The 72,089-nt window shown below is 38.1% G+C and overlaps 2 protein-coding genes across 3 annotated transcripts in view; both read left to right on the forward strand.

The window, feature by feature from the left end:
• The first annotated feature begins 7,980 nt into the window (after positions 1-7,980).
• SPICE1 (spindle and centriole associated protein 1) lies at positions 7,981-59,082 on the forward strand. Of its 2 annotated transcripts, XM_081796986.1 has the most exons (18): positions 7,981-8,093; positions 13,563-13,661; positions 16,941-16,988; positions 21,129-21,272; positions 26,232-26,334; positions 27,130-27,236; positions 29,558-29,670; positions 35,269-35,405; positions 35,617-35,754; positions 36,218-36,486; positions 38,138-38,269; positions 42,972-43,119; positions 44,014-44,238; positions 50,422-50,909; positions 52,996-53,179; positions 55,726-55,828; positions 56,812-56,899; positions 58,335-59,082. In XM_081796986.1, exons 2-18 carry the CDS (start codon positions 13,563-13,565, stop codon positions 58,386-58,388), a joined length of 2,580 nt encoding a protein of 859 aa, XP_081653112.1. In that variant the 5' UTR covers positions 7,981-8,093; the 3' UTR covers positions 58,389-59,082. The 2 variants fall into 2 exon arrangements, with proteins under 2 accessions (XP_081653112.1, XP_030890297.2); XM_031034437.2 differs by lacking the exon at positions 7,981-8,093 and having other exon boundaries at positions 36,221-36,486.
• Positions 59,083-64,870: 5,788 nt separating this feature from the next.
• The window catches only part of CFAP44 (cilia and flagella associated protein 44), a 140,996-nt gene continuing 133,777 nt past the window's right edge, over positions 64,871-72,089 (forward strand). Inside the window, exons 1-2 of the mRNA XM_081796961.1 lie at positions 64,871-65,435; positions 71,811-71,929. Of these exons, the coding sequence (XP_081653087.1) occupies positions 71,830-71,929 (100 nt within the window). The 5' untranslated portion in view covers positions 64,871-65,435; positions 71,811-71,829. The remainder of the gene's footprint in view (positions 65,436-71,810; positions 71,930-72,089) is intronic.

Genomic DNA, 72,089 nt, shown 5'->3' on the forward strand with positions numbered 1-72,089 from the left:
TGCAAATAAAACTGTAATATTAATTGCACACCAGAGGGACTATTTTTTGAGGTTTCAGAGGATGTATCAATTACCAATCAACTTGTGTCTGCTCTATATAAAACTTTCCTTCTCCACTATCTTTGATGTATGCTCCTAATACAGATCTTGACATTGTACTTGGCTCTTCATGGGCTAAAATTCCCATTGACATAAGAAAAATAATTGGAGGGCGCCTGGGTGGCTCAGTTGGTTAAGCGACTGCCTTCGGCTCAGGTCATGATCCTGGAGTCCCGCATCGGGCTCCCTGCTCAGCGGGGAGTCTGCTTCTCCCTCTGACCCTCCCCCCCTCATGCTCTCTGTCTCTCATTCTCTCTGTCTCAAATAAATAAATAAAATCTTTAAAAAAAAATAATTGGAACAGAATCTATTAAAGTTCATATAGATCTTATCAAATTCCCAAACTTCCCCAAAGTTAGAAGCTAGAGCAAGAAAAGCCTCAAATTTATAGTTGAGAGCCTTATATCAAGAGCCCTTTTCATGGGGTGCCTGGGTGGCTCAGTCGTTAAGCGTCTGCCTTCAGCTCAGGTCATGATCCCAGGGTCCTGGGATGGAGCCCCGCATCGGGCTCCCTGCTCCGCAGGAAGCCTGCTTCTCCCTCTCCCTCTCCCCCTGCTTGTGATCCTGCTCTCACTGTGGCTCTCTCTGTCAAATAAGTAAATAAAATCTTTAAAAAAAAAAAAAAAGAGTCCTTTTCATAACCTGCACTAACCCTTGTAACATTCCTGTCTTGCCAGTAAAGAAACCAAATGGACAAGTATATTGATTTGTTTAAGATCTCAGGACACCAATACCATTGTTATCTCTCCTTCTCCATTAATACCTAACCCAAATTCCATCCTGTCATCAATTCCCCCGCAAACCACCTCCTTCTCTGTAGTGGATCATTGCTGTACCTTTTCTGGGTGTATTCCTACACTTAAGAGTCAATATCTTTTTGCCTTCATCTGAGGGGACAATGATATACATGGATAGCTAGGCCCTAAGGGTTCATTGACACCCCCTCCTATTTTTCTTAGGCCCTTAATCAATAATTAAAAGATCCAAATTTCCCTTGTGTTTCATTTCTGATATAATATACAGGTGATTTCGTACTTTGTTCAGAGAAGCCTGTATCTCTTGGCCTTAACAGAAAAAAAGGCATAACGTCTCAAAAAAGATAATTACAATTTTGTCAAAACATAGTACATTATTTAGGACATGAGCTATTTGAAGGAGGGAAAAACATTCTCTCATAACAGGATAAAGACTATCCCAAACTACCCTAGAACCCTCACAAAATTACAACTGAGATGACATCTAGGTCTAACTTGATATTTCAGACAATGGGTGTAATTTTTTTTTCTGAGACTGTGATACCTTTTTATGAAATGGCTATGTCTTTAGTAAGATCCACTTTCTTCTGGGAGCCCAAGTGTTACACAAGTGTTACTTCTTTTAATCTGAAAAAGGCTCCTCGACAGCCTGCTTCCCTGGACATCCCTACCAACAACAGAAACCTTTTGTCTATTTGTGCATGAGTGTTCTGGGGTTTAAAGCCTTGGCGCTTTAATTCAACTTCATGGACACCATCAAAAACCCATCACTTACTGTAGCCTCACCCCCACTCCAGTTGCAAAGGCTGATACCCTTTGTGTTGGGGCAATACTGTGCTGCAAAACTTGTCCATGCTTTTGTGGAGTTAATTCTAGGTTCCCTGTTTGATCTTACGGTTCCTCATGCAGTACCGACGTGACTACTCCTTGAGAACATGCACACCTTGCAGTCCGTTGATTGACCTCTTAGGGATTTCTGTTGCCCTCTCCCTCTTACATTCCTATCCACTGCTGCAGCATCCTGAATCCTACCACTCTTCTGCTCTGAAGAAGAGGAACCTCATAATTGTCTTCAGTTAGGGGACTTATGGCACTTTGCTTAGCTTTATTGGAGACTCCCATTGAGAATATTGCCCTACTATTTGTTCATGGGTCATACTTCAAAATTGAAACTGGAGTTATTAGGCTATCTCCAATGCTATCACTAATCTAAACTCTCCTTTATAGGATAGTCCCCTACCTGAGGTAAAGTTAGTCCATATGGCAGAATTTATAACACTTAGGAGAGCGTGTCAACCAGCCAAAGACCTGAGAGTAAATAAACATGTATGCAGATAGCAGGCATGCTTCTGGAGTAGTGCATGATGATTTAGAAACAAAAAGATTGCCTCACCTCTGCTGGAACACTCATCGGAAGTGGACAACAAGTTAAGGAATTTTTAGATACACTTCTACTTCCCAGGGAGATGGCTATTGTAAAGATTAAGGCCCATGCTAACAGAGTTAAGGGAAATCCTCTAGCAGATCATTTTGCCAAACAAGCTGCCTTAACCAAGCTTATGATACTAACTAAAACCCCAAAGGATAAATCTCTGGATTGAGTCAAAGAGGCCATTATTAAATACCCACATTAAGCCCCTGATTTGGAAATGGACGCAGAATATCCTTCACTGAGATCATCCTCGGCACCCTCAAGATGGCCATTTGGCGGCACTAGATGATTTCAAATGGATATTAGCTGAATTGCTCCATGAAACGACTCATCACTGAGCCTGGGTGGCTCAGTTGGTTAAGCATCTGCCTTTGGCTCAGATCATGATCCCAGGGTCCTGGGATCAAGCCCCACATCAGGCTCCCTGCTCAGGCTCCCTCCTCAGTGGGGAGCCTGCTTCTCCCTTTCTCTCTGCTGTTTCCCCCACTGTGTTCTCTGGCTCTCTCTCTCTCTCTGTCAAATAAATAAATAAAATCTTAAAAAAAAATTGCTTACAATTTTAAATCAACCTTGGTCGAGAAACTTTAAAAAGACAGTGGAGGTTATTTGTGGGTCATGTGTTACTTGTGAACAGCACAACCTGGGAAAACTGTAAAGATGAGGCATGGTGGGAGCCAAAGCCTCAAGGACCCTTTAAACACCTTCAGATGAATTTTTTCCAGTTTCCACTCTCCACAGGATTTGTTTATTTTTAGGATGGGTTAAAGCATTTCCTTGCTGAAAACCTTTGCTTGTAATTTTTTTTTGGTCTCTGAAAACCTGCTTGATTTTATGTTTCCAACCTAGGGTATATCAATTTTTATATCAAATGACCAAGACACAATTTATATGAAACCTTTTAAAAGAACTTTGTAAGGCATTACCCCTTCTCAAAAGCTGTACTGTTCTTACCACCCACAAACTTCTGGAAAAATCAAAAGAACCAATGTCATCCTTAAATTAAAATTAGCCAGACTTTCAGAAATCCTTGAGGTCCCTTGGCTAAAGGTACTCCTGCTAGTCCATAAGGCCATATGATCCATTCCCTCAGAGACACATTGGTTATATCCCTCTGAAGTGTTAACAGGAAGGCCCATACATTTAGAAATTTTATGCCTGATATTAGACTCTTCTCTGTAGCATGGAGAAGTGGCAAAATATTGCAAGTGAATCATGTACTATACCCATGAACAAGTTAAGGCCAGCTTCTCACAACACTTCCTAAATAGGCTCTTTATGGGGCACCTGGGTGGCTCAGTTGGTTGAGCATCCGACTCTTGGTTTCAGCTCAGGTCATGATCTCATGTGGTGTGGGATTGAGCCCTGTGTTGGGCTCCCTGCTTAGTGGGGAGTCTGCTTGAAGATTCTCTCCCTCTGTCCCTCCCCCAACTCGCACGTGCTCTCTCTCTCTCTTGCTCTCTCTCAAATAAATAAATCTTAAATAGGCTCTTTATGGTCATCAACCAGGCAATTTCATCTATTGGAAGAGACATTGGATAAAAAATGCTCTTGAACCTCACTGAAAGGGATCTTATCAGGTGTTATTATAAATCTTGCTAATATTAAAAAAAAATCAATGTCATTAAAAAATATAAGCAGTTGTGGAAACAAAGTCTACTGACATGAGAATAAACAGATTGTTTATTCAGAACTTAATATAGGAAAGATTTCAGCCACCATCCCTTACATTTGGCAGAGACTCAAAGACAGGAGGGGAGTGAAAAAGATTTATAGTGAAATAAAGGAAGACTTCAGAAACACTGATTAGAAGTTGGAATAGGGAAGCTGGAATTAGGCTAAGTAGAAGCAGGACATCTTATGGTTTGGGGAGCACATCTGGCTTATATTTGGACCACCCAGAGAAATCTATATAAACAGCTTTCTTGAGTATAACTGACAATGAACTTCACATATTTAAAGTGCACATATCACCTGTGTTATATACATACATATCTGTGAAACCATTATCTATATATCCATTACCCTCTAAAGTTTCTTTCCTCCTTTATATCTCTATCCTGTTTCCTCCCTTTAATAGATACAGAGCAATTCATCTTATCCATTTTTTTTCTTGAGAAAGCTTTGGTAATTTATGTCTTTCAGGAAAGTTGGCCATTTATCTGTGTTATTAAATTTATTACCATATAGTTGCTCAAAATACATTCTGTTAGTGTCTGTAGAATATTTCACCTCTCTCATTTCTGATATTGGTAATTTATAGGTAGTTTTCCTGATCAATTTGTTTAGAGGTTTAGCAATTTAATTAATCTTCTCAAAGATTCAACTATCACTGTCATTATTTTTCTTTATTATTTTGCCTTTCTATTTTATTGATTCAGTTTTATCTTTATTACTTTATTTCTTCTTATTACTTTGGATTTAACTTTTTAAAATTTATCTAATTTCTGAAGTCATTGATTTGAGACTTTTTCTTCTATATAGGTGTTTAGTGCCATGCGTTTCTCTTGAAGTACTATTTCTGTTACATTTCACAGATTTTGGTATCCTGTATTTTCATTTTCATTTAGTTCAAAATACATTCTGGTTTGATTTCTTGTTTGACTAATGGCTTTTTAAGATGTATACTATTTTTTCCCCAAATTTTGATGGATTTGACAAGAATCATTATGTTACTGATTTCTAATTTAATTACATTGTAATCAGAGGACATTTCTACTATGACTTGAATCTTTCTACATTTATTGAAATTTGTTTTATGGTCCAGGTTATTGTTCATCTTGCTAAAATTTCTGTATGTACATGAAAAGAATGTGGATTCTGCTGGTTGTTGGACTAGTGTTCTATGAATGTCAATCAGGTCATAATGGTTGATAGTGTTGTAAAGTCTTTTATAACCTTGCTGATTTTCTGCCTATTTGTATTATAAATTGTTCAGTGAAGGGCATTGAAATTTCTGATTGTAATTGTGGACTTTTAATTTTATATTGCAGTTCCATCAGTTTTTGCTTCATTTATTTTGAAGCTCTCTTATTAAGTGAATAATATTTAGGATTTTTATATATTTTTGACTTAATGTCCTCTTTGCCATCATGAAATGATTTTTTTTTTTAATCCCTGGTAATATTCTTTGCTCTGAAAACTAGTTCATGTAATACTGATGAAGCCATTCCAACTTCATTTGACCAGTGTTGGCATGATATATCTTTCTATCTTTGTACTTTAAAATTCAGTTTTTATATTCATGTATGTTTCTTCTAATAGACAGCAATTAAAAAAAAAATCTAATCTGACAATCTCTGCCGTTTAATAGGGGTATTTAGACCATTTACATTTCATGTAATAATTGATATGCATCTATCATCTTGCTATTTGTTTTGTATTCTCCCACCTGTTCTTTGTTTCCTTTTTTTTTTTTTTAAAGATTTTATTTATTTATTTGAGAGAGAGAGAATGAGAGACAGAGAGCATGAGAGGGAGGAAGCTCAGAGGGAGAAGCAGACTCCCTGCCGAGCAGGGAGCCCGATGCGGGACTCGATCCCGGGACTCCAGGATCATGACCTGAGCCGAAGGCAGTCGCTTAACCAACTGAGCCACCCAGGCGCCCCCTTTGTTTCCTTTTTTTGGACTTTTTCTGCTTACTTTTAGATTAGTCAAGTAATTTTTAGTATTTTTAGTATTTAGTGTTTTAATGGTGGCTTTAGGTTTTATGATATACATATTTAACTTATTACAGTGTACCTGCAAGTAATATTATACACATCAGGAATAATATAAGAATCTTATAGTAGCAGACTTCCATTTTTCCCCTCTGGCCTTTATGCAATTGTTGCCATGCATTTTACTTTTACATATATTTTAAACCTCACAATACATTTTTATTATATTTATTTAAATAGTTACTTTTAAAGAATTAAAATAATAAGAAAAATAATTGTATATATTTACTCCTACAGCTATTTCCAGTGCTCTTCATTGTGTAGATTCAGATTTCTATCTGGTATTGCTGTCCTTCTGTTTGAAGTATTTATTTTAACATTTCTCATAGTGAGGATCTGCTGGTGATGAAGTCTATCAGTTATGTGTGGAAGCATCTTTATTTTATCCTCATTTAAAAAAAGATATTTTTGTCAGATATAGAATTCTAGGCTGACAGTTTTTTTTTCTTTCAATATATTTAACTGTTCTGTCTTCTCACTTGCAATGTTTCTAATGAGAAATATGTTATCCTTATTTTTGTTTCTCTGTAATGTTTCTCTCTGAGTGCTTTAAAATTTTTTATTATCACTGTTTATTAATGTGTAATTTATTATGTACACTGATGTAATGCTCTTCATCTTTCTTGTGTTTAGGTTTTGTTAAGCTTTTGGAAGGCAGGTTTGTGAGTAAAGATGCGATAGAAGGATTGAATTAGCAATGGGAGCTTATGGAAATTCTCTTCAGATTGCTTCAGTGTTCAATGAATTAGGAAGCAAGATCACTGGCTGAGACTGAGGATAGAGAATGATATGTTGGATGTGATAGAAGGTATAAAGTTGTCATGTAGGAAGGTAGGAGAAATCAGTGGAGGGGGAACTTTAATATGGCTTTTGGGCATCTTAAAGGGCACACTTAAAATTAGTGATCATGAATTTAAAGTCAACATGGTTGGGTGTTTTTCTTCTTCCAGTTTTAGTTGCAAAGGTGCAGGCACTTAATATGTGGTTTTGCTAAGGCCAGAATTGTGGCTTTGCCCAGTATTACAGTAATTCAGAGAGGGGAAGGGAGTTGAGGATGTATGCAGGGAATGATTATATTGATTCATCAGCAAATATATCTACATCAATAGATGTAATATCTATTTCCCAATCAGAGTGGAAACTATTAGAAGGCAGTTCTTAGCATCTAGAAGGTGCTGAATATGTATTTGCTGATCCCTGTATGGATGTGTCTTAACAGTAGAAAACCAGGGACTAAAGGAAGCTGTCATATTGGAGCAAATTAACTCCGTTATCAAATAAAATGCTTGTAAAGTCCTTCACATGGCCCACACAGCTCTTCCTGTCCTGGCTCTAGCCTATTAAATCAGCTTCCCTTACACCAAGCTCCCACTGTTCTCTCATCTTCAGATACGCTGAACTTCTTCCAGTTCTTTGCACGTGCCACACAGCTTCGCATATGTGCCTCCCTCTGCAGGGATGTTTTATTCTTCCCTGGTAGCTGACTCATCTACTTTTCAGTTTTCCTGAATAATTCCTACAAATACTCCTATAAATTTAGTATCTAGTAAGTATCTTCTAGTACTTGTCACAGTTCTAATTTTACATTTGTGTCATTGATAGCTGTTTACTACTATGCAGTTAGCCTACTGAGGACAGGGATCTTGACTGTTTTTAGGTCCCGCAGGACCTACCATAGTCTGTGGCACATATGTAGACAGTATAAACATTTTTGGGGAAAAAAAAAAAAAGGTGAAAGTAAATGTTATATGTGAAGCTTGGTGTGGAGAGCGACATCTGTCTTTTACAAAATTCACGAGAAACTGGCTAGTGCTACATGCCGACCCCTCCACAGCGTTGCCCTGAATCTTGCAGAGAGAACGGGGAAGAAAGAAGGACGCACAGAAGCCAACTCGTCTTACAATTTCTGCCAGACTTTGGGAGGCGCCTGCGCACTGGCCTCACCGGATATACGCCAGGGGGTGGGGGCGGGGCTCGGGTAGCCTAGGCAACATCCCGGAAGTTGCGGGCTGCGTTAACCTGTGGCGGGCTGGGCGGTTCTGGAGCCTGAAGTTTTAGTGGCGGTGGAGGAGGCCGTCGGGAAACGGCAAGGCAGGTTGAGACGACGTGGCGGAGGCCTGCAGCCTGTAGCCCCTGCGAGCCTTAGGGACCGGGCTGCAGGGCGGGGAAAACGGTGGTGGTGTCTCCCTTCTGTTCCCTGGGGCTCTAGGCGCCTGGGTGGAGGATCCTTACATCGGAAAGCGCGCCGTGACTCTGTGTTTTGCGAGTGTTTGTGTGTGTCAGGATGAGTGTCTGGGTGTGTTGGTGTCTAGCGCGCTCCCCTTAGGCGCACCCTGAGTGTGCGCAGCGCTGTCGGGAACTTGTGCACAGAGCTGGAAGTTGGGGGGTACCGTATTGTAGCTATCAAGGAATTTGCAGTCTAGCAGGAGACAGGCTACCCAGGGTACTTGGGGACAGGGAGGGTCATGTTAGTCGACTGGATGGTCAGGAAAGAGTTTATCAGGAGGGGCCGCTGGAATGAGTTTTGATTAGTGAGTGGAGTTACCGCTTGGAGAAGGGAGTGAAAATCTGAAGGGTGTTCCACGCGGAGCAGAAAGGATGGGTGGAACGACTTGTAAAGGTGAGAGTTTTATGTGTGGGAGGGTGAGAGGAGCACAGACTGTTAAGGAGGGTCAGCCGGACCACAAGGAGGGCAGAGGGTCCGAGTGCATATTGGATTCCTCTCTGTAGGGGGGAGCCATTAAAATCTTGTGGGGAAGAAAGTAAAGGGCCGAGGGCTATACTCTATCCTTATATCGGGGTAAAATACTGATTGCAGGCACAGTGTTTGGAAAGGGGTCCAGTTTCCCTTTGGTCGGGTTTCCACTAGCCAGAGTGGATTTGCTAAATCTCATCGTAACTCTCCTTACCTAAAATCCTCCAGTGGCTTCCTATGGGTTCTTTAGGATAGTGTTTAAATTGCTGTAGCTTAGAAGGCCATGATCTGTCCTCTGCCTTTCTTTGTAACCTCTTTCTAGCCTCTCACCTTTTCAAATCTGTTAGTCAAACTGAACTTCTCAAACCCTTTGTAAATGCCTTTTCTCCCTCCTGGAACATTCTTTCCCCCACTTCTAGCTTTATTCATACTTTAGCTCTCAGCTTAAACATTTTGGGAGCAATTAGAGGGATATAGTGGTCTTTTCTTACTGTGTAGAGTAAGCTAGGTATTAACATGACACTGAATTTACTCCCTTTTTATTGTAATTACTCATTTTAATTGTGGTCTTCTGATAAACCCTAAGCTCTGTGAGGGTGCAGACTATTTTACTTTCTTGTTGTATTTTGTGCCTGGTTCTTGGCAGGTGCTTTCAAAATATTTGTTGAAATAATGGGTAATAAAGTGGCAAATGAGTGAAGAAGTTCAATTAGGAGAAAGAGCTTGGACAAAAACATTCATAGTAGAGATGAAGAGGGGACAGATGAGAGAGGTATTTCAGGAAAAGAATGAATAGATTCTGGTATCTGATTGGCTAACAGACAAGAAGGAATAGAAGGTGATGCTAGGGTTTTAAACTGGAGCAACCAGAAGGATGGTAATTCTGTAAGTTCAGTTGAGTTCAGACATTTACTGAGCATGCCAATTATATATCAAGAACTAGAGGTTGGTGGGGAGGGGACATGGATGATAAGCTGTATTTTTGACTACATTGTATGTGAGATATTTGGGAGATAGACACAGAAAGCAGTTGGAAATGAGCATTTGGTGTGTTGAGGAAAAATGTGGATCCTTAATTTGGGGCTCATTTTCATGTGCCCAGTGCATTTGTAGCTTTGTTCAAGGGTATGAGTGAGATCACTGAGGGAAGATGTGAACTCCTTTCTTACTTTCTAGTAAGCTCCATGAGAGCTTGTACCATATTAGACCTGTTTACTGTTTTATCTCCCATGCCTGGTCAGTGTCTGGCATGTGATAGATTCTCAAAAACAATGATTGGATGAAGAGAGAGGGTATCCAATGGAAAGATAAGAGGGTTGGGATAGAACTGTGTGCAGCTTTTTGATTATGTGGTATCTGAGGGGCCAACAGAGCCTGCAAAGAGGAGACGAATAGGAGAGAAACCGAGAGAAAGAGTGTCGTGGAAACAGGAGTGGGAGTCTTTAGAGTTGGAAAGGGTTTTCCAATAATTTTATCAGTTAGGAAAGTATTAATATTTTAGATTTTTTTCAAATAATTTTATCAGGAAAGTATTAATATTTTAGATTTTTTTCAAATAGGCCTAGATTTTCTGGGCTGTGCTGATTTTATATTCCTTAGTACTATAAACCATCAGAATATCTCTACAGTCTCACACTTAAGCATGTAAACTATAGCTCCCTTACGATATCTGATTTCTGTAAATAGCTCAAAAGCTCTTTGTTAGACCACAGAGTCTGATCCTGGGTTAAGAAAAATATGCCCACTTGTATTGATGATGTTTAAGAGAACACTTCTCAGTGCAAGGGTGGTTCCCACGTTACAGCTTAGTTCTCCCTTTGTGATCTTAGCACACACAGGCTGGAATTTAGAGTTGGCCAGTATATTAGTCTCCTACGCTGTATAACAAATTACCACAAACCTAGTGACTCAAAACAATACTCATTAATTATGTCACGATTTCTGTGAGGCAGGATTTTGGACATGGTTTAGCTGGGTAAGGTGCTTAGGGTCTCACAAAGTTCTGATTAAGGTGTTGGTGGTCTGCATTCTCATCTAGAACCCAGCTTGGGAAAAGTCCGCTTCGAGGCTCACCTCACTTAGGTTCTTGGCAGAATTCATTTCCCTGGGGCTGTGTGCCTGAGGGGTCTCTTGACTGACTTTCCCCTCCGGCTGCCCACAGTTGTCTGAGTTCCTGGCCCTGTGGCCCTTTTCACAGCCAGTCACTGTGGCATTTGGCTTCTTCACGGCCAGCAGGAGACACTCTCTTGCTCTGCTCTTGTAAGACAGAGACTTGTATAGTGTAATGTAATCATAGGAATGACCTCTTCTCACATTTGCCTTGTTTTATTGGATAAAACAAATCACAGGGGGAAAAAACCCAGAACAAATCATGGATCCTGTCCAAACTCAAGGGTAAGGGATCATACGATGGCATTATTCATTGCATTTCATCTTAGAGTAACCACAGCCAGCTTTGCTAGGCTCAATTGAAGTTAAAAAAAAAAAAAAAAAGGGAACAGTAGTAGACTGTTGTAGTCCATTCAGACTTCCATAACAAAATACCGGACACTAGGTAGCTTATAAACGAGAAATTTTTTTCTCACAGTCTGGAGGCTGTGAAGTCCAGGATCAAGTCTCCAGGATGGTCATGTTTGGTAAGGGCCGTCTTCCTGGTTCCTAGCCACCATCTTCTTGCTGTGTTCTCACATGGTGAACGGGGTTAGGGAGCTCTTTGGAGCCTCTTTTATGACAGCCCTGGTCCCATTCATGAGGGCTCTGCCTCCCAAAGGCCCCACTTCCCAAAGGCCCCACCTCCTAATACCATCACTTTTGGGGGTTAGGATTCAACATGAATTTTGGGGGAACACATTCACTGTTTTTGTCAGTGAATATGGGGTTTTTTTGGATGTTACATTTTCTTATGCTAAAGTTGAAACCTGTTCACGTTCCCACAAATAATACTCAGGCATTTGTTCAGTTTTTTTTTTTTTTTTAAAGATTTTATTTATTTATTTGACAGAGAGAGACACAGTGAGAGAGGGAACACAAGCAGGGGGAGTGGGAGAGGGAGAAGCAGGCTTCCCGCCGAGCAGGGAGCCCGATGTGGGGCTCGATCCCAGGACCCTGGGATCATGACCTGAGCCCAAGGCCGATGCTTAATGACTGAGCCACCCAGGCACCCCTAAACATTTTTCTTAATACTGTTTTAATGGATGTATAATTCATCCAACAGATTTAGTGACATTTTATGATTCTTCTTTATTTCTGCAGAGTAAATTGAAGAGTAAAAGAGTTAAAAAGTAAAATACATTATTTAAAGAGTAAAATACATTAGAAACTGTTTCTGAACAACTGTTATATTTTTCCATGTCTTTTTAAAAATAATAGCTTTATTAAGATATAACTTACCATGAAATTTACCCCTTAGAAGTCTACAGTTCAGAGCTTTTAAATAAATTTACAGAGTTGTGCATTGATTACCACTGGCTCGTTTTAGAACATTTTTATCACCTCAAAAAGAAACCCCATACCCATTAGCAATTACTCTCCATTCCCTCCTCTTTCCAGACCCTGCCAACAGCTTGTCTATTTTTTGTCTCTGTGGATTTGCCTAACCTTAGACATTTTATATTAATAGAATCATACAATATATGGCCTTTGGTGTCTGGCTTCTTTTTCTTACCTTAATATTCTCAAGGTTCATATGCTATGCTATAGCATATATCATTACTTCCTTATATTGCTAAGTAATATTCCATTGTATGGATATACCATATTTTATTTATCCATTCACCAGCTGGTAGACATTTGGGATTTTTCTACTTTTTGTCTATTAAGAGTATAATGTTGCTATGAACATTCATGTGCAAATTTTTGTATTGACGTAAGTTTTCAATTATTGGGCATATACCTAGGACTAGAATTGTGGTAACTGAGTTTAACTTTTTCAGGAACTGCCAAACTGTTTTCCAATATGGCCATGCTATTTTACATTCCCACTAACAACAAATGAGTATTCCAGTTTCTCTACATTCTCGCCAACGCTTGTTATTTCCACCTTTTTGATTATAACCATTCTAGTGGATATGAGGTGGTATGTCATTGTAGTTTTGATTTGCATTTCCCTAAAGCCTAATGGTGCTGATCATTTTTTCATGTGCTTATTGGCCAATTGTAGTATCTTCTTTGGAGAAATGTTTATTTAGCTCCCTTAGCCATTTAAAAATTGGAATATTTGTGTTTTTATTGGTGAATTTTAAGTTTCTTTTATATATCCTGGATCCGGGTTTCTTATCAGATGGGATTTGCAAATATTTTCTCCCATTCTGTTAGCTGTCATTTCATTTTCTTGATGGTATTTTTTGAAGCACAAAAGTTTTAAATTTTGATGGGGTCCACTTTATTTTTTCTTTGGTTTCTTGTGCTTTTAGTGTTATAGCTAAGAAACCATTGCCTCATGAAGATTTATGCTTATGTTTTCTATCAGGAGTTTTGTGCTTTTAGCTCTTTCCTTTTGCTTTCAGATTGTTAGCCTGTGACTGACATTTTCTCTGTTAATTGTGAAGTTTGTAACTGATGACAAAGCTTATGCCTGTTGTCGTAGGTCTGTGCTTTAAGTCATAATTTGTATTCCTGGAGTTCTTTATTAAGCAAATATACATAAGTTATCAACTTGAAACCTGTTTTATCATAGTTATCAGTACAGCTTTCTAATTGTGAAGTGAAAGAACCAAGTATTTTGGTAGATGGTTCTTTCATTATGCTTAAATTTTTCTTCTGACACTTTAAAGTTTATTTTCCTAGATGTCTTTGTCCCCATCCAGCGATACTTAATTACCACTTTTTCTTGTATTTTAAAAATTTGATATGATTATTGCTTCTAGATGTCACTTGTCAGAGTGAACCGTTATGGTCCTCGGGGAGGAGGAAGGAAAGTGCTGAAGGTAAAGAAGAAGAAAACATCAGTGAAGCAAGAATGGGATGTAAGTCTAGATGGGATAATAAACCTGTCAGATTGCTCTGGAGGAATAGATGTGATGACATGGCCCTGGTCACTTGAGACAGTGCTCTGAATGTGATAGGGTGGAATGGATTTCTGGGCGCGTTATATCCCAGATCCTGGAAGGAAGAGCAGAATCCTTCGGGGATTTTTTAAGAATCCACATGTCAAGGTCATAACCTGTACCTCTTTTGAAGAGGGAATCTTAAGAGGGTGGGGAGTATGTTTTTAAAAAGTCGCCCTGTCCTCCACTTTGAGAACACACTGCTTTAAGGCAACTGGAGCTAACCTGTGTCATTGAAGTCTGAATTTTTTTTGGTACTTTTTAAAGATTTGCCCATAGCAACCAGTGACATCATAATCATATGAGCGGCATTTTTGGCTGAAAAAGCGGGTGATTCTTGCTGTCTTACTTCTTGAACTGTTTGTTTTTCAACTCCAGAAGCTGGTCAGTTTCAGTACAAAGATTCTCTTAAGATGTAAGACAAGTCTCAAGTACCTGGGAGATATGATCCCTGGCTCCCACTCTGATTACTGTTTGGTATTATCAAGGGCATCTTTATCTTTCACAGCTTGGTACTTTAGTTTGAACTGTGACACTTTAGGTGTCTTTTCTTTCTGTTGTGGAGAGCAACTAGTTAGGGACTACTTTGGATCTCAGGGATTCTTTTGGACTTGGAAACTTCTGGGCAAACTGCCAGCCTTTTTGAAGTGGCTCAGGGGGACTTAACCTACGTTTATATTGCTTTGTTGTCATCTGATTGGCTATAAAATATTATTAGGGTGTGATTCTAAAGCAATGAAACTGATTAAAAGGAAAAAAATGCATGTGATAACTTAAAAGTTACCCACTTCAGAGTGGTTACTATGGGAAGTTTAGTATTTATTTTGATTTGCTGCTATTGCTCAAAATATAATTGAAACCCACCATTTGAAATTGCATTTTCCTCATTTGCTTTTTATTATCTCCAGTGCTGGAAAAATCTGTTTTTTGTAGACTAAGCTTGGAAGTAGTTTTAAGTCATTGGGAGTAAATAGTAAATGAAGGAGGAGAGATCAAACTGAATAATACTATTTTGATAAAAATAGTGAGATGGTTTTTGAAATGGCTTATAAATTATATTTAAAAGCCATTTCAGAAGAAAATCATTTTAAGCAGTAGTAGTATTAATGAAATTATATTTTCGCCCATGAGAACTAAGTCCAAGCATATCCCTTATATGCCTGAATTTTATTATGATTTTTAAAAATCTCAAGATCTTATGGTTATATCTTGTGCTTTTCTAAATTAATATGAAAGGAATAACAGTTTTAGTATAGAAAACCCTTGAGCTAAATATAAACTATGGCCAAAAAGTTAAGTCTTTGAATATATCAGAATCTATTTCACCAGATCCAGTTCTCTGTGTATCTGTTGGAAGTAGAACTCTAACTTGTTTTATTTCCTGCCTTACCAAATCTGTATAACAAAATGGCTGAAGTCACTTTGGAGAGGGCCAGATTGCTGGGCAGCTACTTCAAGCTGTGTAGGTTATGCATTGCACAATCCCAAGGAGTACTGTTTACATGGACCAGAATAATAATGGTAGCTCCTGGGGTTGTGGAGTGTGGTAGACCTGCCATGTTGGTTTAGTGCCTTTTACATAAGTGACTGTTTTCACGTTTTATGAAATTATACAGTGCCCTCAAACATTATCCCTTATTATGTATGATATATTCTATGCTTAAGTTGTTTGCATGCACACAAATTTAACCCCTCTATAGTGATAACAGTTTATCTTTTAGGAATCTTTAGAGGTGCCTCATTCTCTGGAATGCAGTTTGAAAACTACAATTTTAGTTAAACTTACTCATTTTGAATTACATAACTACCCTGTTTTATTCGTTGTTTTAATATAATATATACCTGCTTGGTAAATTTAGTGCTTATTTTCTATAAGATACCGAAAAATAGCCTATTATTTTTTAATAAGAAAACTAAAAATAATCCATATTAATATTTAAATTGAGAATACTGGTTCCTGGACAGGAAGTCTTTTTCATCCCAGGACTTTGAATCTGTTTTCAGCCTCTGTTTTTTTTAATTTTAATTTTTATTTATTTATTATTATTATTTTAAAGATTTTATTTATTTATTTGCTAGAGAGAGAGAGCATAGGTGAGAGAGAGTGAGTGAATACAAGCAGGGGGAGCTTTAGGCAGAGAGAGAAGCAGGCTCCCTGCTGAGCAAGGAGCCCAATGTGGAACTCGATCCCAGGACCCTGGGATCATGACCTGAGCTGAAGGCAGCCGCTTAACCGACTGAGCCACCCAGGTGTCCCTATTTTTATTTTTTTAAGAGACTTTTTTTTTTTTTTTAAAGATCTTATTTATTTATTTGACAGAGAGAGACACAGCAAGAGAGGGAACACAAGCAGGGGGAGTGGGAGAGGGAGAAGCAGGCTTCCCGCGGAGCAGGGAGCCTGATGTGGGGCTGGATCGCAGCACCCTGGGATCATGACCTGAGCTGAAGGCAGACACTTAACGACTGAGCCGCCCAGGCGCCCCTATTTTCAGCCTTTAAAATCTAGTATGTACTCATACCTGACCACATATAAATGAACAATGTAAGTTCATAGGTGTGACATAACTCTCTGAAGAATGTGAACAAATATGGTAAGAAGTTTGAATAATAAAACTAACATTTCATTTTAATTTAAATAAACACTTTTGTTTTATATATTATGTAAAAATAGAAATAATTTTATTTCAATTTAAAATAGCAATTTTATCTTGCTAAATGTGATGATCAGACAAATCCCTTAACTCTTCAAAGAAAGGTTTCTTGGAGGTTAGCATGCTTAGTTAAGTACATAATTTTTTAACTGAGGCCCATTTGGCATGTGGGAGAAAAAAGGTGTACCAGGCTTAAACTAATAAAAGAAAGCTTTTGAGGGGTGCCTGGCTGGCTGAGTCAGTAGAGCATGCAACTCTTGATCTCAGAGCCATGAGTTTGAGCCACATGTTGGGCATAGAGATTACTTAAAAAAAAAAGTTAAAAAAATTTTAAAAAGGCCTCTAAAAAAAAAAGGAAAATGAATTTATCAAAAATAAACTAAAATTAATTTTAAATGTTTTTAACCTAGTTTAAAGAAAATTTTTCCTGTAAGAAAATTACCCAAAGAAGGTGAATAAACATTGAAATCCTATTTTTAAAAAAATCCAGTATATCCTAATATTTTGTAAGAAAACTTTTTCTTTAAAGAAAGTTCTTTTTTTGCAGAATACTGTGAATGACCTAACAGTTCATCGGGCAACTCCTGAAGATCTGGTAAGTTTAATATCAAAAGTTAAGATTTGTTCAATGTTTTATTTGATATTGGGTTTCTGACCTTCAGAATAGAAACCAGAGGTACTTCCTGGAAGTTCTTCAGTTATATTTAATCTTGCTTATGTCTATATGAAATTGAAAAGCATATCATCTGGACTTCCTGATTTTACCTAGGAATGTCACTTAGCATGTATTAAAATTTTATTAGATAGGTTTGGTTTCAAATCTCTCTGTTCAAATCTCTCCAGTATTGCCCTGTATACACCTGTTGTCTTCTACTATCTGTAGGTATCTCTAGCCTTATTTACTGTTACTTCCGTATGCAAGCATACTGGTCTAGTCAATGTACTAATTTATTCCTTGAATATGCCATGTATATTTCCACAGTTGAGCCTCAATTCATGTGATTTTCTTTACTTGGAACAGTTTCTCTACCTTCTTGTCTACCTATTCAAATCTTACTTTGCTCCCTTACCCTAGTTCAAGTCTTACTTTTAAAAAGGTTTCTGCTATAGACTAAAAAAAAAAAAAAAAAAGCAGCTTTATTGAAATACAATTCACATACCATAAAATCCACCCTTTTAATGTGTATGATCCATTGGTTTTCAGTATATTCATATTTATATTTTCTAATTTAGATCATTTTCATCACTCCCTGAAAGAAACCCTGTACCTGTTAACAGTCATATGCCCCATATGCCCCTCTTCCTCAATATCTAATCTTCTTTATGTCTCTATGGATGTGTCTATTCTGGACATTTTTTTTTTTAATTATTTTTTAAAAGATTTTATTTATATATTTTTTAGAGAGAGAGCATGAACACAAGCAGGGCGAGGGGCAGAGGGAGAGGGAAAAGCAGACTCCCTGCTGAGCAGGCAGCTTGATGTGGGACTCGATCCCAGCACCCTGGGATCATAACCTGAGCTGAAGGCAGACGCTTAACCAGTTGAGCCACCCAGGCGCCCCTATTCTGGACATTTCATGTAAATGGAATACAATGTGTGTCCTTTTGTATCTAACATAATGTCTTCAAGGCCCCTCCATGTCGTAGCATGTGTCAGTACTTCATCCCTGTTATTGCTGATACTGTTACGTTGTATGGATATACCCGTCTGTTGCTGGACATTTGGATTGTTTTCACTTTTTGACTGTTATGAATAAGGCTGTTCTGAACGTTAGTGTACAAGTTTTGTGTGAACATATGTTCTCAGTTCTCTTGTTGTATACCTGGGAGTAGAATTGCTGGGTCATATGGTATCTCTACAGTTAGCTTTATGAAGAGCTGCCAAACTGTTTTTCAAAGTGGCTTCACTATTTACATTCTTGCCAGCAGGCATGAGGGTTCCAGTTTTTCCATATCCCTTGCCAACACATGTTATTACCATATTTTTAGTTTTAGTTTTCCTAAGTGGGTGTAAAGTGGAATCTCATTGTGTTTTTGATTTGCCCTAGTGATTAATGATGTTAAACATCCTTTTGTGTGCTTATTGGCCATTTGTATTATCTTCTTTGGAGAAATGTCTATGCAGATTCCTTAGCCAGTTAAAAATTGGATTACTTGTGTTTTTATTGTTGAGTTGTACACATTCTGGGTCCAAGTTCCTTATCAGATATATGATTTGTAAATATTTTCTCCCATTCTGTTTGTTGTCATTTCATTTTCTTGATGGTATTCTTTGAAGCACAAAAATTTTTAATTTTGATGAACTCCAGTTTATTTGTTCATCAACTGTCCTTTTTGTATCATATTTAAGAAACCATTGTCTAGCCCAAGATTCACAAAGAATTTCACCTATGTTTCTTTCTAAGAGTTTTGTAGTTTTAGCTCTTATATTTAGGTCTTTGATCCATTTTGAGTTAATTTTTGTATATAGTGAGATAGGGGTCCATCTTCATTCATTTCTAAATGGATATGCTGTTGTCCATGTACTGTTTGTTAAAATGTCTGTCCTTTCTCCATTGAATTATCTTGACACCCTTGCTGAAAATCAGTTGTCTGTAAACATAAGGGTTTAGTTTGGACTGTCAGTTTTTTTTTTTTTTTAAAGATTTTATTTATTTATTTGACAGAGAGAGACACAGAGAGAGAGGGAACACAAGCAGGGGGAGTGGGAGAGGGAGAAGCAGACTCCCCGTGGAGCAGGGAGCCCGATGTGGGGCTTGATCCCAGGACCCTGGGATCATGACCTGAGCTGAAGGCAGCCACTTAACGACTGAGCCACCCAGGCGCCCCTGGGCTGTCAGTTTTATTCCACTGATCTATGTGTCCATCCTATGCCACACAACATTGTTTTGATTATTATAGTTTTGTACTAAGTTTGAAGTTTTTTGAAGCTGCCCAACAATTGGTATCTCCTCTAAACTGTTCTCATACTTACTGTCTATATGAGGCATTGTGTATGTGTTGTCTAAGGCATTTCATTTATCTTTATATGTACAGTTGGTCCTTGAACAATGTGGGGGTTAGGGGTGCCACCCCCTGCGTCAGAAATTTCTTGTATAAGTTTTGACTCCCCCCAAATTTAATAGCCTACTGTTGACAGGAAGCCTTACCGATAACATAAGCAGCTGATTAACACATATTTTGTATGTTATATATATTATATACTGTATTCTTACAAAAAACTAAGCTAGAGAAAAGATAATGTTATTAAAATCATAAGGAAGAGAAATTACATTTACAGTACTATATATTTATGGGAAAAAATCCATGTACAAGTGGATCCGTGCAGTTAAAACCCGTGTCATTAAAGGGTCAACCGTATGTGCCCTATCTTCCTGGGCAGATTGTTAATGCTTTTGAGGCATAAGGGCTATATCTTGTATGTCTTTGTGGACCTAGAAATCTTAATCCTAGTAGATACTTGTTAAATATTTGTTGAGGATAATAATGATGCCCTACTGACTTAAAATTTTTTTTTATGAAAAATTTCAAATTTACATGAAAATGGAGACAAAAGTATAAAGATCTCCCAGGTACTGTTTACCCAGATATAATAGTTATTAAAATTTTGCCATAGTTCTTCATTTTTCATACCCTTTCCTTCTTTCACTGTAGCATTTTGAAGCAAATCCCAGAGAACATGTCATCTTGTGCCAACATAATTCAGTTTGCATTTTTAAAAATATAGACTTTTTTATATAACCACAATGCCATTATCACACCTAACAAAAGTAACAATAATTTTTTGGTATTGTCTAATTCCAAGTCCATATTCATATTACCCCAATTATCTCAAAAATATCATCTTCATTTGCTTTTTGTGTTCAGAACCCTTACATAGCATTTGGTTGTTGGTGTCTTAATGGACTGATTTCTTATTTACATGGTGAGAACAAAGCAGTACGTTTTATTCATCTTCATAGCTCTGAATACCAGAGTGCTTGTACAGCTAGTGTCTGCTCCTACTCCTTAGCCGCCTCAGTGAGCTCTTCTCCTGCAGCTCTTACGCTGTGGCTCATATCTCTGCTTCAGGAATTCCATTTTTCTGGAGTTCTGCATTTCCAGTGACCCACTTCCGAATGCAGCCATTGCAGGGCTATAAAGGTACTGCATTGTAAGTTTTTGGTGGTGACGTGTGTATTACGAAATGGGTGTGTCTTTGCCAAAGATGAGTCAGTGGACTTTGTGCCTTTTACATTGTACTCAGTGTGTGTGTGTGTGTGTGTGTGTGTGTGTAATTGTACAGTACAAACATGTGTAACTGAAAAGTTTAACAGAACAATTCTTAACTTTCTTATGTGTGATTTACTCTTAATATTTTCTACTCTGTATTCTGTTTTATTTTAAAAATGTTGGTTTGACCCACTAATTGATTTTACCACCCATTAAATGAATCCTGGCCTATAGATTGGAAAATAACATTTTATTGGATTGTCTTGTACAAAGGAAGTAGAAATTAATATTTTTTTCATTTTGTCTTTTTGCTAGGTCTACTAGTTCTAGATACTTCTTCTTTTTTTAAATCACTTTTGAAGATTTAGAAGACTGAAAATTTTGGTTGTGAATATGTATAAATATACACATGTTGGACCAGAAAAAAATTTTTTAAAGATGAACTAGATTAGGTGGTCCCACCATCTGAATAGGCAACTTCTTTTTTCCTGAAGCATTCTTTTATATTTTTTCTTTTGTACAGATACGTCGTCATGAAATACACAAATCAAAGAACAGAGCATTAGTACACTGGGAACTCCAAGAAAAAGCTTTGAAGAGAAAATGGAAGAGGCAGAAACCAGAAATTTCTAATCTTGAGAGAAGAAGATTGTCTATAATGAAGGAGGTAATGCTAAACTGCATTATCTTTAGAGTTAGAGAAGAAAATGATAAATAGATTTCTCTCTTTCCCTCCCAAATCTGATTCACATTGGAAGGACTTTAGTAAATGACTGCATCCTTATACAATGATGTACACATGGACTCTGAAAAAAGCAGCAGAGGGATGATTAGGGTCTAGTTTGGAGGTTTGAATTCCAGCACGGAAAGTTACTGTTTATGTGACTTGCCTGATTGTACTGTTATGAGATTTCAGTGATATGTACTAACAAACTGACTAGTACATTATTTGGCACATAATTAGTGCCATATATATATATATATAGTGCTATAATTACTTTTCTCAGTTCACACACAGTGCTATTAGATAGATTACTTTGCAAAAAAAAAAAATGTGTGCTTGTCCAACAAGTTAGTAAGCCACTTGTCTTTGGCTTAATCTTTTGCCAGATGTAGGGTATTTGAATAAGTAATCAGATGTGTAGGAATAAATAATATGGCAAATAAGAGGAAACTACAGCAAAAAACCTTTGATTTGGGATGAAATCATTGAAAAAGAAATATACTTTGTAGTGTTGCTTCTTGTTCATTGTTGAAGCTTATGGCACTTGGCTGTCTGGGTGACCTTTCACTGCAGCTTTAAATCACTCTGTCTTTTGAGGAATTCATTAGGCTTGTTAGTGAAAGGTAAAAGTCTTAATCTTATATCTCATGAGGAAGAATTCTGTCTCCCAAATAAATGTTTACATGGACTTGTAAAAAGACCAGTAGATTGAGACCATATGGTTCTTTACAGATAAGTATCTTTTGATAATCTTGGACAAGGTATACATATTTGAATATTATGTAGTAGTTCTCAGTGACCAGGAAAAAAGGCAGCCCCTTTGAGGCAGCTCTGGGCTTTTGTGTCCCATCTCTAGTGGCTCCTGCTCATGTCCTGAATTGCTCATGTCCTGAAGGAATGGATGTGTTTGAAGTAGGGATTGAAGGAAGAGTGGTGGGAGAGGATGAGTGAAGTCTCTCTGCCTTCCCTTCAGTCCCATTCCTCAGGCTCTGATGTTGTGGTTCTCAATGCTGACCGCACATTAGATCAGTCAGTGTTGAGATCTTCCATTAAAAAAATCACTGTAGGGGCGCCTGGGTGGCTCAGTCGGTTAAGCGGCTGCCTTCGGCTTGGGTCACGATCCCAGGGTCCTGGGATCGAGCCCCATGTCGGGCTCCTTGCTCAGTGGAGAGCCTGCTTCTCCCTCTCCCTCTGCCTGCTGCTCCCCCTGCTTGTGGTATCTCTCCCTCTGTGTCAAATAGATAAAATCTAAAAAAAAAAAAAAAAAAAAATCACTGTATCTGGACTCAGATATATCTGTACTCAGATAATCTGATATAGTGGACATGTGATATGGCCCCACTTAGGTATTTTTTAGACAGTTTTTATGTACTTTTAATTCCTTACCAGGGTTGAGAACCTCTGCTATTAGTAAGATAAGTATTTCCATTTAACAATATATTTTGGAGGTTATCCCATGTCAGTATTTAGAAATCTACCTTTTCTTTTTTTTTTTTATTTTAAAGATTTTTATTTATTTGACAGAGAGAGAGATAGCCAGAGAGGGAACACAAGCATGGGGAGTGGAAGAGGGAGAAGCAGGCTCCCGGGCGAGCAGGGAGCCCAATGTGGGGCTCGATCCCAGGACCCTGGGATCATGACCTGAGCCGAAGGCAGACGCCCAACGACTGAGCCACCCAGGCGCCCCTACCTTTTCTTTTTAATGGCCAGGTAATATACAGATGTACCACAATGTATTATCCAGTGCTTTATTTGTGCAAACTTAGGAAGTGTACTGGACTATAGTTTAGGCTTCTGGTTAAGAAGATACAGTGGTTTAAACAAAATAGAAATCTCTTTCTCTCTATGAAACAGTTCAGAGGTAACTGGTAGTTGGTAGGATCTCTGGGGTCCTTTATTCCAGGACTTCCATCACTGAGTAGAGAATGGCTGTTTCAGCTTCCTTCAGCTGTATTCCAGCCAGCATGAAAAGGGAAAAAGAATGCATGCTACTCCTTTTACATATCACCCAGAAATTCTGGCTTATATCCCACTGTCCAGAAATTCATCACATGACCATTCTCACCTAGTATGATGGTTAGGAAATCTAGCTGTGTACTTGGCTAAAACTTGGGAATTCTGTTGTTAAAAGGAAAATTAAAAGAGGGGACATTGGTGGGTAAGTAGCAGGTCTGTCACCCACAGATTGTTACCTGCCTTGTCACTGTAAGTAATACAATGAATATGCTTGAATATGTTTTTAAATACATGTAAAACTATATTTATAGGATAGATTCTTTTTTTTAAAGATTTTATTTATTTATTTATTTGAGAGAGAAAGAGAGACAGGGAGAGCACAGAGGGAGAGTGAGAGGGAGAAGCAGGCTCCCCGCTAAGCAGAGAGCCCAAAGTGGGACTTGATCCCAAGACCCTGAGATCATGACCTGAGCCGAAGGCAGATGCTTAACTGACTGAGCCACCCAGGCACCCATGTAGGATAAATTCTTAAAAGTGGAACTGCTGAATCAAAGATATGTGCATCTATTGTTTCAATGTTGCTAAATTTGTAATGTCTATGTTAAGGGATGTGATGGGACCAAATGAAGAAGCCTCCTTGGGCATATTCACCTAGGCAGTATCATTATGTATTAGAGCTATCAGTGCATCCCCCAGAGCTGGAGTCCTAGATTAACAAAGTTAAGAGAAAAGCTCTTTGGCTAGCATAATCATTTGCTGTATGATGCATTCATGTCATGGGAATCAAGCAAATGAGGGTCCAAATTCAGAGAGAGGGAAACTTTGATAAAGTTTTATAAATTCTGAAAGTATAATAACTTCCCAAATCTCTCTGTAATTTCCTATTTCTATCTGGTTTTTATTATCAGAGAACAGAAATGCTAGGGTAAAAAGTTTTTGATAGTGTTTTTGAAGGGACCTTTGGCTGATCCTTTGCAAATCCAAGATGTGTACCACTATTCATAAGTTTGATTTTGTGCTCTGTGAACCCATCTGGGGAAGTAATGTATACAGATGGGCTTGCAGAGATTGGTTTACCTATCAAGAGGATGAGTTTTATCAGAAAGAAGTGATGAATAAATCTAGAGAGGGCAAAAGAAAGCCAGTACACTGATCTGTGGCCTCTCAACCCATCTGCCCCAAGAAGGCTGGGCAGAGACTGGCAAAGTGCAATAGGGTAGCGGCTTTCCTGGAGACCTCATTATATTTGATCATCAGGTCTTGAGATGATAAAATTATTCCTCTTCAATCTGCTTCTGTCAGTTATATCTCTTTATTTTGATGGAAGGTCAGTAATTTTTTTTTTTAAATGGTAAACTCAAAACTGCCTTTAGGAAATATTCTGTGTGTAATTTTTCTAGTTTAAATGGTAGATTATAATGCTCCATTTACTCTCTTGCCTAAGCTCTAATTGTGTATACTTGCAAGATCGCTAACCAGGGATAGAAATTTGGTTCATAAGATAATATAATTTACATTGTAACAACATTCCAAATATTTCTAGAATGGTACATGTTTTCAGTGTGTCCACATTCTTATAACACCCCTTTGGGTTAGGGAAGATGGTGGTATCTTCATTTACATATTAGGAACCTAAGCTTAAAGAGATTGGATTTTGCTTAGTATCCCTTGACTGGGCCTGGGATCCCAGTGTTCTGTCTCTGAATGTGCTCTTTGCTTTATACCATTCCAAAACTTACTCTTTGTGGAAGGAACAAATTCAGGACTTGATTCTCACCAACTGAGCCAGCCAACCAGATTGGCTACAGCAGAAGAAAGGGAAAAAGTCAGAATGTGATTCTTGTTACTTTTCTCAGTGTCCTGAAACAATAACTGAAGTCATATTATATACTTGTTTCCATGGGCTAGAGAGATTCTGGTAAGAGCATTTGTTACCAGATGCTCCTCTCTATTGCTTTGAATCAGTGTTGGAAACTGGGGAGTATCCAATTTTGTGACGCCTCTCAATTTAAGAATGCCATCTGGTGGTGGTGGCTAGAATTGACTTGCCTGTGTCTCCTTGCTTATAATTATGAAAGTTCCTAAGTTGAAAGTGCCTAATTAGAGGAACTACTGTTATGGTATTTTTTGAGTTCTCATCCCTCCAGGATAAAAATCCAGCTTGTTTGTAAATACGGAAGTGTTACTTCTTTGTTTGATGCCCCCAAACTCACATCTTACCTCATGTTCTCTTAAGTTGTTGATCATGAACCATTAGCGGATCATGAAATCACTTTAAAGGTTGAAACACCTCTGAGTTTATGGCTCAGAGATTTATATCTTTAATCAGTGTTTTTCAGACTGTGGATCACAACTTGTTAGTGGATTGTGAAATTGAGTTAGTGTGTTGTAGCTATTATTTTAAAGATTTATTTATTTATTTATTTATTTGAGACAGAGAGAATGAGAGAGAGAGCACACGAGAGGGGGGAGGGTCAGAGGGAGAAGCAGGCTCCCTGCCGAGCAGGGAGCCCGATGCGGGACTCGATCCCGGGACTCCAGGATCATGACCTGAGCCGAAGGCAGTCGCTTAACCAACTGAGCCACCCAGGCGCCCTATTTTAAAAAATAGAATAGAAACTAAAAGAGAATATCAGAGTGGTTCTCAAAAAGTAAGGTTAAGTAAGACTTTTATTTTGTTATACATTTACATTTGTGTGTATGCTGGGTCACAGTTTAATAATATATTTCTTAACTTGGATTGCAGCCAAGCATATGAAATCTAATTATTGTAATAGCCCCATCTACTGGTACTTATGGATATTGCCCCTGAAGGATTTTAGGAGGATAGTGGCTTATGGTTATTTTTATGCTCTGTGCCTTTGTATGGACTGTTCCTTTGTGATTTCATAGTATATATATAGATTTTTTTCTGAATAATAATATTTATCATTAACACATGTCTAGATTCTTTCTGATCAATACCAGATGCAGGATGTATTAGAAAAATCTGATCATTTGATGGCTGAAGCAAAAGATCTGTTTGTTCATTTTCCCCGTAGGCGCACAGGTAACGTATTTCATTCAAACAAACGCTTCTTTTTCTTATTAATCATAGCCCACAATGGCTGTTTGGAAGAATTTTAAATCTTTTTTTGGGCATCACATTATTTATAGTACAAGTAGTCTGGAGTGGATAGCATACAGGAGTTGTTCGGCATAGATTCATTATAATTTGTTTGCTTTTCACTAAGAATATTAACTATTACAAATTACAGAGCTAAGCAAAGGTAAGTTGTTATTGTTTACTAGTATACTTTATGGTGCAATGTACAAGATTTTATTGTAAATATGACTTAATTTCCAGTTTATTAATGTTAAGTTACCGCAAAAGTATCTATTTATATAAAACTTGAGTAAAGCTTAATTTGAAGCCTAAGGCTACTTCAGTCTCTCTCTTGTCAGGTACATAGCATTATTCACTTTAATGTGTATATAATCCATTGTTTATTTTAATCCCTAAAAACAGATCATTTGTTTTTAATTTAAGGTTTGAATCCTGGCTTAACCATTTATTAATGTGACTCTGGGCCATTTGCTTCATGTCTCTGAGTTTCAATTTACTGATCTATAAAATAATAATAGTAACAACCTCATCAGATTTTGTGAGGGTAAAATGATTTAATATATGTAAAAGCATTTAGAACAGTGCCTGGCATATAGTAAGCATTATCTAAGTGTGAGCTGCTATTATTATTATTTAAGATTTTTATGTGCTAATACAAACCTATGGCAGTGGATAGTGCTTGCGAAGTCAATTTAATTAAATGAAGTAAAATCATCATGACTTCTTTTCCTTCTGCAGGGTTTCCGAATGTAACTATGGCTCCTGATTCCTCTCAGGGTCCTATTTTGGTAAATCAAGACCCTGTCACGCAGGCCATTCTTAATGAATCCATCATGGAGCCTCAGGTAATGAGCTGTCCTTATAGCCATCATGCTTATGTTGAAATTAAGTTTATGTAGGTATTGTGGTAAACATTTCAAAAACTTAAATATCAACAAATACTAAGTATGGTTGCTACAATTGTTCTTACTCAAGCATATTGCACTTTTGGTGAGTAATGTTTGTACCAAACAGATAGGACTGGATAATAATGCCTACGAGGTAGGTACTATCATGACCTCCATTTAGCAGATAAAAAAAACTGAGGTTCAGAAAAATTAAGTGCCTTGTCCAAGGTCATATAGCTAGTTAGTATCAGAGATGGCATTCAAATTGAGGCTCCATCTGCCATTATGGAAACAGTGGGGAGTCTTTTCACTTCCACTGTAGAGTGAGGCGGATCTGTGTTTACATTCTGTTAGTCCTAGTTGTTGGATCTTGAGTTGATTTTTTGTTTAATGGGAATAGAATATACTCACTATGGTTGTTGTGAGGATGAGCGGAGATAAGTTATGTAAAGTGTCTAGTGTAATTCCAGAGACTAGTTCTTCATTAAATGTTAGTCTCTTCTAATAGTGTGTTTAGAAAGTAGCTACCCAGGAGACTTGGAATTTATTGACCAGTTACGTGGGAAAATTATATTATTGTAGTAAAATGTTAATTAGCTATATCCTAACCTAACTGAAACTTAATTAAAATGTTTAGAATTTGAAATGGGAAACATCTTTTAAAAGCTCATGAAGAATTTAATATTAAAATAAAACAACTTCTTAGGACTGACTAGGACTCAATACCTGTTTAGTGCCATTTCCTAGGTTATTTATATGTCCTATGAAAAAAGGAGAATCATCAATTAGAGGGATGATCCTAGGGAATTACAAGGTCCAGAATCATTAAAAAAAAATCTTAAGTCTACTGTTTTCTGCTTACAAAGGCAATTAAGTAGAATGTTACATGTTTTAAATAGCCAAAACCCATTAGCCATATCTCCAGCCAAAAGCCATTATGTTTTGGCACTTAATTAAAAATGTTAGCTTTCAGATAATCATGGTCTCTATTATGGGAATGGGGGAATGGCAGGGCTGGGGCTAGAGAGACAGGGAGGAGCTAGGGCTAAAGAACCAGAAAGTGAGAGGAGAGCCACCAAAGGATTTTAGGAAGAGTAGAGTCATGATGAAATCAACTGTAGAGTGGAGGCAGGGTTTGGGAAAGAACAAGACTGGTGAGAGGATCTGGTTAGAAGACTAGGTTAGAATTTTAGTGGAAGTGGGAGGGCCTAACCTAAGCAATGGCAGAGAAGGAGGTAGAGGGGAAGAGGGATAGGTTTGAGAGATTAAAAAGGGATAGAATTGACAGCATTTGGTAGCTGATTGGATGTGACAGATGAGAAAGAAGCATAACTCCCAGTTTGCTGGCTTGAGCTTCTCAGTAGATGGTGATGCTGTTCATGGTCTTAGGTAATATGGCAGGAATAAAGCTTCTGGAAGAATGATAGGAGAGGCTTAGGAAGATGACCAGTTTTGGACATGTTTAGTTTATGTGTGTAGGATGTCTACTAGGAATATCCTTTAGGCAGTTGGATATAATTGTCTAGGACTCCTAAGAAATCTGGGTGAAGATAGAAATTTGATAACTCACAGCATTTGACTTGTAATTGCAGCTTTGGAACTAGATATAATCATTCAGAAAGGGAGTCAGATGAGAGGAGAAAAGGTCCAAAGGGAGGACCTTGAGTCCCACCAGATATTAAGAAAGGACAGAAAGAAAAGAACCAATAAAGGAGATTGGGAAGGAAGAGCCAGAAGAACAGAAGAAAAACCAGGGAAATATGGTATCTTGGCAGTTAAAAGGAAGAATGTATCAAGATGATCTTGAAAGAAAGAAAGGAATGGTCATTAATGTCCAATGAATCAGAGAAGTAAGGGAAGGCAGAGACTGAAAAATATTTTATTTAGGAACAAATCAAAAAAGGATGTTGACCTTATAGACAGCAGTTTGAGTGGAGTGGTAGGGCAGAAGCAAAGCTGTAGGGCATAGGTGGTAAATGAGAAGTGGGGGATGACTCTTTCAAGAAGTTTGGTGGTAAAAGAGAGAAGATACAATGAGAGAGACTTGTTCACATTTAAATGCGGATGAGCTGAAGCCAGTATAGAGAGGTTGAAGATGCAGGAGAGGGAAGGGGCACTTGATGGAGTGGAAGGAGGTGAGAGGGTTTAGGTCCTAGAGCACTTGTGGAGATGTTAGCGGTAGAGGGAGGGACCTCTCTATTATAATGACAAGAAGAAACAAAGGATGAGTGTACATATGACCAACTTGTGTTTTTATTTTTATTGTTATGTTGAGAAAGGCTCTTAATGAAGTAGATGATGATGAAGAACGAACTGGTAACAGCCAGTCCGAAGAAAGTGAGAATGAATTGGATAACTCTCTAAACTCTCAGTCAAATATGAATGTAGATAGGTATGTATATATGGCATAAATATCTACAGGGCTTCCCTTTTTCCAAGGCCATTTCTTGTGTTTCCCAGCTTTATTGAGATATAATTGACATATAATGTGTAAGTTTAAGGTGTACAATGTGCTTATAATATTTCTACTTGTGGAACTTAATGATGTTTTCTTTGTGACCTAATATATGATTAAATTTTTGTGAATGTTCCACTTGTGTGCTTGAGAAGAAGGTATATTCTATATTAACAAGGTATAAAGTTCTATATGTATATCCTTAAGATCTACTTCATTGATGATGTTGTTTACTTCTTCTGTGTCTTTACTTATTTTTGTCACTATCTTATTTTGAGAGTAGTGTATTAAAGGCTCCGTTAGTGTGTTTCTATTTTTCTGTGCGTATGATGTTCAAGTATATTTAATTCTGTTTGAAGGTAAATACCTCCATCCTGATTGGTGTGTTTTTTGGTACATGGATATCCATAAGTATTGTATTTTCATTGTGAATTATGGCTTTTAGCATTATAAAGTATCCTTTGTCACATTTAATGCCTTTTGGCTTCAGTTCTACTTTGTTTGATATCAAGAATGAAAGCTCTGCCTTCTTGTTTCTAATTGCCTGGTTCATTTTTGCTCATTCTTTTATTTTAGCTTTTCTGAATTACTGTGTACTAGGTGTATCTTTTGTATTCAACACAGAATTGGGTCTTGTCTTTTCAGCCAGTTTGAAAATCTTTTTTTTTAATTGGTGAAGTAAGCTTGTAATATTTATTGATATAGTTGATGTGTTTGATGTCAACTTTGTCATATTATTTTATAGTACTATATACATTATACTATAATAATAGTTTTCCTTCTCTATGTAATGTTTTCTCTGTTCTCTTAAACATTTCTTTTGGTGTTTAGGAAGTTTGTAATTTTGTTTTGGCTGGTTGCCTTTATATCTACCATTTATAGAGCCATTTAGTCCCCTATTTTCTTTAACCTTTTGCTTTCAGGTGTGTTAGCTTTAAATGGTATGCTTTGACTCCACCTATGGCCTGTGCAACAAATAATTTATTCTATATTCTCATTCTTTCCTTTTTTCCCTCTGTCCTTCTTCTCTTTTAGCTGCATTTTTTTTTTGCTTTGACAGGACATAAAACATTTACATATTATTCTTCCCTGTGTATTGCTATTTTTGTTTTAGTCTTGGAGCTACAGTTAAATATATTAAATGCTCATCATCAGTCCTTTTATGATGTTTCCGTAGTTAACTCTTGGTTGGATCACTCATTTAGACAAACTCATGCTGTAGGGTTTGTGAGTTCTATTCTTTGAGTTCTTGATAGCTTAAAAGTTTTTCTATAGCTTTGATATTTGAAGGACAGCTTGGCTGGATATAAAATCTTTGATGCTTTGTTTCCTTAACTTTTTTGAAAATGCTTCTCCACTCTTGGTTTACTTTGAATGTTGCTTTGACAAGTCTGATGCTAGAATAATTTTCTTGCCCTTATAAATAATTTGGCATTTTTATGTATTGATTTCCTTTATATTTAAAATTTATTTCTTTTATCTTTAAAATTTAAACATTGCTAAGCTGTGTCTTGAGTTCACCTTTTCAGGTCGGTTTTTCCAACACCGTTGGCTTTTTTTGTGTGTAGATTCAGTTCTTTTCTTTCTTTCTTATTTTTTTTTTTCCTGGAAGTTTCCTTGGGTTATGGTTTCAAATATTAGTTTGATATCATTGGTTTTTTTTTTTTTCTTTTTCAGAGATTCCTTTTATATATATATATAAAAGTGTTGTTTCTTGTTTTCTATTTTTTTTTTTTTTAAGATTTTATTTATTTATTTGACAGAGAGACAATGAGAGAGGGAACACAAGCAGGGAGAGTGGGACAGGGAGAAGCAGGCTTTCCGCTGAGCAGAAAAGGGAGCCCGATGTGGGGCTCAGTCCCAGGACCCTGGGAGCCCGATGTGGGGCTCAGTCCCAGGACCCTGGGATCATGACCTGAGCCAAAAGCAGACTCTTAACGACTGAGCCACCCAGGTGCCCCTTATTTTCTATTTCAAGTACTTTATCTCTAACCTTTTTTATTCTTTATTTTTTGTTGTTATTTTCCTGTAATTCTTCAGTCTTCCTTATTAAATGTTTATTTAACAATTATCCATTGGGCACATTGTAATTTAATCTTTATTTCTGAGTTTTTCTTTTTCTTCGTATTTTTTCGTGAGTCCAATCCATTCTTATTTTGTTCCTGCTTTTTGTCCACCTCTGCTCTTAGTTTTAGAACTTCTGATTCAAGATATATATCTTCAAATGCTTATTTAAGTATATTTAATTCCATTTAAAATGTTTGTTTCTTCTGCTTTTTCTTGGGAGGGGAGAAATTTTTATTAGTTGGAATATTTCAATTAAATTTTCTATTTTGTTATATTGTCTTGTATGGGTGTAGACTGTTTTAGTTTGTACATTTTGTGGAGAGGGTTGGGAGTTTGGGGTGGGTCTTCTCTCAATTATAGTGCAGCACAGTTATTTTAATGGATGCCTTTTTTTTTTAAGTATCAGTGGGGGAAAGTTGGGTTTGTTCTCCAATACTGTTTTTTTTTTTTTTTTGTCTTGAACTGGTCTCCCTAGTTAAGTGTGTTACGATAATACACTCTTTTTTTTGCCTTCAGCACTCAGCCTCCTAAGAACTCTTCTTTCTTCCTGTTCACATCAAGAAGTGATGCCTTTCCAAGACCTACCACCTTGGGTTCTACACACTTCTTGGTAGTATTTTGACTGCCCAGGTTTGGGGTTTGTGTGTGTGTGTATGTGTGTTTCCTTCCTTTTTAAGTATTTGCATACTTAGAGTGGACTTTTTCTTTCTGGAGGTGATTTTGTCACCATTAGGCTCTCTGCTTTCTTCCCTGTTTGGTCATTTTCAACTGCCCTCCCTTCCTGCTAGGGCTTCTGACAGGAGCTCAAGAAATATCTTTGCTGGAGTTCAGTGTGTATTTTTCTACTTACAGATAATTTGAAGTTAGTAGTATTTTCTGTCTTCCAATAATGTAGAAGGTATGGGTTATGTGCTATTTTTGCTCTTTTTGTTGCCCTGTCTAGTGGGTTTTGGAGGATGTGTGGAGTGATTCAAATTTAGCTGGTCACTCTTTCCTTAAGGACACTTGGAAACATGTATCATCTTTTAAGCCACTTTTTCTTTCAGAACCCAAATATAACTAATCTTGTGCCAACATTGCTTTTATTCTTTACATTTGAATCAAATTTTTGTTTTTTTATTTGGTCAGGCAAAGTTAGTTTTATCCCATTGGTTGTGTGAATAGGTGGTTTCCAGTTTTGAATACCTTATGTCTCAAAATGTTACTTGTTAACTATTAAACATGAGGTATCAGAAGATGCATTAGACTTGGTATCTGGAGACTAAGTGCCTTCTGGTTTGAAAATTTCTCTGAATATATATTCCTGTATAACCTAAAACAACAGAAATTTATCCTCTCACAATTCTGGAGGCAAGAAATCTGAAATCAGTTTCATTGGACCAAAATCAAGGTTTTGTCAGGGCTACACTTCCTCCAGAGGCTCTAGAGGAGAATCTGTTCTTTGCCTCATTCAGGTTTTGATGGCTGTTGGTCTTCCTTGGCTTGTGACAGCTGCATCATTCTAGTCTCTGCCTCTGTCTTCACATCACCTTCTCCTCTGTGTGTATGTTAAAGTCTTCCTTTGCCTCTCTTTTATAAAAATATACATGATCCCATTTAGGGCCCACCCAGGATAACCTCACATCCCAAGATCCTTAACTTAATCATACCTGCAAGACCCTTTTTGGCCATTTACAGGATCCAGGGCTTAGAACATGGACATATCTTCACATCCTACCGTAGTCCACTCAGTGACCCACCTGCAAAATTTATATTCACCCCCATTTCAATATTCCCCAGTGTCTCTGCATGAAACTCAAGTTCAGAATCTCATCTAAATGTCATCAGCTCAAACCAAATCTTATCGTCTCAAGCAGGTATGGGTAAGCTCTGAATAAGACCCATCCTGGGCAGTATTCCTCTCTATATATGATCCTGTGGAACTAGAAAACAAGTTATCGGCTTTGAAAATGCAATGATGGAACAAGCATAGGATAATAATTTATAGACATTCCCAGTTGAAAATCCAAGGAAGAAAGGGGTCACCTGTCCTAAGCAACTTTGAAACCCAACAGGGCAAATTCCATTAGGTTTCAAAGCCTGGTAATAATCTTCTATGTCTTGAGGCTTCACCCTTTGGGTCCATGGCTCCGTCCTTTGTGCCTGTGGCTCTGGCCTTAGCCTGTGTACCCGTGGGTTTGGCCTCTGTATCTGCAGCTCTGGCCTTGAAGTCATTCTTCCTTTTCCTTGAAGCCCATGTTTACAGCTGAGTAATTTTATCAGCCTGTTGGCTGACTCTAGAATTTTGGGAGTCTGACTCTTCCTTCATTTTATCCTATCTCTGTCCTTTTCAGTCCAAGCTGCAGTATTTCTGCTGGTACAACATTCTCAAAAGACCTTGTGTGTCTCCTTTGTATGTTGTATGCCATTAGACAAGAGTCCCTCCAGAGATCTTCCCTGGATAATCCCATCTATGTTGCTGGCTTCTGCTGAGATCATTGAGGGGATCCATGAGTCAGATGCCTAATCTTTTCAGATTAGCAAAACATTGTCTAGCAATACACTTGTCCTTCTCTCCAGGGAATGCTTTCCTAACAGTGTAGTGTCGCCTAATTTGAGCTTCTTTTGCATTCTGGGGAGGCTGAAAATTTCCCAAATCTCAAGTTCTGGTTCCTTTTGGCTTAATAGTTCTTCCCGCAGTGTATCTCTCTCCTCCTGCATTTCACTCTAAGCAGCAGTAAGAAGCAGGCTGCACCTTCAACACTTTGCTTGGAAATCTCCACAGCTAAATATCCAAGTTCATTGTTTACGAGTTCTGCTTTCCATGTAACTCAGCTATGTTTTCTGGCTCTTTTTATGGTTGTGTGGATGTAGTACATTTTACTTCTCCACACATCAATTGGTGGACATCTGGGTTGTTTCCACTTTTTTGTCACCTACCTCTTTTAAGTCTCAGTCCAATTGAGAAATAGATGAAGGAATCACGTGGTTGGAGATTAAATTATCAGCCTTATCAATGAGAAAGATGATTATAGCCAAAGGCTTAACTCCCTACGCTGCAGCCCTTCTTCCCATTCCTTCTCCCTGCTCCCAGAGACTCAGGGCAGAGTCTGCTCCAGTTACTTTACTTCAGTGAAGTGTTCTGAGGACAGCCTCCTTCACAGGAGAGAGAAACCAGTAAGGACCAAGCCATGTACTTTCTCTGGGAAAGAGAGAGGAGAATGGGGCCCCTACCACAAAACTCAGAAAGGGGAAATTGCTCCTGCGAGTAGGAGCCAAGGTAGGTGGGAAACTGGGAGGAAGATGGAATTATTTCTTCTAACACTAAGAAGACTGGCATTTTAGCTGTCTTATCAGTTAAAGCAAAATGTATTTTTTCTTTGATTATGAATTACTAAAAGTGCCCCCAATCAAACATGTAAGCAGTTGAACAGTTTAAATGATAGCATTTATTAATTCTAATATAGCTTGTTGCCCCATAATTTATAGGTTTCTCCACCAACTAAAGGAAGATAATTATGAGTTAATTAATAAACTGTGGACTGATATTCAGCAGAAAATAACAACACAGTCACAAACGCCTCCAGGAACTCCATCACCTGCTGCTCCATCAGGAGAACAAAAAGGTTTGTTTTCCTCCATTGTATTATTTCTCACAGAATAGTGACTTGTTTTATTATGTTCTTTCTTAAACGCAGTAATTTTTAAAGGACTGTTATTTGAGTTTTGACTGACTTTACCTAATTGAATGAAATACTGATTGATCTGTTAATTGGAATGCTTAAAACTTTTTTTGTTGTTCACTTGAGATTCTTTTGGAAATATTTTTTCTTTTAGCTGCTCTGAATGCTACCAATGCTGTCAAGAGAATCCAGACCAGGCTTCAATCTGAAGAATCTACTGAGACTCTAGACTCAAGTTATGTTGTGGGACAAGTGCTGAGCTCAAGGAAGCAAAAACAGTTGTTAAAGAAAGGTTCAGTCCCTTAATTTATAAAGATGAATTATTAAGCACATAACTTGATACAGCTTCCTTAATCTCTTAGTAAAGTTTTTTCCCTTAAACTCATCCAGATGGAGCCAACTAATTAAGACTTTGTTGAATGGTAGCTAAGAAATGCCTCCAAATATAACATGTACTAGATGGTTCTAGTACGTTCATTATAGATAGTGTAAACTTGGTTTAAACTGTATGGATTTTTTATGAGAAATGGTAAAGAAAAGTAAAGAACACTTTACTTCAGTGAAGTGTTCTGAGGACAACCTCCTTCACGGGAGAGAGAAACCAGTAAGGACCAAGCCATGTACTATATAGAAGTAAAGTGTTCTTTACTTCTATAGAAACCTTTTATAAACTGTGAATAACAGTCAGTGGTTTTTCTAGTAGCTTGCTGGTATAATTTTTCTTGGTCTTCTAATAGAATGACTTCTGTCATTATCAGTGAAAGGAAAAGCGGATTCTCATGCTCCTTCCAAGCAGAAGAAGAACGTGTTAACAGCTAGCACAGCCTCCACAGACTTACCAAATAGCAACAGTTCCAGCCTGGATGTCCTCAAACACATGATAAATGAAGTGGAACATGAAATGGAAGAATATGAACGATGGACAGGACGTGAGGTCAAGGGACTGCAGGGCAGTCAGGGCCTTACAGGCTTCACTCTGTCACTGGTGAGCTCCCTCTGTCGCCTGGTTCGGTACCTGAAAGAGGTAAGAGCAAGAGGTTATTAGAGTCTCCTCTTCAGAGTTTTTTTCCCTCTACACTTAATTTATTGCAATTTCCAAATGAAATATAGTCAAGTTTGAATAGCTTTGTTTAAAATACCTCAGTTTAGATTATCTGCAGTAAAGCTTTATCCTCTTAATTTTCCTCTACATGCTGATTTATGTATCATCTAGTATAAGTGATGTTGATTTTAATATGAGTTTTAGGAAATTGTAATTGGTAAGGTAAATCTGCTATAAATGAAATCATTGCTGACATTGAATATTATTGTTTGGCAGTATTAAATTCAATAGAACTACTAAACGTGTCCTTGTTCTATTGCTTTTCTCTGTGTTCCTACTCCCACTTTAGTTTGGAGAGTGGCATGCCTGTAATCTGTAGACACAGATGGGGGAAATTCTTCATGTTATCTGTGTGACTACTTGGGCTTTGTCTGAAGTGGAAGATCTTTTGTTGTGAAAATAATTTATAAGAGAAGCAAGAATTATTTCTGTAATTCATTTTTGAATAATCAGCCTTCAGAATGCTGTGGGATTAGAGTTAGCTCTACATTTCACCTTTCAAAAAATCTATTTAAACTTACTTATTTTTTATAAATTTAAGTTTGTTAAACAAATACAACAAAAAATGTTCAAGGAAATTTTACTATTAAAATAGTTGATTCAGGGGTGCCTGGGTGGCTCAGTCGGTTAAGCATCTGCCTTTGGTTCAGGTCATGATCCTGGGGCCCTGGGATCGAGTCCCACGTCAGGCTCCTTGCTGAGCAGGGAGCCTGCTTCTCCCTCTCCCTCTGCCTCTCCCCCTGCTTGTGCTCTCTCTCTCTGTCAAATAAATAAATAAAATCTTGAAAAAAACTTTAAAAAAATAAAATAGTTGATTCATCACTCTAATTCAGATGTTTCAATTTCTCTGGAGCTGTCTTCCTAAAATTACTTTTTAATGAAATATTTATTGTACTGTCAGACTTATGAAAGTCTTATCATTCTTCCATCCTTAAGTTAGGAGTCTCCAGGAGTGTACTTTTGGCTCTCTGAAAGTATTACAAGTTTAGTAGCTTCCACTTTTTAGCTAATCACTTGCTTTACAAAGTTAAAACCATTTAAGCCTGTTGTCATTTATTTTTAATTTTATTTTAACAAACTTAGTTCTTGAATTGGTGATTATAATCACATGGCATGAAATTAAAAGAAATAGAAGGATATAGATGAAAATTCTGATTCCCACCATTAACTTCCATTTAACCGGTTTGCTTCCTTGTAGCTAGCTATCATTATGAGATAAAAGTGTATCCTTCTAGAGATGCTCTGTGTATATTCAAGCAATATGTTTGTCCTTCCCTCCACTTTATTCGACAAAAATTGTAGTTATATAAGTCTGTATACCATTCTGTTCATTGTGTTCTATATAAAGAAGGGAAAAGGACACAACATTTCGTTTTAATGCAATATAAACCTTTTAATAAAAATATGTAATTCTCATTACTGTCACACAATATATACTTCATAAGTATTTTCTTTGACAGCTTTGAGTAGAAACTCTTAGTTTTCAGTATTTTATGCTGTTGATGGGAGTTTATTTTTGGATGGGAATTTTATCTTATTATTGATGGAAGTTTTTTTTTTTTTTTTTTGGTAGAGCGAGGTCCAACTGCGTAAAGAAGTAGAGACGAGGCAGCAACTGGAGCAAATGTTGGGTGATCATCGGGAGCTCATTGATGCTCTTACAGCTGAAATTCTTCTTCTTAGAGAAGAAAATACTGCTACCCAGGTACTTAGATGAGATCCCAAACTTTTCTGTGTTTAGTAGAATAAAACATCTTTAAGAATATATAAGATTCTCTTTTAGTTGCCTTTGGTTTAGTTGTGCTGATGTGATTACTTATCATTTCTTTATTATCAATGGTAGCTTTTATTGAACATTTATTATATTGGGGGTACTATAGTAGAAACTTGAGCTACAAATAATGTGCAGAATAAGTCTGCTATCTTTAAGAAACATACTATTTAGTGGGGAAGACAGAATGTACATTTAAATGGTAACTACCAATATTATAGCAGTTTATCCAAAATGTGAAGTAAATGTTGTGATAGCGACTTTTAATTTCAGAACAGCAGAGGATACCATTTAGGAAGCTTCCTGTAATCATATGCCATTTAAAGTTGTTTGCAGTATCTTCATATTTATTAGATAAGTCCTCTTTGACACTTGTCTAGCTAATTGCTCCTTTTTTTTTTTTTAAAGACTTACACAGTATTTCTTCTAGAAACTAATCGTACTGCCTCAGTGCTGCATTAAATATTCTTTATTTGTGCCCTTTTGGTACTCTCTGGATACTGCTCTCATTGCATTTACCAAATTATGTTAAACATACATGTATACCTGTCATCAAGACTGAGCTGCTTGAGGGACACCTGGGTGGCTCAGTCGGTTAAGCGTCTGCCTTCGGCTCAGGTCATGATTCCAGGGTCTTGGGATCAAGTCCCGCATTGGGCTTCTTGCTCAGCAGGGAGCCTGCTTCTCCTTCTGCCTGCTGTTCCCCCTGCTTGTGCTTTCTCTCTCTCTGACAAATGAATAAATAAAATCTTAAAAAAAAAAAAAGACTGAGCTGCTTGAGGGCAGAGATGGTTTTATTCATCTCTTTGTTCTCCATTGACAGTTATTATTACTTTTATTTATCAGCCAAAAGAGACTGGAAAAGCAATAGTTAGTAGGCAAGTTGTATTGTATCAATGGACATTAGATATAATGCAATTTTTTATTGACCTATACAGTTCACATACCATTTAATTATCTTATTAAAGTGTACAGCTCAGTGGTTTTTACTATATTCACAGAGTTGTACACCAGCACCATTATCTAATTCCAGAATATTTTCCTCACTCCAAAGAGAAACCCCAAGCTTGTTAGCAGTCACTCTTCATTCTGTGCCCCCTGAAGTCTCTGGCAATTAGAAATCTACTTTGTGTTTCTATAGATATGCCAAATGTGGATATTTCATATAAATGATGAGCAGCTTTAAAATGTACTAACTGACTCAACAAATCTTTATTGATTTGGGCCTGGCACTGTTCTTGGTGCAGAAGATACAGTCATGAACAAAGAAGAAATCTTTGCTCTGTGGAGCTTATTCTAAATAAATCCTTTAAAAAAAAAAAAGTGAAGTATATTGTAAGTTAGATGGTGATATGTACTGTAACGAAAAATAAAGCAGATAAGAGGCACAGGAAGTACCTAGGGTGGGGAATTGTAATTGGGATGGGCCATGCCTGTTTGAGGAAGTGGCATTTGAACAAAGGCCTGAAGAAGGTGAAGAAGTGAGTGATAGCTGAGAGAAGAGCAATCTAGGCAGTCTAGAACAGCAGGTCCAAAGGTCTTGAGGTGGAAGCATGGCTATTGAGCTAAAAAACCACTGGAGTGGAATGTGGGAAAGGGAGAGTAGTAGGCTGTCTTCTGGGACAAGCTGGCACTGGTCACAATGCAGGGAGACTTTCCTCCAGAGGATCAGTGCCTGTCAGTGCTGTGGGGGTCTCTGAAGTGTGGGGTTTTGAGACACAGCCGAGTCTAAGATAAGACACAAGAGTGCTTCACCATTTGGCAGTGGATAGCTCGGACACACACAGGGTGAAGGCAGGGATCTGACAGAAACCACGAACACAGGAGGGGTTGCTGTTTTAGCGTCTGTGAGGGCTTACTGAAGAGGGGTGGCCTGCGTTTCCTGCTCTGGAGAGGAGAGAACGGGGTAGAACCATCTTCTCCCCATGCCCACCAGCTTGACCCACCTCAGTGAGCTAAACAGTGCCACCAAGTGGAGAACGGAGCTGCTAGACTAAGCCCCGCCCCCCTGCTACATGCAGGCACATCTCCACTAGGGCAATTCCACCTGAGAATCTGAGCAGCAGCCCCTTCTCCAGAAGACCAGCCACACCTAGTCTACTGATCATAGAGTGCTGCAAAGCTTCAGCTTTAGGGGAAAAAGGATCTAGCGTCCTTTGGGGTTTTGTGTGTGTGTGTTTGTTTTTTGTCTTTGTTTTTATTTGTTGTTTGTTTTTTAGATACAGAAAGCAATTTATCATTTTATTTTATATATATATAAAAATTTAAAATTTTTTTCTTTTTTTCTTGCTTTCTACCTTTTTCTGTCGAGCTTCTCCTAACAAGCAGACCAAAACACACCTAGCATCTAGCTTCCTGTATGTATTTTATTTTTTAATTTAATTTTTAAATTTTTTAATTTTTACTTTGTTTTATTTTGCTTTTTTTCCCCCACTCCAAAATGACAAGATGGAGGAATTTACCCCAAAAGAAAGAACAGGAAGAAATGACGGCCAGATATTTATTCAATGCAGATATAAGTAAGATGTCTGAACTAGAATTTAAAACAACAATTATATATCAGCTGGGCTTGAAAAAAGCATAGAAGACACTAGAGAATCCCTTACTGCAGAGATAAAAGAACTAAAATCTAGTCAGGGAGAAATTAAAAATGCTACAACTGAGATGGAGCCCTGAATGGATGCCATAAAAATGAGGATGGACGAAGCAGAGGAACGAATCAGTGATATAGAAGATAAAATCATGGAAAATAATGAAGCTGAAAAGAAGAGGGAAACAAAGGTAATGGACATGAGGGTAGACTTAGGGAACAATGTAACTTATTAAAATGGAGTAACATTTGTATCATAGGAGTCCCAGAAGATGAAGAGAGAGAAAAAGAGGCAGAAGGTTTATTCGAGCAAATTATAGCTGACAATTTCCCTAATCTGAGGAAGGAAGCAGATATCAAAATCCAAGAAGCACAGAGAACTCCCATTAAATTCAACAAAAGCCGGCCATCGCCAAGGCATAGCATAGTCAAATTCACAAAATACACAGACAAGGAAAGAATCCTGAAAGCAGCAAGGGGAAAAGTCCTTAACCTACGAGGGAAGACAGATCAGATTCTCAGCAGATCCGTCCACAGTAACTTGGCAGCCAGAAGAAAGTGGCAGAATATATTCAGTGTGCTGAATGGGAAAAATATGCAGCCAAGAATACTTATCCAGCAAGGCTGTCATTCAAAATAGAAGGAGAGATAAAGAGTTTCCCAGACAAACAAAAACTAAAGGAGTTTGTGACCACTAAACCAGCCCTGCAAGAAATATTAAGGGGGACTGTTGGGGGAAAAAAAGATCAAAGCTCGGAATCATATTGGATACTGTCACTCTTATTTCTTATTCCACAATAATTTTTACACAGTGTTGCTTTTTAGCATGGCAGCTAACGAAAACCCAGTTTCATGAAGATCCGACATCATCAAAAGAAATGTATTTTGATTTAATGTTGAAGCTGTGAGCTACCTCAGACTGGTTCACTGGTTCACTGGTGCCTGACAGATGTTGAACAGCAGTGTTTTCCTCAAAAATTTAAAATGTCCTGTGGTGCCCCTGTGAGTTCACTCTAGTGCCCCAAGGTGCTTCAAGCTTTTTTGGGAACAGTATAGAACTAGACTGTAGGTGGTTAGACATAGAAGCAGAGTGTTACACATAGGAGTAATTGAAACAATTCAGGTGATCTGGCAGTCTGGTCTAGTTGGAAGTGGGAGAAGCTGTGAAAAGTAACTAAATTATGAATATATTTTAAAGGCAAGCAGTAGGATTTGCCAATGGGTTGGATATGGGGTGAAGGAGAGGATGTGAGAGGAGTCAAGGGTGATTCCACAGTTAGGGACTGAGCATTTAGAAGGATGGAGTTGCTGTTGATGAGGTGGGAATGTTCAGGGGGAGTTTGGTTTTGTACGTGTTAAGTTTGAGAAGCCTATGTGAGTGAGTTCTCCATCTCTAGATGGAGATGCTGAGTAGGTCATTGGAAATGATTGTGGAATTTCGGAAAAATTTGGGCTGGTATGAAATTGTTTAGTATACTTCAGTAGTCCCACTAATAATCCTTCTCACTTTTGACCATCTGTGATTTTTATCAAATGTCTGTACATTTTGGAAATATATACATATATATATATATATATACACACATACAGGGATATATATATATATATACATGGATATATATACACACATATATATGTGTGTATAATATTTCTTATTTCTATGTATATATTTTCTCTTAACATTATTTTATATACATAAATTCTTACAGGGTCATGTTTATATATCCTATTAAATTATCTTGAGTCAGTTGATATCATTTATCTAAAAAGGTTTTATAGATCAGAAGCCCTGTAAAAAGGTTAATTCTTATTGTTGTTGTAGTGTATTTAGTAATTAATAATATTCCATGATACATTTAACCATTCCTCTGTCATGGGACTTTTAAAACATTTATGATTATGTGTTCTTACAAATGCATGATTTTAGTATTTGAATGAAAGTCCGGAGTTCCTAGAGTAATTAAAGTAATGATACAGTTCTACATATCTAGGTGATGATCTGATGTCTGGTATGCCAATGATGTTATTTCATTCTTTTTTCTTCAGGCAAGACTTCAGCAATACATGGTCACAACAGATGAGCAACTTATATCGCTCACACATGCCATGAAGAACTGTCCAGTGATAAAAAGCAACAAAGAATGTCAGGCATCAGAAAGGGGATCCACGAGTAGGAAAATTATAGACAATCCTGGTGAGTGTGGTCTTATTATCCCAGGTTGGTATTAAAACACAGAGTAAACAAAACTGTAAACTTACATTTTATTGGTCACATATACATATATAGCATTGTCACTATGACAGTTGCCATCACTATTTCCAGCTAATATTTATTGGGTACTTGCTCTATGCCAGGCACTTTTTAAGTGTTTTATGTGTATTATCTCATTTAGTCCTCATAATAGTTTTATGAGGTAAGTATCACTGTTATCCCTACTTGCAATATGAGAAAACCAAGGCTTTGGGAGGGTTGGTAGCTTAGCAAGATCACACAACTAGGAAGTAGCAGAATTTGCTTCCTAGACTAGTGGGGCTTTAGTGCCAACACTTTTCATCACTGTGCACCAGGTTCAAGAGGAGAGGAGATGGTCTTGGAAAGAAAAAGAAATTCTGAGTTTTAGAAATGCACAACTTTTGTTCATTTGTGGTGATGTTTGGAAAGCCTTTCTTCACTTCCTGTGCCATCCCTATGTCAGAGCCTGAAAAGGACAGTTAGGCTTTTTCATGTTTTTTGCTTCTAAGTAATACTTTGATGAGTATCTATGTGTGGTAAGTATTTCATGTATTTAGGAGTGTTTTCTCAGGAGGGATTCTAAGAAGTGGCTGACTAAAATTTAACTTGGATGAGAGAAACTCAGTGGCTGGGGCAGGTCTCAAGGACTAAGTGCTTTTCTCAAAAACAGCCTCTTCTTCCCAGTGCTGGCCCCTCGGGAGCCTTGGGTGTGAGTTACAGCTAAAGGAGGATATGGCCTAGAAAGTGAAGGCTCTAGAGTCCATGTGATTTTGCTTTCTGTGGAAATGCATGTAAGTATAAATACCTGCAATGTATCCATGGTTGTAAGTGCTGATAGCCTCTCATCTTCTTCAGAGGGCCCTGTTGTAAATGCTAATGTCTCCATGCCATTGGTGTTCAGAGGGGAAGAATTGGCTGAATTCGCACAGGAAGACTTGCCTGTTAAACTGTCTCAGGTGCCAACTCCCCTGGATAGTGTGAATCTGACCAGCAGTTTTCCAGCGCATATATTTGAACCGGCTGTGTTGTTAACACCACCCAGGCAGAAGAGCAACTCTGGATTCTCTCCCTTGCAGGACGGTAAGCAGGCTTCCTCTAAGCTGTGTGACAGTTGTTTTTTTATGCTTTATATATGTAACATATGGTGTCCATTGTTACTCTATAAATGGAATTCTGAAAGATATTGATTGCCACACGTAACCTTTAAGCTAAAGGAGGATTTTTCAGGGTAATTTTTATCATGTGTGTTATACCTATGGTGAAATGTCACATTAAATTTCATTAAGTATCTGTTCTATTAGACATTGTAAATACTAAATCAAACCAAAAGATCAAAGTCCTCAGCATTGAAATGTGGAGTAAGGGAAATCCTCTTTTCCCTATGGTCCAGGAGCATAGGAAAGGGTAAGAAACAGATTATACTCCAGAGAGAGAGTAATGAAAGTTTAGCTAAGGAAAGATAGGAACTGTGATTATAAGGATTTTGTAAATCAGATTTGGTTATTAACCTCTTTATCACTGAAACTTGTTTAGCTTAGTCAGTTGAGGTAATTCTATAATGAAAGTTGATGGACAATTAAAAATAGCTTTCAGGTCACTTTTTGCAGGACATATATAGAGTTTAGAATAAAATTTTAAAAATTTATTGTTAATCCTTAGCCCAGAGATTCTTAACTTGGGGGCTCCTGGATGGTCTTCAGAAGTACCATGGAGTGTTTCATTGTTTGGAAAATTATGTTTATTTGTCCACCTGTGCATTTTTCTGGAGCTATAGAGCCTTTTTTTTTTTTTTCATTTTCAAAACAATTCTTCAGTCAAAAAACTACCTTAGACTCACCTCCATTGTTTTTAGAAAAATGTTATTCAGCCCTGATTTGCATACATTTTTATTTCTTTATTTTCTTCAAGTGTTTACTTTCTTACATAGGGGAACAGAATAATAACTTTTACTGTCATTGGAACTTAGAAATTTGGTCAGATTTTCTGTACCTTTTCAATAAAGGACATGAAGAGGCCATTGGTCAGATTTTCTGTACCTTTTCAATAAAGGACATGAAGAGGCCATAAGGGTTAAAGAAAATGACAAGTCCTTGCCATTATAAAATTTGTTTTGGCATTTATTATGCGATTGTAAAGTCTGTCAGATCTTTGTGGTGTAAGGAGACAGTGCTAGGCTGAGGGTCAGAAGTGCTAGACTCTTGGCCCATCCGATGACTATCTGGGAGGCTTAGAGCTAAGACACTTACCTTCTCCGCATTCATTTTCCTAGCTCCAAAATGAGAGATTTTTCTTTTATCTTTAATGTTCCTCCAGCTATACAGTTCTGTGATTTGGTATTTCCTCTTCAGAGGCTAGAGAGTATTACTAACTCTGGCTAGGAAATATTTAGGAAATATGATTTCAGTTCTGATTTCTGTTGAGGTTAGATTTTCATTCCTCAAAGTAATCTTTCAAATGTTTACATGGTATCAATAAGCTTGTCTAATGATCTCTTTTGAGGTATTGTAAATTATTTCCCACTGGTGATAGTAAGATAACTTGAAGTTCTTTTTTTTTTTTTTTTTTTTAAGTAGGCTCCACTTTTAGTGTGGAGCCCAACACAGGCATGAACTCACGACCCCGAGATCAAGACCTGAGCTGAGATCAAAGAGTCGAATGTTTAACGAACTGAGCTACCCAGGCACCCCTAAGTTTTTTTAAAGAAACAATTACCACAAATATTTTTACTCTGATTACAAGTATGCTAAATGTTCACTAAAGCAAATTATTTGGGGACTGTTATAGACACCCCTTTGTTAGCAGGTTTGCGTTGAAAATAATGCCACACATTTCTTTCACAGTGTGTAGATGGAATAACCTTTGAACATGTATTCTTAGTTGGTGAAGTTTTGTCATCATATTTTTCGGCATTTTATTTAGAATGCTCACGTATAAAGAATTGTTGAGTTAAGCTGAACATGTGGATAAAGGTGGGAGATACATCGGGCCCTTTATTAGTATTTGGTTATGCTCTGGAACAGCTCTGTCCAGTAGAACTTTCTGTGATGATGAAAATGTTCTGTGTCTGCTCCATTTATTGTGGTAGCCACTAGCATAAGGGGGAACTTGAAATGTGGCTAATGTGACTGAAGAACTGAATTATTAATTTTATTTAACTTTAATGAATTTGAATTTGAATAACTGCATATGGCCAGAGACTGTTATAATGGCCAACATTGCTCTAGAATTTCCCATTATAGATCATTTCCTTTAGCTACTGTTTGACTTCTACTTTCTTTTACAGCCACACTTTTTGAAAGAATAGTGTATATATGCTGTTTTCATTTTCTTATCTCCCATTCTTCATTTTCAAGCATCAGCTCTAATTTATATTTTCATGTGGTTAAAAAAAGCACATACAAAGGTCTCTTCCTCTTTCATCTTTAGGCCTGCCCTAAGAGGGATGCATTTTTTCCCAGTTTGATTTCTACTTATCTTGTGGTGGTTGCCATAATTAATATAAAATATTTTTATATATTTTTTCTTAAATGTTAACTTTAGACAATAATTATAGACTGTCCTTTATTAAAGAAGAGGGTTTAATGAATATTAACTCCTACTTCCCTTCTCTATCTAATTTGGATGATTATATTTTAATGCTTAATTCTTCTGTTGCTTAACTTTGTGACTTCAAATACTTTCTATGTCTTCTCTGTTAACTCTATGCAGTATCTCTTGGCTTTCCTCTACGAGAGCCGCTTCCCTTCTGGCTCTCCTTTGCTTCCATTTCTCACCTTCATTCAGCCTACATTTCCTTTTACCGTATCAAGTTTGGTGACATTTACTTTGTTCCATTACCGCAATTATGTCTTCTGTGTCTTGTCTATAGATGGATACTGAAAGTTGAAAACAAATGACTGTTTTGTCCTATCAATCTTTGTGTCGCAGGAAGGAAAAAGTTCTTAGTATGAAGATCAAAGTGAATTTCCTTTATTTCATTTAATCAGTTGCTCAGAATATTTAAGTTTGCTCTATATTTATACTGATTTTCTTGTTCAATTTTTGTTTTTCCCGGAGTTTCGAATTGCTTTTACCCTCTTGTTTACACATGAATAATATCTTCTAGTCCTTTAGTTACTGTCTGTGGCATGGAATCCGCTTTCATTCCAGAGATAATTCCCAAAGCTCTTTGACCCCTGGTCCAGTCGGCACTGATTGCTTGCTGGGCCCACTGCACACCTCTTATCCTGGGACTTGCTAACGTCACACTCCTGGGTTGTATCTACTATTTCCTGGATCCCACTTCTTCCTCTTTGGTTTTCTCCCTCAAGTTTCTGAAAGAAATCATCAGAATGGGTGTATAGAAGGTAAACCCTAAGTTCTTAAAAATCTGAGAATATTTTTACTTTTCTATTACACTTGGTTGATAATTTGGCTAGATATAGAATTCTAGGTCCATAATCCTTTACCCTGAGAAATTCGAGGCATTGTTCTATTGACTATTAGTATCTGCTGTTGCAGTTGAGATGTATGATGTAATATCTAACTTTTATTTCTTTGTATGTGATGTACTTTTTCTCTGTGGAAGCTTTAGGATTCCTTTATTTTTATTCTGACCTTGCATAAGGTGTGTCTAAATATGTTTTTTTTTTTTTCTCCTCTCATTGCACTATGAGGCACCAGTGGGACCTCTTGGACTTGAAGACATGTGACTTTCTGCAGTTTTAGAAAATAGTATATTGACCTTCTGGAACATTTTCTATAAGCCTTATATCTTGCTTCTTATATTCTGGAAGATTTTTTTCACTTTATAGTCAAGCCTGTCTTTTATTTTTTTTTAATTATACCAAATTATATTTTTAATTTCTAAGCAAGAGACCTTTCTAGGTGTTTGATTGTCCTGTTTTCTTTGATGCTTATTACAAATGCATTATCTTGGGGCTCCTGGGTGGCTTGGTTGGTTAAGTGGCTGCCTTTGGCTCAGGTCATGATCTCAGAGTCCCTCTCCCTCTGTGTGCTCTCTCACTCTCTCAAATAAATAAATAAAATTAAAAACAAACAAACAAAAACATTGCATTATCTTCCAGGAACTCTCTTCTGAGTATACCTGTTAGAATTTTATTATCTTCTCATCCGAATTTTCCTTCTCTTCTTAGTCTTTTGTTCTGTTTTCCTTTCCTGGTTCTTCTCTTTTGTGCTGGTTGTGTTGGTTTTCCTCGTATGTCTGGTGATTCTTTATTGCCCATCATAGTTAAGAATAAATGACTAGACTGAATGTTATAGGTGGTTGGCATAGGTTTTCTCTTCTGGGGTGTAGGTCGATCTAGGTCTGTTTTCCCAATAGGCTTTCTCTTCAACAGTTGCTTTGTATATATGGACATGCTCTGTTAACTGCAGGCTTCCTTTTAGGGTATGTAAGTAGTATCCAGCTATTTCACTGGGGCTACCACATTTGCTCTCCCCAATGCTGTTTTTTTTGCTTTTGAGAATGGGTGGGGCAAGTAGTGAGCACTGCTTGACCAACATAACTATAAGGTAGATGAACTTTCAAGTTATTCTCCAATTTTTAGCCTACTTCTCACTTTCTCCCTCTGTACAGTCAGCTTTGAGCTAGCAGCCTTTTTTGGGTTCTCCCAGAAAGACTGGCTTTTACCTGTAGCTTCCTTATAACGTATACATGTTCAGAACTGTGGCTTTTGTTCAATTCATTCTTTCATACACTTCCCATCCACTTTCAGTCTTCCAGAAATGTGTCTAAATATGTCCTTTGCTAATGACTCTCTTCCTAGACCATAATCTTTACTGATGTGGGTTTATTTGTTTTTTAATTTCCTCATTGTCAGTGAAAGGAGGTGAGTCTGTAGTCTTGAACTAGGAGCTCTGTCTCCCCAATTCTCTCCCTAATAGGTCATTTCGCCTAAACTACTCCTAAGGGCTTCGGTGGCCTCCAGGTTAGTAACTCCAGTGTACTTTTCTTCTGTCTTTGTGTTTCTAGGTCTTACGGTAATATATATGGATAACCACTCCCTCTTGGTTTCCTTCATACTACATTCTTGTAGTATTTCTCTAACCATTCTGGCTGCTCCATTTCAGTCTGCTTTGCTAGCTTCTCTCCTCTGTGCAGCTCTACATGTTGACTTCCTCATGTGTCAGTATTGATTTCTTTTCTCACTTGATTCTTTTTCTCTAGATAATCTCAGTCATTCTCATTGCTCCCAATACTGTCTATATGCCAGTGACTTCCAGTTTTGTATCTTTGCCTAGATGACTCTCTTGAGTTTCTGACTCACGAGTCCATCTGCTTAGACGGATATTAGGATAAATCATCAGGCACTTAAACTTATCCTGTTCAAAGTGGAATTCTTGATAGCTTCCCTTCCCCTAAATCTGTTCTTACCTTCTCCATCTCTATAAATCGTATCACTGCCCACTCAGTTGCGCATGCCATCTTGATCTGTGTGTTTCCTTTACTCCCTACTTCTAGTTCATCACTCTTAGATCTTTTGCCAAAATAGTTCTCAAATTTACCCACTTCTTTCCATCTCTGTAGCCAAAATACCTTCATTGGAGCTATCATCATCTTTCTCCTAGACTACCACAATGGCTTACTGGTCTCCCTACTTCCATTCCTGGATCTTCCAGTTAACACAGCATTTAAGAAATATAAATTGAGTCATTGCCAAACCTTCTCCATGTTTCATTGCTCTTGGATTAAATTATAAAATTCTTAACATGGCTTAAAAAGCTCTGTAAGAAATAGTTTCTGTACACCTCTCCAATCTCATATTTTTCCAGTTCTCCCTTGTTGCTGTGTTACACTAAATTGGTCTCACTTCTTTGCTTTTTCCTATTTTGGGGAGTTCACATATGTTGTTCTTTCTGCCTGTAATGTTCTTTGCTCTGCTTTCTGCCACATATGTAATCATTTTTAAATTTTACTTCTTCAGAGATGCCTTTCCTGATCATCTTCAGTTTACGGTAGGTATTTATACTCCCTCCACCCCCAAGATTCCCAGATATGAGTTAATACATGTATTAAAATGTGAACTTGGCAGACTTTTTTACAAGGATACCAATAAAGCCTTAAGGAATATAAAAGTCTCTGTATTTGATTGTTTGATGTGGCATTGCTGGTATATTCCCTGCTAAAATAATTTAGGCATTTAGAAGCCAGACCCTTCTATTGGAATACACTTCTAACTACCATGATGAATAATGAGATGATTGTGGTGCCAGTCTGTGGCTAAATGATGCATGTTTATTCTGTTTTAATTTTATCTACAGTATTGAGGAGGACTGTTCAAACTCGTCCTGCTCCAAGAATTCCTCCAACTGTGGAAATAATTGAGAAGGAACAAAATTGGGAAAAGAAGACCTTACCTACTGACACAGACAATCAGAATTCAAGTGAAGAGAGTCGTCTCTTCACTCAGAGGTGGAGGGTGTCTCACATGGGGGAAGATCTGGAGAACAAAGCCCAGGCTCCTTTTGTTAACCTCTCACAGCCCTTCTGTAGTTCTCGTTCAAACACTCAGCAGGCCAGAATCCCCGAGTTCTCAGAAGAGCCCCTGGTACTGGGAGACGGGCAGCAGCTTAGAACAAATGAGGCATTAATACAAAGAAAAGACATCATGGCACGAATTGCTGAGTTGACACTGCAGAATTCAGCTTTCAAGGCACATCTGAATAATATTGGGCCAGGAGGAGAGCAAGGGGATGGAGTTCGGGAATTAAACAAACAAGAGACAAGTCATGTGAGCGACATGACTGCAGTGAGTACCAGTTAAGGGTTGACTAGGGACATTTAGGAATTTAAGTACTTTGCTGGAGCAAAGTGATCCTGGATATCTTCAAGGCTGCTAGTAGAAGGCTTATGCTTTGTTTTGTCCTCATCACGAAATAAGAAAAGTTATTTATCAGTTTATTTAACACATACAGTAAAAGAGGACAACGTAAAATAGAAAATGAGGAAAATGAATGAGAAAAATAGGACAAAGGTAAAATGTGTAGGAAAGCTGAAATTGAGCTGCAAATGAAGTTATAAATATAAAAGGCAGAATTAGTATGAGTTGAAAGCCTGCCATACAACTACATTTTAATTGAAAGCATTTTTACTCTTACAGGGGCTCATACAAGAGAATTAAGTGTAGCTGGCCCTCAATTCATGAGGAGTTAATTTTTTAGGACACAGAATGCATTTTCCTATAGAAATGATGTTTTAAAGGATTATTAAAGTCAGACTTTATGTATGAATCATCTGGAGATCTTGCTAAAATGCAGTTTCTGATTGAGCAGTTCTGAGATGGTACTTGTGCATTTTTGACAAGTTCCCAGAGGGTACCGGACCGAGGATTATACTTTGAATAGCAAAAATCTGCTTATTATAGTGAAGGAATTTTGTAGGCTAACCTGGTAACTTAAATCTTCATTTTCTTGTTCGTGGGGCGAAAAGGGATTCTAAATTCCAGCTGGGGAGTGTTTATAACACACGTTCTCATACTGGTCCCAGTGATGGGAGATACTTCCTTTTACCCCTTTGTGAGCCAGAGTGGCTCCTGTCAGGGTTCTGATAGGAGATGGAAGAGTGTTTTAGCAGTGGGAAGGAGCTGGGTAGCTTTATGGATTAGGGGTTCCAGAGGTGATTGCTTCTATAAAGGGCTTTACCAATGGTAGATTGAGGGCTTTCATGAGGAAGTTTAGGAAGGGGTGGGGGTGGGGGATAAAGGCCACCTCTGTCAGCACAGGCTCATAGGAAGTAAGGGCAGTATGAGTGTGGAGTCACAGAAGGGACTGGTAGTCTTTTACCAGGAAGAAGTCTTAGGAGTAGGCAGCAGCCATTGGTGTAGATGTGTGTAAGTACAGACTGCCTTAATTTTGAGTCATTGGAGGCATTTCTGTGTTTGCAGAATTTTGAAAGTTATTCAAAACAGGTAACTCTTGGTTTTTAAAAAGGCAACAGAGTTAAAAATTGAGCTTGCCTGCTTTTCTAATTCGTATATAGATCAGGCTAGTGAGGACAATCTATTATTATTGTCCTCACCACCCTCTTTGTCATAATCTGAATTTCAGAGTGATCTTTAATTTAAACTGTTTTGCTTATCTCTTTTTTTATTAATGTGCATAAGTTATAAAATAGTGATTTCTATTAGGAATTGTTTTATCCCAAAGGGTTATATTTAACTAAATGAAATAATCAAGAATGACACATATATTCCTCTCAGGAATTTTCATATTAAACTTATGTTATATTCCTTGGGTGGCTTTTTTACTCTACCTCTCATATTCCTTTCTGGTCACCACATTTCTCAAATTAGATATCTGAGGCCAAACATGGCTTGGGGCGGCTGACTCCTGGTCAAGAAGAGTGATAAGATTCCTAGAAATCTTTGCCAAATAACTCATGGTGCATATATGACGATTGGGATGGTAGAAGCATCTCTCGAGTACAGCAGATCCTCTTTTCTGTATTGAGATTCAAACCACAGATCTATCATTAATAGACCTGTTACTTAGAAGGCAGGTCACTAGCAGTACTGTCTTTGCTCATGGGATCTTTTGTGTACCTCAACAGACCCGAAGAGATTCGGGGAAGCTTTGTCCCACAGACATTCTCTGTGGACAAAGGGACTAGAGGGCTTATGTGGTACGAGTGTCAGAAGGATTAGTATCCCTTTCCTTTAGCCCTAATTTTTCAATTAAATGACTTTTATTCTTTGCCTGCTATTCAAGGTTACCTATAGTAAGGGCTGTGAATACTAACTAGCTGGCTCTTAGTGGAAAAGTTAATTTTTACAAAAAGTCAAAATTGTTTGGATTGTTTTTAATGTGGAATTTGTGCCTTTTTTTTTTTTTTTTAAGACTTTTCCAGCAACACAACCTCTAACACCAAGTAGCATGGAGGAACGGATTGCAGAATTGAATCGGCAGAGTATGGAGGCTCGTGGAAAACTCTTGCAGTTAATAGAGCAGCAGAAACTTATTGGCCTGAATCTTTCCTCTCCACTGGTGTCACCCATTCCATCACCTCTCAGAGCATGGACTGGTTGGTCACAAATTCATGATTTAAGAGCCAGGCACATGGGAGTTTTCACTTTCTTGATTGTGCGAGTATATATTGAGCTGAAAGAAATCTCAAAGCATATATTTCAGTGCCTTCAATTTTACATAGAAAGAAACAGACCTAAGTCACAGAATAAGTGACAGAAATAAGACTAGAAGGCCAATCTCCTGGTAGAAAGCTATTCCATGGTGCCTGCAGTTAATCTTTGGTGTCTAAGTTCTTAAGTTGCCTGATGTGTAAATGGGATTCATTACAGTGTATGATTCACTTAGGACCTATGTAGTGGCTAAGTATAAAACATCAGCATCAAAATGTTAATTTAGAATTTCATCAGCAACAAATTACAAGTTATTTTATTAAAACCAGTTAAAACATTTTCATTTGTAAATTAAACTTCCCATTCTGTTGTTTTCTTAAGAATGTGATAAACTAGAGGGGATTCTGAATAACAGAATAGTAACTGATAAATTAGTTGCCATAATATTTACATACAAAAAAATATTGATGAAATGAAGTAGATCTTAAGTTGTTCTTTGGCAAAAATTGAATTACTAAGACCCTAAGGGATAGAACTGTATGAAGGCTATAGAGAAACTAATTTTGGCCCAGAATAAAAGAAGGTTCTAATTGTGAGGGATAGAAAATAATTCTATCAGTAAGGAGTATGTTCCTTGAGGTGCTCAAGTATTGGTATTTTAGAGGTATTCATCTGTCCTGAGGCTGGCTGAAGTAGGCTTTCTTTAAGGTATCTGCCAATAAGACTTAAAAAATTTTTTTATTCCAGTATAATTAACATACAGTGTTATATTAGTTTCAGGTGTACAATATAATGATCCAGCACTTCTATACATTACTCAGTGCTTAGTGTGCTCTTAATTGCCTTCACCTGTTTCACCCATCCTCCCACCCACCTCCCTCATGAGACTTTTTCTCTCAGTTACAAATCATTCTTTTTTGAAACTTCAGACCTAGAAAGTAGACTCTTAAAAATTACTGGAAAATGACAGATAATGCATTTCCCCAGGGCCCTTTCTCTTTGCTATTCTAGGCTTCTTCAAATGACAGCTAAGTCTGCTGTTCTTCATAGTCACGAAGCGTAGAGGCAACTTCTGATTAAATCACTCGATACGTTTGAACATCTACTACCTGCCGCCCTGTTCTGGGCCCTGGGGAAACTGCTTTGAACAGGACAAATCCCTGTCCAGTATTATGAGATAATGTTAGGTGGCGCTAAGTGCAATGAAGAAGAATAAAGCAAATTACTCTTAAGAATAATTTTGTAATTGGGGGGGGGCACCTGGGTGGCTCAGTCAGTTGGGCGTCTGCCTTCGACTCAGGTCACAATCCTGGATCCCTGGGATCGAGCCCCACGTCAGGCTCCCTGCTCTGCGGGAAGCCTGCTTCTCCCTCTCCCTCTACCTCTCCCCTCTGCTTGTTCTCTCAAGTAAATAAATAAAATATTTAAAAAAAAAATAATTTTGTAATTACATTAGACATCTTCTGTTTCAATCGTTCTTTAAGGTTAAAAGTACTTCATGTCTATTATCTTATTTAGTCCCCAACACACCCTGAGAGTAGACAGAGCTGATGTTATAGCTTTTTGATATGTAAGTAAACTGAGGGAAAAGAAGTTAAGTGATTTTTCTGAAGTTCTAAAGCAAATTGGTAAATTTGCAAACTGTGTTCTTTTCATTCCAGTGGTTATATCTCCAGAATATTCTTTTTTGGTAATATCTCCAAGATATTCCTTTTTAAAAGTAAAATTCTTGGTGTCACGGGTACCTTTGTGCGCTATGATGATAAAGATATAATCATATGCCATACAAAACCTCTTTGGTTTCTAGGGTAATGGAGGAATATGTTATACAATTAAATACGGTTTCATTACGCACTAAAGCCCTGAAGATCACTGATTTTAAGTAGTGATTCATAAGAGCCTCTGTGAAACTGTCTAGTATAGACATTAAGTCTTAGTAGATAGTTAGTAAATATTTGTTAATTGATAATCTAACTTGTGAAATATTGAAAATGAACACAGTTATACTTGCCATTGGCCATATGAACTCTTCAGCCAACTTTCCCCTCCTAAGTTAATGCCTTCAGGAATCTAATAATATAGTAGATTTAGAGGATTTAAAGTTTTATTGAATGACTTCAGAAATTTTCCTTTTTCTTTTTAATTTTTTTGAAAATTTTAGATAAGCTGTTTTTGACAAAAATCTTAAGATTTTTAGGGCTAGCTCTTAATTTCTGTTTTTCACTTCCAGATCTGACATGATACCACTTGTCTGAAGATTCTGGCTTTCTATGAACTGGCATGCTACTGAATTGACACTAGTAACTAAAGTTTCTTGTCTCACAGTTCATTTTGAAAAAAATCCTTCAAGGGTGTCTGTGGGCCATAATGAAAATATAGAAAGAATCTCCAAATTTGTAATGTGAAATTTGCAGTAAGATAGAAATCAAGTTAAATTTTTATTTTATTTTAATGAAAGATAATGAAACTAATATTTATTTTTATATTTTAGAAGGAGGAAAGAGGACAATTGAAGTATCTATTCCAGGAGCTGAAGCCCCAGAAAGCTCAAAATGCAGTACTATCTCTCCTACCAGTGGGATAAATACACGAAGGTAGGGTTACAACATGCACAGTTATTTTAAAAAATCAAGAATGTGGTGTTTCTTTCTCTTTGTGAAAAAAGGAAGTGCACAGTATTTGACTTAGGTTCAGACAGACTCACTCCTGTGGAGAAAATAAAGCAATTGGAGAGAAGAATTTCTGGGGAAAAAAAAGAGGAGTGAGGAACAAGCCTTAAGTAGAACAGTGTGGGTTGGCTATTGAGGACAAAAACAGGATAATGGCACATATATAGAGTGCTTTATAGGTTATAAAATTAGGAGATAACATATGACGGGGGTACGTTGACGGGGGTATTTTTCTCCTTTACAATAAATGAAACTGAAGCTCATTGAGCTAATTGGGTGGTTTGCTTAGGTGGGTCACATGGTTGGTAAAGGGTGGCACTGAGGATGGACCTGGCTCTTCTGTCTCCACTCTCTGTACTTACCTCAACACTGTGCTGCCGTTCAGGGCTCTTTACTCTTCCGCTGCCGGGCCTTCCCCCTGCCCCTGCACATGCATCTTTCCCCTTTAGTGTTAGAAATGTTAGAGCATGATACTGTAATGGTGGATATTGTCATTATACACTCATCAAAACCCATAGAATGTATAACAAAAGGGTGAACCCTGATGCGAGCTATGGATGTAATTAATAATGTATCAGTATTATCTCATCAATTGTGATAAATGTAGCAACCTGATGCAAGGTCCTAATAATTCGGGGAAACTGTGTGGGGGAGTTGAGGGCTGTATTGAAACTCTCTGTTCTTTACACTTAATCCTTTTGTAAACCTAAAACTACTCTAAAAAAGGAAGTCTAATAATTAAAAAAAAACAAAACAACTTAGGGTGGTAAAAATATGTTACAAATAATTTACCTCATTTGGACCTAACTCAGCCATTGCCAATACTGAGATTTGTCAGTCTTATATAATTTTTTGAAGGTTAATGATGATAGATCACTCTCCCACTCTCTTTTATTTCTCGTAAATAGATCTTCAGGGGCTACTAGTAATTCTTGTTCTCCATTAAACGCCACCTCAGGAAGTGGGCGATTCACACCTGTTAATCCAAGAGCAAAGGTATGTGATAAAATGTAATTGTGAAATGTGTGTAGGGGTCAGGAGAGTGGGGTGGGGGAACGTGGCTGATTTAGTGATTTCCATTCTTTTTTTTTTTTTTTTAAGATTTTATTTATTTATTTGACAGAGAGAGATAGTGAGAGCAGAAACACAAGCAGGGGGAGTGGGAGAGGGAGAAGCAGGCTTCCCGCGGCGCAGGGAGCCTGATGCGGGGCTCGATCCCAGGACCCTGGGACCATGACCTGAGCCGAAGGCAGATGCTTAACAACTGAGCCACCCAGGCGCCCCTAGTGATTTCCATTCTTAATTAAATTCTTGTTATCCTACAGGTGACATAAAATTCTCAGAAGAAAAGAATTCCTAATTCACCTTTACTAGAAAAAACCTTTAAGCGATATAGTCTCTTTTGTGTTCTGGGGTAGCTAAGGAATAAGATAAAATTCAATAAGATTTCAACATAGACTGGAAATTACTGGTTTCAGGCAAAGCATTCTAATAATGTGGCAGGACATACAGGTGTGCCTTGAAGTAGTAGTTACACTGAGATATTGGTTCCCTCAGTGCTTGCTGTGGCTGTGTGGGATTGGGTTATCCAGAGCCCTGGGGCCACTTTCCTTGTCACTTAACCTAGTATGCTGTATCTGAGTGTGCCACTGGTTAGAGAAGTTGTGGTTAATCAATGTCATACATATTCTTCATGTGTTCTGATTTGCTGTAGATTAGACCAAATAGTGAGTGCTTCAGTAAATATTGAATAGTTATAGCCCAGATTAATTTATATTCTCAGATATCCCCATTGTCTAGCCCTAGAAGATTTGTCCTTTGCTGTTTCTTATATCCTAAAAAAGTTTTAATAAATAAATAAATATTTATTTGAGAGAGAGAGCGCACACGTAGGCACACAGACAAATGGGGTAGGGACAGAGGGAGAGGAGAGAGACTCTCAAGCAGACTCTCTGCTGAGTGTGGAGCCCAGCCTAGGGCTGCACCCCACAACCCTGAGATCATGATCTGAGCTGCTTAACCGACTGAGCCACCCAGGCGCCCCTAAAAAAGTTTTAAAGAGGCTGTTTTATATAATTTGCCCTTAGTTTCTGGAATTTAGTAACAATTTTAATTTACTAAGATCAAATAACTTTATTTTAAAAAGTTATTTTTAAAAAGTTGTACCTATAATTTGTATAAAATACTGGATTTAAATTCCTTTATTTAAAAATTAGGTTTCCTCAATCAATCAGGGGACCTGTTGACCAGGGAATCAGTTATTTGGGAGTGGCTCTTTTAGAGAATAAAAACTGCGAGTAGCAATTTAATTTTCAGTACCGTTTGATGACAAAGGATAACTTCTGTGTACTTGGTCTAAATAATTATAAACCTTAAATGGGCTCATGTTTCTGATTACTTTCTAAATCCGTCTTGCATCTTTGTTCAACAGATTGAGAAACAGAATGAAGAAGGCTGGTTTGCTCTTTCTACCCACGTGTCATAAGTGAAGTTAGTTGTACAGAATTTTTTTTCAGTAGTATATTCTTGAGCTTCCACTCCCGTTTCCCTGCTCCTGCTTTCAAGTTTTCATGTCCTTTTAGATAAAACCTACAAAGATCTTGTAACTTAGTACTTATGGAACAAAGAATAAAGAAATTATTTAAATCTTGGATCTTTTCAAATAAATTTCCAACAACTAACCAATGTACAACCTCCTGTGAATAAAATTTTGATTATAGGGAAATTGAAGTTTTATATTCTAATAATTTCATAAGTATTGTAAAGTTTTGCTGAGTAACACATTTTTACCTTTATCATCTTTATTCAGGTTTTTTCTTTTTTTGGTCTAGTATATCTTAAATTATTTCTTTCTTTTATTTTTTTCTGAAGAATTAAGTTGCTTTGCATGTAACTTACAATAAAATGGCTCTGGGTGATTAAAGTCTGGCTTTCAGAAAAATTTAACATTCCCTTTGATTTCTTTTTGGGAGGGAAGTTACTGTTGTCCATGGCTTTTTCCACCGAGTGGAATGTATAGCTTTAAAAAGTAGGTGTGGGAACATCTGTTTATATTTGTTTATGCAGATAAGAGTGGTTGTATATATCATAAAATTCTTATACAGGCTTTAAATGTGAAAATGTCATCAATAATGGTAATGTACATCAAATAAATAATGCTCATAGAGCTCATGTCTAAATGCAGTAACATTGATTTAGTGTTTGAAACAGAAATGAGTACAAAAGGTTGCTGTCAACTTTCCCGCCCTGAATCTACTACGCATTCAGAGTTGTTTTCTTTTTTCTTTTTTTTTTTTTTTTTAAGATTTTATTTATTTATTCATGATAGACAGAGAGAGAGAGAGAGAAACAGGGAGAAGCAGGCTCCCAAGGAGCAGGGAGCCTGATGCGGGACTCGATCCCAGGACCCTGGGATCATGACCTAAGCCGAAGGCAGATGCTTAACCATCTGAGCCACCCAGGCGCCCCAGGGTTGTTTTCTTCAAAGCACCTGTTTGGCTCTCAGACACTGGCTTTTATTTTAACTTGCTTTTTAAATTATCTCTGTCCTTTCACTGGGATGGAAATTCTCAACCTGGTGTAGTGGGAGTAGGGCAGGGGAAACACATTGAAACTACTTGGGGAACTTTCTCAGACAACACTGTCCCTCCTCCTGGAGTTTTTCGTATTCTACGAAGTGTCATATGCAGCTTTCATTTGGGCCTCTTCATTGTGGTGGCAAAAATACAATTTTTCTCTGGTGTCACTGATTTTATTTACATGAAGTCATCTGTATTCATTTGCATTATTGAAGATTCTTCCATCTGTATTGTACTTTTTTGAAGCTTGGTTTTTAATAAATACTATCCCTGTCTGGAATATAAAACCATTTTTTTTTTTTTTAAATAAGAAACTTTTTTTTTTTTAAGATTTTATTTATTTGAGAGAGAGAGAGCGAGCACATGAGAGGGGGGAGGGTCAGAGGGAGAAGCAGACTTCCTGCTGAGCAGGGAGCCTGATGTGGGACTCGATCCCGGGACTCCAGGATCATGACCTGAGCCGAAGGCAGTCGCTTAACCAACTGAGCCACCCAGGTGCCCCTATAAAACCGTTTTAATACCATTAATGTCAAGTTTTCTGCTTGGCTTGTGAATGCATTCTTTTTTTTTTTTTTAATTTTTTGAAGTTTTTATTTAAATTCCAGTTAGTTAACATGCAATGTAATATTAGTTTCAGGTGTACAATCAGTGATTCGACACTTCCATACATCACCCTGTGCACATCACAAGTGCCCTCCTCAATCCCCATCACCCATTTCACCCATCCCCCGACCCACCTCCCTGCTGGTAACCATGTTTGGTCTCTATAGTTAACAGTCTGTTTCTTGGTTTGCCTCTCTCTTTTCCCTTTGCTCATTTGTTTCTTAAATTCCACATATGAGTGAGATCATAAGGTATTTGTCTTCCTCTGACTGACTTCTCTTAGCATGCTATTCTCTAGTTCCATCCACGTTGTTGCAAATGGCAAGATTTCATGTGAATGCATTCTTTGGACTTAAATTTTTCTTAATGTTCTTCAACTGGTTGGCTGTTTACTTTTTTCCCTTATATTCCTTTAAACTTCAAAAGCCATGATTCTCAACTTTGGGAGCATTGAAAAAAAGACCAAACTGACTACCTTGAGCCCTTGGGATGACTATCTATCTATCTATCTATCTATCTATCTATCTATCTATCATCTGTCAGAGAGAGAAAGTGCTTGTGAGCTTGGGACAAGCAGGGGAAGCGGCAGGCAGGGGGAGAAGCAGGCTCCCCGCTGAGCAGGGAGCCCCAAGCGGGACTCAATCCCAGGACCCTGGGATCATGACCTGAGCTGAAGGCAGATGCTTAACCAACTGAGCCACCCAGGCGTCCCTTGGCATGACATTTTAAGAAGCTGCTTAAGGTGATTTAATGTGCAGCCAGAGTTGAGAACCAGTGCTCGCTGGCAACTTGTGGAACTGACATTTAAGTACCCATCCTGCTAATATTTGTTTTTGTTGATAAACTTCGAAAGTAGTTTAAAAAAAACTCCAAGAATAGATACAGAGAAAGACACAGAGAAAAGAGCTTGCATTCTTAGGCTTTTTAAAGCAGTGCTTCTCAGCTTTGGCTGCCATTAGAGTCACATAGGGACCTTCTAAAATTCCCAATGGCTGAGTCTCACTCCAGACCATTTAACTTAGACTCTGGGAGTATGACACAAACAATATTTGAAGAACCCTCCTCAGATGATTCCAGTGTATAGCCAAGCTTGGGAAACATTATGAAGATATTTATCATCCCATATCATAAATTGGTGCATGTTTGGTTTTAAGTAACACTACTTTGGGCCCTCTTTATCAGCTTTCAGAGCCAGCTGCACCAGTGGGTCTCAAAGTATGGCCCTGACCAGCAGTGTCAGGATCACCGAGGTACTTGTTAGAAATGAAAGTTCATGGGCCCTACCCTAGACCCATTGATCAGAAAATGTCTGTTTTAATAAGCCCCTCATGTGATTCTGAAGCGTTCTCCAGTTTGGGAACCATTGATCTTAGCATCACAGAGGGGTGAACTCTGCTATATTTGATGATGTACTACATTTGTATTCACTTTTCTAGTCCAAACTCAGATTACTTTTATTTCTTGTGTTAGGACTCAAGTTTTTGGCTAATATATGACTTCTCCAAAATGCCCCAGGGGCACCCGGGTGGCTCAGTCCATTCTGCCTTTGGCTCAGGTCATGATCCCGTGGTCCTGGGATGAAGCCCTGAGTCAGGCTCCCTGCTCAGTGGGGAGCCTGCTTCTCCCTCTCCCTGCCCCTCCCCTGCTTGTGCTCTCTCTCTCTCTAATAAATAAATAAAATCTTAAAAAAAAAAATAAATGCCCCAGAAAGCTGCTAATCACTTGCTAAACTTTAATAAAATTTGCAGTTTTCCATATTACAGCTTGGGAGAGAAACTAGATTGATAATTAAATCCATAGTTAATGATACAGTCATTCCTATGCTGTATAGTGAGATCATTTAAGTTAGCAGAATTTAATAATAATTTACTGTTTACTAAGTGCCAGGCATGGTTTTAGCCACTTCTCATGATTTTAAGACACCTTTATGAGGTAGATACTATTCCTTCTTTTGCAGATGAAGAAACTGAGGTCCCAGGAGCTAAGTACCCTCTCAAAGTCACACAACTTAGGCAGGAGGGCCCTGGGATGGCATATAGGAAGTCTTTGCACAAAGCCGACACTATGCTGCCATCTTACAGTGACTATGGTATGGAAGCACAATAATGATAACAATAATAATAATAATTATAGCTATTCTTATTGTGCCGTAACTGTGGTTATCTCATTAAAATCTCACAGTAAAACTGAGTTAGACATGTTTGAATGCCACCCACCTCCCCTTTACAGATGAGGGAATTGAGCCCTGGAGGTGAAGTAAGTTGCCTAATGTCAGGGTGTATGAGGTAAAGCAGGACTTGAAGCTCTTTTTTTTTTTTTTTTTTTAAAGAGAGCACATGAGCGGGGAAAGGGGGTGGGGGGCAGAGGGAGAGGAAGAGAGAGAATCTTAATAAGGCTCCATGCTCAGCACAGAGCCCGATGCAGGGCTCAATCCCACGACCTTGAGATCATGACTTGAGCCAAAATCAAGAGTCAGATGCTTAACTGAGTCACCCAGGCACCCCTCTTTTTAAAAAATAATTATTGGACTCTTCCTAACTTGATCTAGCACAGTGGCTAAAGCTTCAAGTATTGCAATCAGAAAGCTTGGATTCAAATGCCATTTCTGCCATTTGGGCTGTGTCCCTGAGTAAATTATCTCATTTTTTCCCATTTGAGTGAGACATGATATATCTTAATAGGGTTGTGAGGAGTAAGAGAGGTGAGTATATGTAAATATGTTAAGAACAGGGTCTGACATAATAAGCATTCAGGAATGATGACTGCCAGTTTTTTGGTGCACAAATACACTATTTCCAGATTTTTAAAGATATTACGTAGTGAATTCTTTGTGGTTTTCTCAGATTAACAATTGGACCCAGTGCTTTAAAATTTAGAGATATTTGGAGGTTGAAAGAAAACATGTTGAGAATATTATTTGAAAATGTAACTAACATGCTGTTTAAAAATAAGTTTATCATATGTTTTCTGACTTTTTGGACACCCTGGATATACCATTTAATAACATAAAGATAATGTTTTAAGTCAGGAGACTTTAAAAGTCAAGAATAGGGGCGCCTGGGTGGCTCAGTCGTTAAGCGTCTGCCTTCGGCTCAGGTCATGATCCCACGGTCCTGGGATCGAGCCCCGCATCGGGCTCCCTGCTCGGCAGGAGGCCTGCTTCTCCCTCTCCCACTCCCCCTGCTTGTGTTCCCTCTCTCGCTGTCTCTCTCTCTGTCAAAAAAAAAAAAAAAAAAAAAGTCAAGAATACTTGACTAAAGAGAACATTTCAATACTACCAACAAATGCAAGGAATGAAGTTTTTGGAAAACTGTAACATAGAAACCAATAAACACAAAATATAATACAACCTTTTTAAAATCAACTTTATTGAGAAATAATGTATATATAACTGCATCTAAATTTAAAAAGAACAATTAATTGACTTTTGGCAGATGAAACTACCGCCACAAGACACATTTTTGTCATCTCCAAAAGATCCTCCTGTCTCTTCAGTGCATCCCTTGGTTTACTCTAGCCCTGGGCAACCACTGATGTGCTTTTTGTCATCATAGATTCCTTTACATTTTATCTAAAAGGAATCATACATTGTACTATTTTGTAGCTGGCTCTTTCACTCACCATAACTGAGATTCATTCATGTTATGTGTTTCAGTTTCTTCCTTTTTACTTCTGAGTAATATTCCATTGTATGGATATTTATCCATTTACCTGTCAATGACCATTGGGTTTCTTTCCGGTTTTTGGCTATTGTGAATATAGCTGCTATGAACATTCACAGACAAGGCTTTGTATGGATATAAGTTTTTGTTTCTCTTGGGTAAATACTTCAGACATGGAATGGCTTGATATATGTTTAACTTTTAAAGAAACTGCCAAGTGGTTTTCCAAAGTCATTGTACCATTTTACATTCCTAACAGCCGTCTATGAGAGTTCCAGTTGCTGCATATCTTCCACATTGGGTGCTGGCAGTTTTTAAAGTTTTACCCATTCTGGTGGGTGTGGTGTATGTGCATTGTGGTGTGCATCTCCCAGAGGACTACTGTGTTTACTGGCCACTCACACCTCTGATACGGTATTCAAAGTCCTTTGCCCATTTGAAAAATTAGGTTGTAAGTTTTTTTTTTTTCTTATTCAGTTGTAAGAATCCTTTATATATTCTGAATGCAAAGTCCTTTGTTACTTATTGCAATAGTGTACCCATTTTTTTTTTAAGTTTTTATTTAAATTCCAGTTAGTTAACATACAGGATAATACTAGTTTCAGGTGTACAAGGTAGCCATTTTAAAACAATGTTTGGTAACCAGTGACTTTAGGTACTTAAAATTCAGTACTGACCGCTGGCTGCACCACAGAGCAGCTAAAGAGCAAATTGCTAGGGGCGCCTGGGTGTCTCAACTGATTGGGCGTCCAACTTCGGCTTGGGTCATGATCCTGGGGTCCCGGGATCGAGTCCCTGCGTCTGTCTCCCTGCTCGGTGGGGAGCCTGCTTCTCCTTCTCCCTCTGCTGTCTTCCACCCCAGCCGGATTAGGAGCTCCTTGCAGGCAGGAACCGTGTCCACTTTGTATCCACAGCGTCTAGCTCTATGCCTGCCAATGCTAGTCACTTCAGTGTTTGTTGAACTGATCCGTAGGAAAGACGGAGAACGCTGGTTCAGCCTTCAAGAAGTCCGTCTGCCTCACAAGCTCTGCCTGCTTGTGCTCTCTCTCTCTCTCTCAAATAAATAAAAATCTTTGAAAAAAATCTTAAAAAAAAAGAGCAAATTGCTAAATCGAGAAATCTGTCAAGGTAGGCCTATACTTTGTGCGCCCAGCGACATGAGACCAAGGATCCCACAACATAAAATCATTTCCTTGTAAAAGCCAACAGAGATAACAGAGGAAAATAAACAACTCAATAAAAAAGGCTCGCGATGTATCCTTGCGGATGATAGTGTGCTATCTGGGTCCCTTTGGGCCATTGTTTATTAACCGTCAGGTATCTAAGTACTCAAAAGTCATTTTGTTTATCAATATAACATTCTTGGGATAATTATAATAACATAAACTGTATATAAAACTAAAAGGGGATAATAACCTGATAGAATGTTGGGCTTTTCTGTTTGGCTCGAACCCGAGTCACGTGCCTGGAAACAGCCGCGACCAAAGGCCGAGTTAAATTAGAGGGTCTCAGGGCCCCCGCCGGGGAATTTCCCCCTGAAAGCCACCTCCAGGCAGCGCATGCGCCTCATGGCCCATCCGGCTCCGCCTGCCGGGAGGCGGGGCGGCGTTGCCTGGTGACCGCAGTAAACCGAGACCTGGGGTTGACGCTGGGACTAGGAACCCGCGGCGGCGGCGGTCGGTGCCTTGGGTAAGTTTGGAGCCGGGCAGCAGGGCAGTTCCCACAGCCTCCCCCTCAAATCTTTTAGCGAATCAGGGAGTAGGGAACCCCACTTGGACTTCTCGAAGGCTGAACCAGCGTTCTCCAGGCTCGCTGAGAAGTCCGTCTTTCCTACGGATCAGTTCAACAAACACTGAAGTGACTAGCATTGGCAGGCATAGAGCTAGACGCTGTGGATACAAAGTGGACACGGTTCCTGCCTGCAAGGAGCTCCTAATCCGGCTGGGGTGGAAGACAGCAGACCCCAGGAGTGCCAGTTAGATGGCTCTAAGCCGGAAGCAGGGAGTCTGGTGAGAAAGTGCCTGGGTTCTGGGGTCAAGCCAACCAGCTCGCCCCACACTTAGCTGTGTGACACCTGTCAAGTTGACCCCTCTGGACTTCAGCTTCCTAATATCTAAAAAGAAAGATGATAATGCTTACTTCATGGGGTTCTTGTTACAATTAAATAGGATATTGCAGGTAACGTAGGTAGCACATTCATGGCACGCAGTACGTGCAGAATAAATACTTGTTGCACACAAGTAGATATAGTAGCATACACGTACTCACTGTGTCCAGTCCATCGTGAGTTGTCTCAGGTGGCTACTAAGGCTTTTGAGAAGAAGGGACTAAGGAAGGGCTAGGAAGCGGGAAGTGACTGGAGATGAGCTACAGACCCAAAGATGAGGGACCTTTGTGCCACGCCAGGGAAGCTGAATTCTTATTCTGTGGCAATGAGGAGCCATTATAGGTTTCAAACAGGAAGAGTAGCACATTAAAGCTGTGTTTTGGAACTACAAGAGGCAGGGTAGAAATGGACTAGAGAAGGGAGAGACAAGGTATGAGGCTGTGGTGATTGTACAGGTGAGACCACACAACCAGACGAAGGTGGTGACAGTGGGAGTAGAAGGGAGAGGATGAATTCAAAGGGCTCAATGACTGTTCACTTGGCAACGGGACATAGAAACCAACTGCATGGGTGAGCGAGAGGGAAGGATTCAGAGTAATTGCTCTGCTTTCTCATCTGGAAATTGCACCTAATCATAGAGTTGTTTTGAGAAATATGTGAAACAGTATGTGCAGAATCTTTAGAAGTGTGTTTGACACATGATAAACATTCAGAATACATGGAATATTATTATTCTTTGCACAGTGGTGTTTTACATTGTTAAGTAAAAGCTGAGCATCTGCTTTAAACGACAATCTCTGAGTCTTAACATGGCCAGCTCTGGCACACAGTGTCCGAGTTTGTGCGACTGAAGACTGACCCTGGAATCTGGGGAATGAATCTAAGTAATGTCAGTTTAGGGGCCACTCCATCTGGTTTCCAGCAAACCTCCTTCAAGCAACACATGCCTTTGCACCACTGTGTGCTATGATTTTTTTTTTTCTTTATATTTCCTCAGGGTTGACTCAAAACTTGATAGTCTACTCAATGAGTTGGTTAACGGAATTAGCCATAGGCTGGATCAATGAATCTGAATCTAATAAAAGTACATTTAAGATAGTTCTGCAAATAGAATCCAAACCTAACTAGTTCAGTTGTATGAGATGGGACATAGTTGAGAACACACAAGGTATGGTGTAGTCATTCTGGTTGGTTACACGCTGATTATGATGAGTCAGTATATGATGAGCCTACCACCCCCCAACCCTGGAAGATAATGCAATATTAGGCTGCCTTAAAGGCATATAATGTTCCCAAGAGGTAGAGTAACAGTTCATCCCTTTTGGAAAATGCCTAGATCCTTAAAAGAAGATACAAAATTGGGAGGGATATTTAATGCATTGGGAATGAACTTCTTGAGCTATCAGGATGCTGAAAAGAATTGAAACCAGGTTAGTGAGAAGTAATGGAAAGAATTGGGATGCTGTAGCTGGAAAAGAGAGGATCTAGGGAGAAAAGTAAAGTAGCTACAATTATTTGAGTGGTTATGGTACACAGGAAAACTTGTTGTATATGTCCCCAGAAGAACAAGGGCCAAATGGATCCAAGTTGCAGGGAGGCAGATTTCAGCTTAGTATAAAATGAATGAAGAACTAGAGCTGAGCATTAACAGTATGTGCTTACTCGCTAACTTGAAATGTTTAAATTGAAGCTGACTGATCATCTCTTGAAGTGTTCCTTCATTTGTTCATTTACTAAGGAATGAATGAAATTATCCTTTCAACCATTTTACATACTGAGTGCTTATGGTGTCAGGCACTGTTCTTAAAGCTCTACTGTATTAACTCAGTGAGATCTCAGAACAACCTTATGAAGTAGGTACTGAACTTTACAGATGAGAAAACCAAGGCACAGAGAGGTTAAACACCTGTTTAACACCTCACAGGAGGTGTAAGAGGGAGAGCCAGGCTGTTAGCACAGTCAGGCAGACTCTAGCCAGTTCTCAGCCTGACCACCACACTAGACTGCTTCTCTAATGGTGCTGAGCTTAATGTTGTAGATGTGTGACTTTCACTGGGTGGGAGGTTGGACTAGATAAGAACTCTTTCAACTCTCTGAAGATTCCATGTCACATTTATTGAACCCTGGCTGTATTGGAGAGAATTTGTAGTAATTATGGTAAGAACAACTACCATTTTTGAATATCTACTGTGTGCTTTATATAAACCCCTGGTCCTTAACCCCGGTTTCTTATCTTTGGCTTCACAAAAGAATTACCTAGGGAGTGAGAGCCTGAGAATGATATGCTTTGAAAGTTTTCTGAGTGATTCTAAAGTGCCGCTGGTGTTGAGAACAATGGGTATAAAAGATCTCATTTAATACTTACAATGACTCTGCCAGACAACCTTATTTATCATCCTCATTTTACATATAAAAGGACTAAGAGTTAAGGGATGCTAGGGACTTGGCCCTTGGCCAAGCTAACCTTTATCCTTGGTCAAACTAGGAGGTGAACTCAAGCCATTCTAGCTCCAAAACCTCACCAGGTTACAGTACAACTTCCCAATCCTTTATTCTAAACAACCTAAACCTAACCAACCAACCAAACAAATAAAAACCACCTTATTCCATCTTACCAATTATATTGCTAAGCTCCAGAAGATCAGGAGCCCCTCCTACCTTACCTGCTCAATTGCCTTTCACAGGTTCTTCAGCCACCCTTTCTGAACCAGAAAAACTGAGACAAGATCTCAATATTTTTTGTAGAGTATTGCTAGTTCAGAACACTGGGAAAATTCCTTGGGTTTCAGTATTTTCTTCCATACTGCTCACAACCTGATTGTAACTGTGTTTGTGATATTAAAATTTATTGCATGGTCATATTAGCCACTTGAGGAATATATTGTTTATAATAGTGTGGGATAAAGAGTATACTTTTGTCTTGACACCAGTTTACCTTTGGTTGGGTTTTAAACCCTTTGTTTACAGAATGGTGTTACCATAATGGTTACCATATTTGTTACCATAATTTTTTACCATAATTGTTTCTTATTCACTTTATAATAAAGTTATAAGTAAATTTATTAGGTCTTACAAGCTCTTTATTAGACTATATACATCCTGTTAATATTCAGTTACAATATGTTAAAAATAAATGTATTTGGAAAAGAGAAGACTAAAGGATAGAAAATGATCTCATGAAGCTTTTATTGGTAGGAAGCAGAAAAGAAAACTATGAGATTGAAATCATTGAGAGGTACTTGACCTACCATTGCTGGCTTTGAAGGGGGCCGTGAGCCACGTGGCCTCTGGAAGCTTAGAACAACTCTGGGCCTACAGCCAACAAGAAAACAGGGACTTTCGTCCTACAACCACATGGAACTGAATTCTCCCAATAATCTAAATAAGTCTAGAAATAGAGTTTTCCCCAGAGCCTGCAGAACTGAAAATAGCTCTGCCAACACTTTGTTTTGACCTTCTGAAACTCAGAGAAGCAGCTGAGTGTGCCTGGATTTCTGACCCACAGAAGTGTGAGATAAGAAATGGGTGTTATTTTAAGCTGTGAAATTTGTATGAGGGCAATAGAAAACTAAAGCAATACCTGTTTATAGACTGAGGTGTTACTGAAGTTTGCAGGCTAACAGTTTTCTCTCAGTTCTTAACTGATTAGTAACGACAGAATATCAGTTTACTTTGACTGGCAAACCCAGGGCCTACTCTGCTCTACTTATTTAGGGCCTGCGTCACGACAACTTAGAGAATAGTGTATTTTCTTTCCAATAGTTTACATGTTGATTTTTATCAAGGAAACTTTTAGTTATAGTTGCTCTTTGGTCAGGACTTTCAGACCATGCTTGTTCTAGTCAGCTTCGGATCTGGATCAGTGGTTTAGAAAAGCTGATTCTGAGACTATATTAAAAGAGAATTGTCAATTTCTTCTTCCTAGATTGTAAAGTATTTAAGGTCAAGGACTCTATTGCTCATTTTTGTATACTCTGCAATGCCTGGCATTATACCATTTGATGTAAGTGTGCTCAGTAGTTTTAAGAATTGAATTGGTAAATGTTTGTAGCTACCTAAAAAAGTTTACCCACGGTGTAGGATAATGCGCAACCAAGGTGCAATAACTGATATTAGCTTGCAATATTGATTTTTTTGCAATATTGATTTTTAAAAATATTTCATTATTACAATTATTTAATTATTTTCAAGTCAATGACTTGTATAAATGTAGAAAGCAAGTCTGCATATCCAAACTGGAAGGAAAAAGAAATATACAGGATGATAGAATTGGGATTTTAAATTAAGATTTTTCTATCATTTGATTCCTACAAACTTCCCAATCCCAGTGGGCATATATTTTACAATCAGGTGAGAGAAAGGAAGGAAGGAAGGAAAAGAGGGAGGAAGAAAGAAGAAAGGGAGAACAACTAAGGAAACAACAACAACAACACACACACTTTTTAAAAGGTAAAACATCATCTTGGTAACCCAGAAAAATGGCCCCAAAGTGCTAAACAAAATGTAATAACCTAAGTGTCATTTTAGGACCTATCTTTCCTGATAATAGCTTTTAAGAAAACATTTGGACCCTGCAATGTTGTCTCCCAAATCAACACAGGGCAGCATTATGATGTCACTGCAAGAAAGCAGATGGAATGACCCCCAAGGTGGGGGGTGAAAGGAGGTGGTGGTCACACCGCCCTCTCCACTGGCCATATAGTGTGTATCCTATCTGCTCTGGGCAAACTAGCCTTTCTGCAGATACCAGGAAGGGGGGATAATGCACTAGTTCAATTAATTCTCATAGCAGCCTTGTAAGTTGTGTTTACTTCACTCCCATTTACAGCTGAGGGATTCATATAAACGTTATGCGGCAAAACCGAGATTCAAACCTGAATCGCAGCACGAATCTGAGTCAGATAGAACTGCTGTCCTCTTCTGCCTGCCAGCCCTGCCATAAGAGAGTGAGGATATGAGGATATATGTGGTGTTCAGTGTGGAGAAGCAGAGACTTACAAGGAGGATACAGCAGGTGCTTTCAAAGACAAAGAGCTGCACTAGAGGGAGGACAGGGAAAATCTGCTGTGTCACTTCCCTCCTCAAAATCTTTCAGTGGCTTTCAGTTGCCATAGAAATAAGTTGTAAACTCCTTAGCAAAAGCTTAGAGACGGTTCTGTAATCTGCTACCGGCGTCCTCTTCACCGCCCATTTCACTCTCACACTCACAACAGACTGCTTTCAGCCCTTCACAGATAACAGCTCTCTCTCTCAAGTTCCCTCTGCCTAATACGCTCTGTCTGTTCTAGGCCTGGCCAACCTCTACTCATCACTCTTGTCTCAAACACCTCTTCCTGAACCCGAGGACATGGGTTAGTCATCTTGCTAGACATGCCCACAGGACCCTATTCTTTCCTTTTTGTAGCACTTATTGTATTTTAATTGATCGTTTAATATCTATCTATCTAAACAACAAGCTCCACAAAGAATCACATCTCTAGTTCAGTACCATAATTTAGCATCTACCATAGGACTTGATACACAGCAGGTGCCCTGAACAAATATTTAAAAATTGAAGTTAATTAGTAACACTAGAGGAATTAAATGATGGAATGATGGGAAGAGGAAATGGAGGGGATGAACCAAAAGGATGGCAGGGGGTTAACTTTAATGATGGAATGTTTAGACAAAAGATGGACTGGAATGGCATTTCACTGCGGAGCATTTTGCTGCAGACTTTCGGAAAATCAGAGGGCACCGTGGTAAGTTGGCCTGTAAAAAGGGACGATCTGACTATATTCTGCCGTTCTGCAGAGGTCTCTGCTGGTGGCTGTACCTCCTGCCGATGGAGTCATCTTGGACACTGTGCAAACATACAATTAGCAACACACATGGTGTTTGGTGCTTGTGGAATTTGTTAGAGGAAAAATATCTGTAAATGATTTTTATTTCACAGCTGTTCCCTTTCTCGGTCTCAGTTTTGTGCTTACAGAGGAAATGAAGGAACCAGGTGATCAGGATACTGAGCGGGGGAGATTAGATAGATCAAAGAGTGATGGGAAGCGGTCTCAGAGCTCCTTGAAGTCTGCATCAAGATGTAAGTAAAGATTATAATATACACTTAGGTTTTTATCATTAAATTTAGGTAAGATCGCTGTTAAAGAGTATTTAAGTTTATACAACAGAAATAGTTTACTTGTTTAACTCTATTACTAAATTCTAAGTTCTTTAAGAGCAGAGACTGTGTTTTAACCATT

Source organism: Leptonychotes weddellii, chromosome 1, assembly GCF_054177405.1.
Source record: "Leptonychotes weddellii isolate Sample4059 chromosome 1, ASM5417740v2, whole genome shotgun sequence".
Lineage (NCBI taxonomy): Eukaryota > Metazoa > Chordata > Mammalia > Carnivora > Phocidae > Leptonychotes > Leptonychotes weddellii.

Excerpts from the sequence above, each read along its gene's own strand:
- SPICE1 (XM_081796986.1), top strand. The coding sequence starts at position 13,563 with ATGTCACTTGTCAGAGTGAACCGTTATGGTCCTCGGGGAGGAGGAAGG. Across the intron at positions 13,662-16,940 it reads CAGTGAAGCAAGAATGGGAT|AATACTGTGAATGACCTAAC; the intron begins GTAAGTCTAGAT and ends CTTTTTTTGCAG. Across the intron at positions 38,270-42,971 it reads AAGAAAATACTGCTACCCAG|GCAAGACTTCAGCAATACAT; the intron begins GTACTTAGATGA and ends TTTTTTCTTCAG.